This window comes from Pseudophryne corroboree, assembly GCF_028390025.1.
Source record: "Pseudophryne corroboree isolate aPseCor3 chromosome 1 unlocalized genomic scaffold, aPseCor3.hap2 SUPER_1_unloc_2, whole genome shotgun sequence".
NCBI lineage: Eukaryota > Metazoa > Chordata > Amphibia > Anura > Myobatrachidae > Pseudophryne > Pseudophryne corroboree.
Window position 1 is genome coordinate 506,927 of NW_026967467.1, and position 72,089 is coordinate 579,015.

Below are 72,089 nucleotides of genomic sequence, written 5' to 3' on the forward strand. Positions count from 1 at the left end.
GAGTTCTAGAATTCCAAAATAGAATGTTGGTGTTGCAGAATTCCAAAATAGAATGTTGGGAGTTCTAGAATTCCAAAATAGAATGTTGGGAGTTCTTGAATTCCAAAATAGAATGTTGGGAGTTCAAGAATGCCAAAATAGAATGTTGGGAGTTCTAGAATGCCAAAATATAATGTTGGGAGTTCTAGAATGCCAAAATAGAATGTTGGTAGTTCTAGAATGCCATAATAGAATGTTGGGAGTTCTAGAATGCCAAAATAGAATGTTGGGAGTTCTAGAATGCCAAAATAGAATGTTGGGAGTTCTAGAATGCCAAAATAGAATGTTGGGAGTTCTAGAATGCCAAAATAGAATGTTGGGAGTTCTAGAATGCCACAATAGAATGTTGGGAGTTCTAGAATGCCAAAATAGAATGTTGGGAGTTCTAGAATTCCAAAATAGAATGTTGGTGTTGCAGAATTCCAAAATAGAATGTTTGGAGTTCTAGAATGCCAATATAGAATGTCGGTAGTTCTAGAATTCCAAAATAGAATGTTAGGAGTTCTAGAATGCCAAAATAGAATGTTGGGAGTTCTAGAATTCCAAAATAGAATGTTGGTGTTGCAGAATTCCAAAATAGAATGTTGGGAGTTCTAGAATTCCAAAATAGAATGTTGGGAGTTCTTGAATTCCAAAATAGAATGTTGGGAGTTCAAGAATGCCAAAATAGAATGTTGGGAGTTCTAGAATGCCAAAATATAATGTTGGGAGTTCTAGAATGCCAAAATAGAATGTTGGTAGTTCTAGAATGCCATAATAGAATGTTGGGAGTTCTAGAATGCCAAAATAGAATGTTGGGAGTTCTAGAATGCCAAAATAGAATGTTGGGATTTCTAGAATGCCAAAATAGAATGTTGGTAGTTCTAGAATTCCAAAATATAATGTTGGGAGTTCTAGAATGCCAAAATAGAATGTTGGGAGTTCTAGAATTCCAAAATAGAATGTTTGGAGTTCTAGAATGCCAAAATAGAATGTTGCTAGTTCTAGAATTCCAAAATAGAATGTTGGGAGTTCTAGAATTCCAAAATAGAATGTTGGGAGTTCAAGAATGCCAAAATAGAATGTTGGGAGTTCTAGAATTCCAAAATAGAATGTTTGGAGTTCTAGAATTCCAAAATAGAATGTTTGGAGTTCTAGAATGCCAAAATAGAATGTTGGGAGTTCTAGAATGCCAAAATAGAATGTTGCTAGTTCTAGAATTCCAAAATAGAATGTTGGGAGTTCTAGAATTCCAAAATAGAATGTTGGGAGTTCAAGAATGCCAAAATAGAATGTTGAGAGTTCTAGAACTCCAAAATAGAATGTTTGGAGTTCTAGAATTCCAAAATATAATGTTTGGAGTTCTAGAATGCCAAAATAGAATGTTGGGAGTTCTAGAATGCCAAAATAGAATGTTGCTAGTTCTAGAATTCCAAAAAAGAATGTTGGTAGTTCGAGAATTCCAAAATAGAATGTTGGGAGTTCTAGAATGCCAAAATAGAATGTTGGGAGTTCTAGAATGCCATAATAGAATGTTGGGAGTTCTAGAAATCCAAAATAGAATGTTGGGAGTTCTAGAATGCCAAAATAGAATGTTGGGAATTCTAGAATGCCAAAATAGAATGTTGGGAGTTCTAGAATGCCAAAATAGAATGTTGGGAGTTCTAGAATTCCAAAATAGAATGTTGGGAGTTCTAGAATGCCAAAATAGAATGTTGGGAGTTCTAGAAATCCAAAATAGAATGTTGGTGTTGCAGAATTCCAAAATAGAATGTTGGGAGTTCTAGAATGCCAAAATAGAATGTTGCTAGTTCTAGAATTCCAAAATATAATGTTGGGAGTTCTAGAATGCCAAAATAGAATGTTGGTAGTTCTAGAATGCCATAATAGAATGTTGGGAGTTCTAGAATGCCAAAATAGAATGTTGGGAGTTCTAGAATTCCAAAATAGAATGTTGGGAGTTCTAGAATGCCAAAATAGAATGTTGGGAGTTCTAGAAATCCAAAATAGAATGTTGGTGTTGCAGAATTCCAAAATAGAATGTTGGGAGTTCTAGAATGCCAATATAGAATGTCGGTAGTTCTAGAATTCCAAAATAGAATGTTAGGAGTTCTAGAATGCCAAAATAGAATGTTGGTAGTTCTAGAATTCCAAAATAGAATGTTGGGAGTTCTAGAATGCCAAAATAGAATGTTGGGAGTTCTAGAAATCCAAAATAGAATGTTGGTGTTGCAGAATTCCAAAATAGAATGTTGGGAGTTCTAGAATGCCAAAATAGAATGTTGGGAGTTCTAGAATGCCAAAATAGAATGTTGCTAGTTCTAGAATTCCAAAATATAATGTTGGTAGTTCTAGAATGCCATAATAGAATGTTGGGAGTTCTAGAATGCCAAAATAGAATGTTGGGAGTTCTAGAATGCCAAAATAGAATGTTGGGAGTTCTAGAATGCCAAAATAGAATGTTGGGAGTTCGAGAATGCCAAAATAGAATGTTGGGAGTTCTAGAATGCCACAATAGAATGTTGGGAGTTCTAGAATGCCAAAATAGAATGTTGGGAGTTCTAGAATTCCAAAATAGAATGTTGGTGTTGCAGAATTCCAAAATAGAATGTTTGGAGTTCTAGAATGCCAATATAGAATGTTGGTAGTTCTAGAATTCCAAAATAGAATGTTAGGAGTTCTAGAATGCCAAAATAGAATGTTGGTAGTTCTAGAATGCCAAAATAGAATGTTGCTAGTTCTAGAATTCCAAAATAGAATGTTGGGAGTTCTAGAATTCCAAAATAGAATGTTTGGAGTTCTATAATTCCAAAATAGAATGTTGGGAGTTCTTGAATTCCAAAATAGAATGTTGTGAGTTCAAGAATGCCAAACTAGAATGTTGGTAGTTCTAGAATTCCAAAATATAATGTTGGGAGTTCTAGAATGCCAAAATAGAATGTTGGGAGTTCTAGAAATCCAAAATAGAATGTTGGTGTTGCAGAATTCCAAAATAGAATGTTGGGAGTTCTAGAATGCCAAAATAGAATGTTGGGAGTTCTAGAATTCCAAAATAGAATGTTGGTGTTGCAGAATTCCAAAATAGAATGTTGGGAGTTCTAGAATTCCAAAATAGAATGTTGGGAGTTCTTGAATTCCAAAATAGAATGTTGGGAGTTCAAGAATGCCAAAATAGAATGTTGGGAGTTCTAGAATGCCAAAATATAATGTTGGGAGTTCTAGAATGCCAAAATAGAATGTTGGTAGTTCTAGAATGCCATAATAGAATGTTGGGAGTTCTAGAATGCCAAAATAGAATGTTGGGAGTTCTAGAATGCCAAAATAGAATGTTGGGAGTTCTAGAATGCCAAAATAGAATGTTGGGAGTTCTAGAATGCCAAAATAGAATGTTGGGAGTTCTAGAATGCCAAAATAGAATGTTGGGAGTTCTAGAAATCCAAAATAGAATGTTGGTGTTGCAGAATTCCAAAATAGAATGTTGGTAGTTCTAGAATGCCATAATAGAATGTTGGGAGTTCTAGAATGCCAAAATAGAATGTTGGTAGTTCTAGAATGCCATAATAGAATGTTGGGAGTTCTAGAATGCCAAAATAGAATGTTGGGAGTTCTAGAATTCCAAAATAGAATGTTGGTGTTGCAGAATTCCAAAATAGAATGTTGGGAGTTCTAGAATTCCAAAATAGAATGTTGGGAGTTCTTGAATTCCAAAATAGAATGTTGGGAGTTCAAGAATGCCAAAATAGAATGTTGGGAGTTCTAGAATGCCAAAATATAATGTTGGGAGTTCTAGAATGCCAAAATAGAATGTTGGTAGTTCTAGAATGCCATAATAGAATGTTGGGAGTTCTAGAATGCCAAAATAGAATGTTGGGAGTTCTAGAATGCCAAAATAGAATGTTGGGAGTTCTAGAATGCCAAAATAGAATGTTGGGAGTTCTAGAATGCCAAAATAGAATGTTGGGAGTTCTAGAATGCCACAATAGAATGTTGGGAGTTCTAGAATGCCAAAATAGAATGTTGGGAGTTCTAGAATTCCAAAATAGAATGTTGGTGTTGCAGAATTCCAAAATAGAATGTTTGGAGTTCTAGAATGCCAATATAGAATGTCGGTAGTTCTAGAATTCCAAAATAGAATGTTAGGAGTTCTAGAATGCCAAAATAGAATGTTGGGAGTTCTAGAATTCCAAAATAGAATGTTGGTGTTGCAGAATTCCAAAATAGAATGTTGGGAGTTCTAGAATTCCAAAATAGAATGTTGGGAGTTCTTGAATTCCAAAATAGAATGTTGGGAGTTCAAGAATGCCAAAATAGAATGTTGGGAGTTCTAGAATGCCAAAATATAATGTTGGGAGTTCTAGAATGCCAAAATAGAATGTTGGTAGTTCTAGAATGCCATAATAGAATGTTGGGAGTTCTAGAATGCCAAAATAGAATGTTGGGAGTTTTAGAATGCCAAAATAGAATGTTGGGATTTCTAGAATGCCAAAATAGAATGTTGGTAGTTCTAGAATTCCAAAATATAATGTTGGGAGTTCTAGAATGCCAAAATAGAATGTTGGGAGTTCTAGAAATCCAAAATAGAATGTTGGTGTTGCAGAATTCCAAAATAGAATGTTGGGAGTTCTAGAATGCCAAAATAGAATGTTGGGAGTTCTAGAATTCCAAAATAGAATGTTTGGAGTTCTAGAATGCCAAAATAGAATGTTGCTAGTTCTAGAATTCCAAAATAGAATGTTGGGAGTTCTAGAATTCCAAAATAGAATGTTGGGAGTTCTAGAATTCCAAAATAGAATGTTTGGAGTTCTAGAATTCCAAAATAGAATGTTTGGAGTTCTAGAATGCCAAAATAGAATGTTGGGAGTTCTAGAATGCCAAAATAGAATGTTGCTAGTTCTAGAATTCCAAAATAGAATGTTGGGAGTTCTAGAATTCCAAAATAGAATGTTGGGAGTTCAAGAATGCCAAAATAGAATGTTGAGAGTTCTAGAACTCCAAAATAGAATGTTTGGAGTTCTAGAATTCCAAAATATAATGTTGGTAGTTCTAGAATGCCATAATAGAATGTTGGGAGTTCTAGAATGCCAAAATAGAATGTTGGGAGTTCTAGAATGCCAAAATAGAATGTTGGGAGTTCTAGAATGCCAAAATAGAATGTTGGGAGTTCGAGAATGCCAAAATAGAATGTTGGGAGTTCTAGAATGCCACAATAGAATGTTGGGAGTTCTAGAATGCCAAAATAGAATGTTGGGAGTTCTAGAATTCCAAAATAGAATGTTGGTGTTGCAGAATTCCAAAATAGAATGTTTGGAGTTCTAGAATGCCAATATAGAATGTTGGTAGTTCTAGAATTCCAAAATAGAATGTTAGGAGTTCTAGAATGCCAAAATAGAATGTTGGTAGTTCTAGAATGCCAAAATAGAATGTTGCTAGTTCTAGAATTCCAAAATAGAATGTTGGGAGTTCTAGAATTCCAAAATAGAATGTTTGGAGTTCTATAATTCCAAAATAGAATGTTGGGAGTTCTTGAATTCCAAAATAGAATGTTGTGAGTTCAAGAATGCCAAAATAGAATGTTGGTAGTTCTAGAATTCCAAAATATAATGTTGGGAGTTCTAGAATGCCAAAATAGAATGTTGGGAGTTCTAGAAATCCAAAATAGAATGTTGGTGTTGCAGAATTCCAAAATAGAATGTTGGGAGTTCTAGAATGCCAAAATAGAATGTTGGGAGTTCTAGAATTCCAAAATAGAATGTTGGTGTTGCAGAATTCCAAAATAGAATGTTGGGAGTTCTAGAATTCCAAAATAGAATGTTGGGAGTTCTTGAATTCCAAAATAGAATGTTGGGAGTTCAAGAATGCCAAAATAGAATGTTGGGAGTTCTAGAATGCCAAAATATAATGTTGGGAGTTCTAGAATGCCAAAATAGAATGTTGGTAGTTCTAGAATGCCATAATAGAATGTTGGGAGTTCTAGAATGCCAAAATAGAATGTTGGGAGTTCTAGAATGCCAAAATAGAATGTTGGGAGTTCTAGAATGCCAAAATAGAATGTTGGGAGTTCTAGAATGCCAAAATAGAATGTTGGGAGTTCTAGAATGCCAAAATAGAATGTTGGGAGTTCTAGAAATCCAAAATAGAATGTTGGTGTTGCAGAATTCCAAAATAGAATGTTGGTAGTTCTAGAATGCCATAATAGAATGTTGGGAGTTCTAGAATGCCAAAATAGAATGTTGGTAGTTCTAGAATGCCATAATAGAATGTTGGGAGTTCTAGAATGCCAAAATAGAATGTTGGGAGTTCTAGAATTCCAAAATAGAATGTTGGTGTTGCAGAATTCCAAAATAGAATGTTGGGAGTTCTAGAATTCCAAAATAGAATGTTGGGAGTTCTTGAATTCCAAAATAGAATGTTGGGAGTTCAAGAATGCCAAAATAGAATGTTGGGAGTTCTAGAATGCCAAAATATAATGTTGGGAGTTCTAGAATGCCAAAATAGAATGTTGGTAGTTCTAGAATGCCATAATAGAATGTTGGGAGTTCTAGAATGCCAAAATAGAATGTTGGGAGTTCTAGAATGCCAAAATAGAATGTTGGGAGTTCTAGAATGCCAAAATAGAATGTTGGGAGTTCTAGAATGCCAAAATAGAATGTTGGGAGTTCTAGAATGCCACAATAGAATGTTGGGAGTTCTAGAATGCCAAAATAGAATGTTGGGAGTTCTAGAATTCCAAAATAGAATGTTGGTGTTGCAGAATTCCAAAATAGAATGTTTGGAGTTCTAGAATGCCAATATAGAATGTCGGTAGTTCTAGAATTCCAAAATAGAATGTTAGGAGTTCTAGAATGCCAAAATAGAATGTTGGGAGTTCTAGAATTCCAAAATAGAATGTTGGTGTTGCAGAATTCCAAAATAGAATGTTGGGAGTTCTAGAATTCCAAAATAGAATGTTGGGAGTTCTTGAATTCCAAAATAGAATGTTGGGAGTTCAAGAATGCCAAAATAGAATGTTGGGAGTTCTAGAATGCCAAAATATAATGTTGGGAGTTCTAGAATGCCAAAATAGAATGTTGGTAGTTCTAGAATGCCATAATAGAATGTTGGGAGTTCTAGAATGCCAAAATAGAATGTTGGGAGTTCTAGAATGCCAAAATAGAATGTTGGGATTTCTAGAATGCCAAAATAGAATGTTGGTAGTTCTAGAATTCCAAAATATAATGTTGGGAGTTCTAGAATGCCAAAATAGAATGTTGGGAGTTCTAGAAATCCAAAATAGAATGTTGGTGTTGCAGAATTCCAAAATAGAATGTTGGGAGTTCTAGAATGCCAAAATAGAATGTTGGGAGTTCTAGAATTCCAAAATAGAATGTTTGGAGTTCTAGAATGCCAAAATAGAATGTTGCTAGTTCTAGAATTCCAAAATAGAATGTTGGGAGTTCTAGAATTCCAAAATAGAATGTTGGGAGTTCTAGAATTCCAAAATAGAATGTTTGGAGTTCTAGAATTCCAAAATAGAATGTTTGGAGTTCTAGAATGCCAAAATAGAATGTTGGGAGTTCTAGAATGCCAAAATAGAATGTTGCTAGTTCTAGAATTCCAAAATAGAATGTTGGGAGTTCTAGAATTCCAAAATAGAATGTTGGGAGTTCAAGAATGCCAAAATAGAATGTTGAGAGTTCTAGAACTCCAAAATAGAATGTTTGGAGTTCTAGAATTCCAAAATATAATGTTTGGAGTTCTAGAATGCCAAAATAGAATGTTGGGAGTTCTAGAATGCCAAAATAGAATGTTGCTAGTTCTAGAATTCCAAAAAAGAATGTTGGTAGTTCGAGAATTCCAAAATAGAATGTTGGGAGTTCTAGAATGCCAAAATAGAATGTTGGGAATTCTAGAATGCCAAAATAGAATGTTGGGAGTTCTAGAATGCCAAAATAGAATGTTGGGAGTTCTAGAATTCCAAAATAGAATGTTGGGAGTTCTAGAATGCCAAAATAGAATGTTGGGAGTTCTAGAAATCCAAAATAGAATGTTGGTGTTGCAGAATTCCAAAATAGAATGTTGGGAGTTCTAGAATGCCAAAATAGAATGTTGCTAGTTCTAGAATTCCAAAATATAATGTTGGGAGTTCTAGAATGCCAAAATAGAATGTTGGTAGTTCTAGAATGCCATAATAGAATGTTGGGAGTTCTAGAATGCCAAAATAGAATGTTGGGAGTTCTAGAATTCCAAAATAGAATGTTGGGAGTTCTAGAATGCCAAAATAGAATGTTGGGAGTTCTAGAAATCCAAAATAGAATGTTGGTGTTGCAGAATTCCAAAATAGAATGTTGGGAGTTCTAGAATGCCAATATAGAATGTCGGTAGTTCTAGAATTCCAAAATAGAATGTTAGGAGTTCTAGAATGCCAAAATAGAATGTTGGTAGTTCTAGAATTCCAAAATAGAATGTTGGGAGTTCTAGAATGCCAAAATAGAATGTTGGGAGTTCTAGAAATCCAAAATAGAATGTTGGTGTTGCAGAATTCCAAAATAGAATGTTGGGAGTTCTAGAATGCCAAAATAGAATGTTGGGAGTTCTAGAATGCCAAAATAGAATGTTGCTAGTTCTAGAATTCCAAAATATAATGTTGGGAGTTCTAGAATGCCAAAATAGAATGTTGGTAGTTCTAGAATGCCATAATAGAATGTTGGGAGTTCTAGAATGCCAAAATAGAATGTTGGGAGTTCTAGAATGCCAAAATAGAATGTTGGGAGTTCTAGAATGCCAAAATAGAATGTTGGGAGTTCGAGAATGCCAAAATAGAATGTTGGGAGTTCTAGAATGCCACAATAGAATGTTGGGAGTTCTAGAATGCCAAAATAGAATGTTGGGAGTTCTAGAATTCCAAAATAGAATGTTGGTGTTGCAGAATTCCAAAATAGAATGTTTGGAGTTCTAGAATGCCAATATAGAATGTTGGTAGTTCTAGAATTCCAAAATAGAATGTTAGGAGTTCTAGAATGCCAAAATAGAATGTTGGTAGTTCTAGAATGCCAAAATAGAATGTTGCTAGTTCTAGAATTCCAAAATAGAATGTTGGGAGTTCTAGAATTCCAAAATAGAATGTTTGGAGTTCTAGAATTCCAAAATAGAATGTTGGGAGTTCTTGAATTCCAAAATAGAATGTTGGGAGTTCAAGAATGCCAAAATAGAATGTTGGGAGTTCTAGAATGCCAAAATATAATGTTGGGAGTTCTAGAATGCCAAAATAGAATGTTGGTAGTTCTAGAATGCCATAATAGAATGTTGGGAGTTCTAGAATGCCAAAATAGAATGTTGGGAGTTCTAGAATGCCAAAATAGAATGTTGGGAGTTCTAGAATGCCAAAATAGAATGTTGGGAGTTCTAGAATGCCACAATAGAATGTTGGGAGTTCTAGAATGACAAAATAGAATGTTGGGAGTTCTAGAATTCCAAAATAGAATGTTGGTGTTGCAGAATTCCAAAATAGAATGTTTGGAGTTCTAGAATGCCAAAATAGAATGTTGGTAGTTCTAGAATTCCAAAATATAATGTTGGGAGTTCTAGAATGCCAAAATAGAATGTTGGGAGTTCTAGAAATCCAAAATAGAATGTTGGTGTTGCAGAATTCCAAAATAGAATGTTGGGAGTTCTAGAATGCCAAAATAGAATGTTGGGAGTTCTAGAATTCCAAAATAGAATGTTGGTGTTGCAGAATTCCAAAATAGAATGTTGGGAGTTCTAGAATTCCAAAATAGAATGTTGGGAGTTCTTGAATTCCAAAATAGAATGTTGGGAGTTCAAGAATGCCAAAATAGAATGTTGGGAGTTCTAGAATGCCAAAATATAATGTTGGGAGTTCTAGAATGCCAAAATAGAATGTTGGTAGTTCTAGAATGCCATAATAGAATGTTGGGAGTTCTAGAATGCCAAAATAGAATGTTGGGAGTTCTAGAATGCCAAAATAGAATGTTGGGAGTTCTAGAATGCCAAAATAGAATGTTGGGAGTTCTAGAATGCCAAAATAGAATGTTGGGAGTTCTAGAATGCCAAAATAGAATGTTGGGAGTTCTAGAAATCCAAAATAGAATGTTGGTGTTGCAGAATTCCAAAATAGAATGTTGGTAGTTCTAGAATGCCATAATAGAATGTTGGGAGTTCTAGAATGCCAAAATAGAATGTTGGTAGTTCTAGAATGCCATAATAGAATGTTGGGAGTTCTAGAATGCCAAAATAGAATGTTGGGAGTTCTAGAATTCCAAAATAGAATGTTGGTGTTGCAGAATTCCAAAATAGAATGTTGGGAGTTCTAGAATTCCAAAATAGAATGTTGGGAGTTCTTGAATTCCAAAATAGAATGTTGGGAGTTCAAGAATGCCAAAATAGAATGTTGGGAGTTCTAGAATGCCAAAATATAATGTTGGGAGTTCTAGAATGCCAAAATAGAATGTTGGTAGTTCTAGAATGCCATAATAGAATGTTGGGAGTTCTAGAATGCCAAAATAGAATGTTGGGAGTTCTAGAATGCCAAAATAGAATGTTGGGAGTTCTAGAATGCCAAAATAGAATGTTGGGAGTTCTAGAATGCCAAAATAGAATGTTGGGAGTTCTAGAATGCCACAATAGAATGTTGGGAGTTCTAGAATGCCAAAATAGAATGTTGGGAGTTCTAGAATTCCAAAATAGAATGTTGGTGTTGCAGAATTCCAAAATAGAATGTTTGGAGTTCTAGAATGCCAATATAGAATGTCGGTAGTTCTAGAATTCCAAAATAGAATGTTAGGAGTTCTAGAATGCCAAAATAGAATGTTGGGAGTTCTAGAATTCCAAAATAGAATGTTGGTGTTGCAGAATTCCAAAATAGAATGTTGGGAGTTCTAGAATTCCAAAATAGAATGTTGGGAGTTCTTGAATTCCAAAATAGAATGTTGGGAGTTCAAGAATGCCAAAATAGAATGTTGGGAGTTCTAGAATGCCAAAATATAATGTTGGGAGTTCTAGAATGCCAAAATAGAATGTTGGTAGTTCTAGAATGCCATAATAGAATGTTGGGAGTTCTAGAATGCCAAAATAGAATGTTGGGAGTTCTAGAATGCCACAATAGAATGTTGGGAGTTCTAGAATGACAAAATAGAATGTTGGGAGTTCTAGAATTCCAAAATAGAATGTTGGTGTTGCAGAATTCCAAAATAGAATGTTTGGAGTTCTAGAATGCCAATATAGAATGTCGGTAGTTCTAGAATTCCAAAATAGAATGTTGGGAGTTCTAGAATGCCAAAATAGAATGTTGGGAGTTCTAGAAATCCAAAATAGAATGTTGGTGTTGCAGAATTCCAAAATAGAATGTTGGGAGTTCTAGAATGCCAAAATAGAATGTTGGGAGTTCTAGAAATCCAAAATAGAATGTTGGTGTTGCAGAATTCCAAAATAGAATGTTGGGAGTTCTAGAATTCCAAAATAGAATGTTGGGAGTTCTAGAATGCCAAAATAGAATGTTGGGAGTTCTAGAAATCCAAAATAGAATGTTGGTGTTGCAGAATTCCAAAATAGAATGTTGGGAGTTCTAGAATGCCAAAATAGAATGTTGGTATTTCTAGAATTCCAAAATAGAATGTTGGGAGTTCTAGAATGCCAAAATAGAATGTTGGGAGTTCTAGAATTCCAAAGTAGAATGCTGATGTTGCAAAATTCCAAAATAGAATGTTAGGAGTTCTAGAATGCCAAAATAGAATGTTGGTAGTTCTAGAATGCCAAAATAGAATGTTGCTAGTTCTAGAATTCCAAAATAGAATGTTGGGAGTTCTAGAATTCCAAAATAGAATGTTTGGAGTTCTATAATTCCAAAATAGAATGTTGGGAGTTCTTGAATTCCAAAATAGAATGTTGTGAGTTCAAGAATGCCAAAATAGAATGTTGGGAGTTCTAGAATGCCAAAATATAATGTTGGGAGTTCTAGAATGCCAAAATAGAATGTTGGTAGTTCTAGAATGCCATAATAGAATGTTGGGAGTTCTAGAATGCCAAAATAGAATGTTGGGAGTTCTAGAATGCCAAAATAGAATGTTGGGAGTTCTAGAATGCCAAAATAGAATGTTGGGAGTTCTAGAATGCCACAATAGAATGTTGGGAGTTCTAGAATGACAAAATAGAATGTTGGGAGTTCTAGAATTCCAAAATAGAATGTTGGTGTTGCAGAATTCCAAAATAGAATGTTTGGAGTTCTAGAATGCCAAAATAGAATGTTGGTAGTTCTAGAATTCCAAAATATAATGTTGGGAGTTCTAGAATGCCAAAATAGAATGTTGGGAGTTCTAGAAATCCAAAATAGAATGTTGGTGTTGCAGAATTCCAAAATAGAATGTTGGGAGTTCTAGAATGCCAAAATAGAATGTTGGGAGTTCTAGAATTCCAAAATAGAATGTTGGTGTTGCAGAATTCCAAAATAGAATGTTGGGAGTTCTAGAATTCCAAAATAGAATGTTGGGAGTTATTGAATGCCAAAATAGAATGTTGGGAGTTCTAGAATGCCAAAATATAATGTTGGGAGTTCTAGAATGCCAAAATAGAATGTTGGTAGTTCTAGAATGCCATAATAGAATGTTGGGAGTTCTAGAATGCCAAAATAGAATGTTGGGAGTTCTAGAATGCCAAAATAGAATGTTGGGAGTTCTAGAATGCCAAAATAGAATGTTGGGAGTTCTAGAATGCCAAAATAGAATGTTGGGAGTTCTAGAATGCCAAAATAGAATGTTGGGAGTTCTAGAAATACAAAATAGAATGTTGGTGTTGCAGAATTCCAAAATAGAATGTTGGTAGTTCTAGAATGCCATAATAGAATGTTGGGAGTTCTAGAATGCCAAAATAGAATGTTGGTAGTTCTAGAATGCCATAATAGAATGTCGGGAGTTCTAGAATGCCAAAATAGAATGTTGGGAGTTCTAGAATTCCAAAATAGAATGTTGGTGTTGCAGAATTCCAAAATAGAATGTTGGGAGTTCTAGAATTCCAAAATAGAATGTTGGGAGTTCTTGAATTCCAAAATAGAATGTTGGGAGTTCAAGAATGCCAAAATAGAATGTTGGGAGTTCTAGAATGCCAAAATATAATGTTGGGAGTTCTAGAATGCCAAAATAGAATGTTGGTAGTTCTAGAATGCCATAATAGAATGTTGGGAGTTCTAGAATGCCAAAATAGAATGTTGGGAGTGCTAGAATGCCAAAATAGAATGTTGGGAGTTCTAGAATGCCAAAATAGAATGTTGGGAGTTCTAGAATGCCAAAATAGAATGTTGGGAGTTCTAGAATGCCACAATAGAATGTTGGGAGTTCTAGAATGCCAAAATAGAATGTTGGGAGTTCTAGAATTCCAAAATAGAATGTAGGTGTTGCAGAATTCCAAAATAGAATGTTTGGAGTTCTAGAATGCCAATATAGAATGTCGGTAGTTCTAGAATTCCAAAATAGAATGTTAGGAGTTCTAGAATGCCAAAATAGAATGTTGGTAGTTCTAGAATGCCATAATAGAATGTTGGGAGTTCTAGAATGCCAAAATAGAATGTTGGGAGTTCTAGAATTCCAAAATAGAATGTTGGTGTTGCAGAATTCCAAAATAGAATGTTGGGAGTTCTAGAATTCCAAAATAGAATGTTGGGAGTTCTAAAATGCCAAATTAGAATGTTGGTAGTTCTAGAATTCCAAAATAGAATGTTGGGAGTTCTAGAATGCCAAAATAGAATGTTGGGAGTTCTAGAATTCCAAAATAGAATGTTGGGAGTTCAAGAATGCCAAAATAGAATGTTGGGAGTTCTAGAATTCCAAAATATAATGTTTGGAGTTCTAGAATTCCAAAATAGAATGTTTGGAGTTCTAGAATGCCAAAATAGAATGTTGGGAGTTCTAGAATGCCAAAATAGAATGTTGGGAGTTCTAGAATGCCAAAATAGAATGTTGGGAGTTCTAGAAATCCAAAATAGAATGTTGGTGTTGCAGAATTCCAAAATAGAATGTTGGTAGTTCTAGAATGCCATAATAGAATGTTGGGAGTTCTAGAATGCCAAAATAGAATGTTGGTAGTTCTAGAATGCCATAATAGAATGTCGGGAGTTCTAGAATGCCAAAATAGAATGTTGGGAGTTCTAGAATTCCAAAATAGAATGTTGGTGTTGCAGAATTCCAAAATAGAATGTTGGGAGTTCTAGAATTCCAAAATAGAATGTTGGGAGTTCTTGAATTCCAAAATAGAATGTTGGGAGTTCAAGAATGCCAAAATAGAATGTTGGGAGTTCTAGAATGCCAAAATATAATGTTGGGAGTTCTAGAATGCCAAAATAGAATGTTGGTAGTTCTAGAATGCCATAATAGAATGTTGGGAGTTCTAGAATGCCAAAATAGAATGTTGGGAGTGCTAGAATGCCAAAATAGAATGTTGGGAGTTCTAGAATGCCAAAATAGAATGTTGGGAGTTCTAGAATGCCAAAATAGAATGTTGGGAGTTCTAGAATGCCACAATAGAATGTTGGGAGTTCTAGAATGCCAAAATAGAATGTTGGGAGTTCTAGAATTCCAAAATAGAATGTTGGTGTTGCAGAATTCCAAAATAGAATGTTTGGAGTTCTAGAATGCCAATATAGAATGTCGGTAGTTCTAGAATTCCAAAATAGAATGTTAGGAGTTCTAGAATGCCAAAATAGAATGTTGGTAGTTCTAGAATGCCATAATAGAATGTTGGGAGTTCTAGAATGCCAAAATAGAATGTTGGGAGTTCTAGAATTCCAAAATAGAATGTTGGGAGTTCTAGAATGCCAAAATAGAATGTTGGGAGTTCTAGAATGCCAAAATAGAATGTTGGGAGTTCTAGAATGCCACAATAGAATGTTGGGAGTTCTAGAATGCCAAAATAGAATGTTGGGAGTTCTAGAATTCCAAAATAGAATGTTGGTGTTGCAGAATTCCAAAATAGAATGTTTGGAGTTCTAGAATGCCAATATAGAATGTCGGTAGTTCTAGAATTCCAAAATAGAATGTTGGTGTTGCAGAATTCCAAAATAGAATGTTGGGAGTTCTAGAATTCCAAAATAGAATGTTGGGAGTTCTAAAATGCCAAATTAGAATGTTGGTAGTTCTAGAATTCCAAAATAGAATGTTGGGAGTTCTAGAATGCCAAAATAGAATGTTGGGAGTTCTAGAATTCCAAAATAGAATGTTGGGAGTTCAAGAATGCCAAAATATAATGTTTGGAGTTCTAGAATTCCAAAAAAGAATGTTGGTAGTTCGAGAATTCCAAAATAGAATGTTGGGAGTTCTAGAATGCCAAAATAGAATGTTGGTAGTTCTAGAATGCCAAAATAGAATGTTGGTAGTTCTAGAATGCCAAAATAGAATGTTGGGAGTTCTAGAACTCCAAAATAGAATGTTGGTGTTGCAGAATTCCAAAATAGAATGTTCGGAGTTCTAGAATTCCAAAATAGAATGTTGGGAGTTCTAGAATTCCAAAATAGAATGTTGGTGTTGCAGAATTCCAAAATAGAATGTTGGGAGTTCTAGAATTCCAAAATAGAATGTTGGGAGTTCGAGAATGCCAAAATAGAATGTTGGGAGTTCTAGAATGCCACAATAGAATGTTGGGAGTTCTAGAATGCCAAAATAGAATGTTGGGAGTTCTAGAATTCCAAAATAGAATGTTGGTGTTGCAGAATTCCAAAATAGAATGTTTGGAGTTCTAGAATGCCAATATAGAATGTTGGTAGTTCTAGAATTCCAAAATAGAATGTTAGGAGTTCTAGAATGCCAAAATAGAATGTTGGTAGTTCTAGAATGCCAAAATAGAATGTTGCTAGTTCTAGAATTCCAAAATAGAATGTTGGGAGTTCTAGAATTCCAAAATAGAATGTTTGGAGTTCTATAATTCCAAAATAGAATGTTGGGAGTTCTTGAATTCCAAAATAGAATGTTGTGAGTTCAAGAATGCCAAAATAGAATGTTGGGAGTTCTAGAATGCCAAAATATAATGTTGGGAGTTCTAGAATGCCAAAATAGAATGTTGGTAGTTCTAGAATGCCATAATAGAATGTTGGGAGTTCTAGAATGCCAAAATAGAATGTTGGGAGTTCTAGAATGCCAAAATAGAATGTTGGGAGTTCTAGAATGCCAAAATAGAATGTTGGGAGTTCTAGAATGCCACAATAGAATGTTGGGAGTTCTAGAATGACAAAATAGAATGTTGGGAGTTCTAGAATTCCAAAATAGAATGTTGGTGTTGCAGAATTCCAAAATAGAATGTTTGGAGTTCTAGAATGCCAAAATAGAATGTTGGTAGTTCTAGAATTCCAAAATATAATGTTGGGAGTTCTAGAATGCCAAAATAGAATGTTTGGAGTTCTTGAAATCCAAAATAGAATGTTGGTGTTGCAGAATTCCAAAATAGAATGTTGGGAGTTCTAGAATGCCAAAATAGAATGTTGGGAGTTCTAGAATTCCAAAATAGAATGTTGGTGTTGCAGAATTCCAAAATAGAATGTTGGGAGTTCTAGAATTCCAAAATAGAATGTTGGGAGTTCTTGAATTCCAAAATAGAATGTTGGGAGTTCAAGAATGCCAAAATAGAATGTTGGGAGTTCTAGAATGCCAAAATATAATGTTGGGAGTTCTAGAATGCCAAAATAGAATGTTGGGAGTTCTAGAATGCCAAAATAGAATGTTGGGAGTTCTAGAATGCCAAAATAGAATGTTGGGAGTTCTAGAATGCCAAAATAGAATGTTGGGAGTTCTAGAATGCCAAAATAGAATGTTGGGAGTTCTAGAATGCCAAAATAGAATGTTGGGAGTTCTAGAAATCCAAAATAGAATGTTGGTGTTGCAGAATTCCAAAATAGAATGTTGGTAGTTCTAGAATGCCATAATAGAATGTTGGGAGTTCTAGAATGCCAAAATAGAATGTTGGTAGTTCTAGAATGCCATAATAGAATGTCGGGAGTTCTAGAATGCCAAAATAGAATGTTGGGAGTTCTAGAATTCCAAAATAGAATGTTGGTGTTGCAGAATTCCAAAATAGAATGTTGGGAGTTCTAGAATTCCAAAATAGAATGTTGGGAGTTCTTGAATTCCAAAATAGAATGTTGGGAGTTCTAGAATGCCAAAATAGAATGTTGGGAGTTCTAGAATGCCAAAATAGAATGTTGGGAGTTCTAGAATGCCACAATAGAATGTTGGGAGTTCTAGAATGCCAAAATAGAATGTTGGGAGTTCTAGAATTCCAAAATAGAATGTTGGTGTTGCAGAATTCCAAAATAGAATGTTTGGAGTTCTAGAATGCCAATATAGAATGTCGGTAGTTCTAGAATTCCAAAATAGAATGTTAGGAGTTCTAGAATGCCAAAATAGAATGTTGGTAGTTCTAGAATGCCATAATAGAATGTTGGGAGTTCTAGAATGCCAAAATAGAATGTTGGGAGTTCTAGAATTCCAAAATAGAATGTTGGTGTTGCAGAATTCCAAAATAGAATGTTGGGAGTTCTAGAATTCCAAAATAGAATGTTGGGAGTTCTAAAATGCCAAATTAGAATGTTGGTAGTTCTAGAATTCCAAAATAGAATGTTGGGAGTTCTAGAATGCCAAAATAGAATGTTGGGAGTTCTAGAATTCCAAAATAGAATGTTGGGAGTTCAAGAATGCCAAAATAGAATGTTGGGAGTTCTAGAATTCCAAAATATAATGTTTGGAGTTCTAGAATTCCAAAATAGAATGTTTGGAGTTCTAGAATGCCAAAATAGAATGTTGGGAGTTCTAGAATGCCAAAATAGAATGTTGCTAGTTCTAGAATTCCAAAAAAGAATGTTGGTAGTTCGAGAATTCCAAAATAGAATGTTGGGAGTTCTAGAATGCCAAAATAGAATGTTGGTAGTTCTAGAATGCCAAAATAGAATGTTGGTAGTTCTAGAATGCCAAAATAGAATGTTGGGAGTTCTAGAACTCCAAAATAGAATGTTGGTGTTGCAGAATTCCAAAATAGAATGTTCGGAGTTCTAGAATTCCAAAATAGAATGTTGGTGTTGCAGAATTCCAAAATAGAATGTTTGGAGTTCTAGAATGCCAATATAGAATGTCGGTAGTTCTAGAATTCCAAAATAGAATGTTAGGAGTTCTAGAATGCCAAAATAGAATGTTGGTAGTTCTAGAATGCCATAATAGAATGTTGGGAGTTCTAGAATGCCAAAATAGAATGTTGGGAGTTCTAGAATTCCAAAATAGAATGTTGGTGTTGCAGAATTCCAAAATAGAATGTTGGGAGTTCTAGAATTCCAAAATAGAATGTTGGGAGTTCTAAAATGCCAAATTAGAATGTTGGTAGTTCTAGAATTCCAAAATAGAATGTTGGGAGTTCTAGAATGCCAAAATAGAATGTTGGGAGTTCTAGAATTCCAAAATAGAATGTTGGGAGTTCAAGAATGCCAAAATAGAATGTTGGGAGTTCTAGAATTCCAAAATATAATGTTTGGAGTTCTAGAATTCCAAAATAGAATGTTTGGAGTTCTAGAATGCCAAAATAGAATGTTGGGAGTTCTAGAATGCCAAAATAGAATGTTGCTAGTTCTAGAATTCCAAAAAAGAATGTTGGTAGTTCGAGAATTCCAAAATAGAATGTTGGGAGTTCTAGAATGCCAAAATAGAATGTTGGTAGTTCTAGAATGCCAAAATAGAATGTTGGTAGTTCTAGAATGCCAAAATAGAATGTTGGGAGTTCTAGAACTCCAAAATAGAATGTTGGTGTTGCAGAATTCCAAAATAGAATGTTCGGAGTTCTAGAATTCCAAAATAGAATGTTGGGAGTTCTAGAATTCCAAAATAGAATGTTGGTGTTGCAGAATTCCAAAATAGAATGTTGGGAGTTCTAGAATTCCAAAATAGAATGTTGGGTGTTCTAAAATGCCAAATTAGAATGTTGGTAGTTCTAGAATTCCAAAATAGAATGTTGGGAGTTCTAGAATGCCAAAATAGAATGTTGGGAGTTCTAGAATTCCAAAATAGAATGTTGGGAGTTCAAGAATGCCAAAATAGAATGTTGGGAGTTCTAGAATTCCAAAATATAATGTTTGGAGTTCTAGAATTCCAAAATAGAATGTTGGGAGTTCTAGAATGCCAAAATAGAATGTTGGGAGTTCTAGAATTCCAAAATAGAATGTTTGGAGTTCTAGAATGCCAAAATAGAATGTTGCTAGTTCTAGAATTCCAAAATAGAATGTTGGGAGTTCTAGAATGCCAAAATAGAATGTTGGGAGTTCTAGAAATCCAAAATAGAATGTTGGTGTTGCAGAATTCCAAAATAGAATGTTGGGAGTTCTAGAATGCCAAAATAGAATGTTGGGAGTTCTAGAAATCCAAAATAGAATGTTGGTGTTGCAGAATTCCAAAATAGAATGTTTGGAGTTCTAGAATGCCAATATAGAATGTTGGTAGTTCTAGAATTCCAAAATAGAATGTTAGGAGTTCTAGAATGCCAAAATAGAATGTTGGTAGTTCTAGAATGCCAAAATAGAATGTTGCTAGTTCTAGAATTCCAAAATAGAATGTTGGGAGTTCTAGAATTCCAAAATAGAATGTTTGGAGTTCTAGAATTCCAAAATAGAATGTTGGGAGTTCTTGAATTCCAAAATAGAATGTTGGGAGTTCAAGAATGCCAAAATAGAATGTTGGGAGTTCTAGAATGCCAAAATATAATGTTGGGAGTTCTAGAATGCCAAAATAGAATGTTGGTAGTTCTAGAATGCCATAATAGAATGTTGGGAGTTCTAGAATGCCAAAATAGAATGTTGGGAGTTCTAGAATGCCAAAATAGAATGTTGGGAGTTCTAGAATGCCAAAATAGAATGTTGGGAGTTCTAGAATGCCACAATAGAATGTTGGGAGTTCTAGAATGACAAAATAGAATGTTGGGAGTTCTAGAATTCCAAAATAGAATGTTGGTGTTGCAGAATTCCAAAATAGAATGTTTGGAGTTCTAGAATGCCAAAATAGAATGTTGGTAGTTCTAGAATTCCAAAATATAATGTTGGGAGTTCTAGAATGCCAAAATAGAATGTTGGGAGTTCTAGAAATCCAAAATAGAATGTTGGTGTTGCAGAATTCCAAAATAGAATGTTGGGAGTTCTAGAATGCCAAAATAGAATGTTGGGAGTTCTAGAATTCCAAAATAGAATGTTGGTGTTGCAGAATTCCAAAATAGAATGTTGGGAGTTCTAGAATTCCAAAATAGAATGTTGGGAGTTCTTGAATTCCAAAATAGAATGTTGGGAGTTCAAGAATGCCAAAATAGAATGTTGGGAGTTCTAGAATGCCAAAATATAATGTTGGGAGTTCTAGAATGCCAAAATAGAATGTTGGTAGTTCTAGAATGCCATAATAGAATGTTGGGAGTTCTAGAATGCCAAAATAGAATGTTGGGAGTTCTAGAATGCCAAAATAGAATGTTGGGAGTTCTAGAATGCCAAAATAGAATGTTGGGAGTTCTAGAATGCCAAAATAGAATGTTGGGAGTTCTAGAATGCCAAAATAGAATGTTGGGAGTTCTAGAAATCCAAAATAGAATGTTGGTGTTGCAGAATTCCAAAATAGAATGTTGGTAGTTCTAGAATGCCATAATAGAATGTTGGGAGTTCTAGAATGCCAAAATAGAATGTTGGTAGTTCTAGAATGCCATAATAGAATGTTGGGAGTTCTAGAATGCCAAAATAGAATGTTGGGAGTTCTAGAATTCCAAAATAGAATGTTGGTGTTGCAGAATTCCAAAATAGAATGTTGGGAGTTCTAGAATTCCAAAATAGAATGTTGGGAGTTCTTGAATTCCAAAATAGAATGTTGGGAGTTCAAGAATGCCAAAATAGAATGTTGGGAGTTCTAGAATGCCAAAATATAATGTTGGGAGTTCTAGAATGCCAAAATAGAATGTTGGTAGTTCTAGAATGCCATAATAGAATGTTGGGAGTTCTAGAATGCCAAAATAGAATGTTGGGAGTTCTAGAATGCCAAAATAGAATGTTGGGAGTTCTAGAATGCCAAAATAGAATGTTGGGAGTTCTAGAATGCCAAAATAGAATGTTGGGAGTTCTAGAATGCCACAATAGAATGTTGGGAGTTCTAGAATGCCAAAATAGAATGTTGGGAGTTCTAGAATTCCAAAATAGAATGTTGGTGTTGCAGAATTCCAAAATAGAATGTTTGGAGTTCTAGAATGCCAATATAGAATGTCGGTAGTTCTAGAATTCCAAAATAGAATGTTAGGAGTTCTAGAATGCCAAAATAGAATGTTGGTAGTTCTAGAATGCCATAATAGAATGTTGGGAGTTCTAGAATGCCAAAATAGAATGTTGGGAGTTCTAGAATTCCAAAATAGAATGTTGGTGTTGCAGAATTCCAAAATAGAATGTTGGGAGTTCTAGAATTCCAAAATAGAATGTTGGGAGTTCTTGAATTCCAAAATAGAATGTTGGGAGTTCAAGAATGCCAAAATAGAATGTTGGGAGTTCTAGAATGCCAAAATATAATGTTGGGAGTTCTAGAATGCCAAAATAGAATGTTGGTAGTTCTAGAATGCCATAATAGAATGTTGGGAGTTCTAGAATGCCAAAATAGAATGTTGGGAGTTCTAGAATGCCAAAATAGAATGTTGGGAGTTCTAGAATGCCAAAATAGAATGTTGGTAGTTCTAGAATTCCAAAATATAATGTTGGGAGTTCTAGAATGCCAAAATAGAATGTTGGGAGTTCTAGAAATCCAAAATAGAATGTTGGTGTTGCAGAATTCCAAAATAGAATGTTGGGAGTTCTAGAATGCCAAAATAGAATGTTTGGAGTTCTAGAATTCCAAAATAGAATGTTGGGAGTTCTAGAATGCCAAAATAGAATGTTGGGAGTTCTAGAATTCCAAAATAGAATGTTTGGAGTTCTAGAATGCCAAAATAGAATGTTGCTAGTTCTAGAATTCCAAAATAGAATGTTGGGAGTTCTAGAATGCCAAAATAGAATGTTGGGAGTTCTAGAAATCCAAAATAGAATGTTGGTGTTGCAGAATTCCAAAATAGAATGTTGGGAGTTCTAGAATGCCAAAATAGAATGTTGGGAGTTCTAGAAATCCAAAATAGAATGTTGGTGTTGCAGAATTCCAAAATAGAATGTTGGGAGTTCTAGAATTCCAAAATAGAATGTTGGGAGTTCTAGAATGCCAAAATAGAATGTTGGGAGTTCTAGAAATCCAAAATAGAATGTTGGTGTTGCAGAATTCCAAAATAGAATGTTGGGAGTTCTAGAATGCCAAAATAGAATGTTGGTATTTCTAGAATTCCAAAATAGAATGTTGGGAGTTCTAGAATGCCAAAATAGAATGTTGGGAGTTCTAGAAATCCAAAATAGAATGTTGGTGTTGCAGAATTCCAAAATAGAATATTGGGAGTTCTAGAATGCCAATATAGAATGTCGGTAGTTCTAGAATTCCAAAATAGAATGTTAGGAGTTCTAGAATGCCAAAATAGAATGTTGGTAGTTCTAGAATTCCAAAATAGAATGTTGGGAGTTCTAGAATGCCAAAATAGAATGTTGGGAGTTCTAGAAATCCAAAATAGAATGTTGGTGTTGCAGAATTCCAAAATAGAATGTTGGGAGTTCTAGAATGCCAAAATAGAATGTTTTGAGTTCTAGAATGCCAAAATAGAATGTTGCTAGTTCTAGAATTCCAAAATATAATGTTGGGAGTTCTAGCATGCCAAAATAGAATGTTGGTAGTTCTAGAATGCCATAATAGAATGTTGGGAGTTCTAGAATGCCAAAATAGAATGTTGGGAGTTCTAGAATGCCAAAATAGAATGTTGGGAGTTCTAGAATGCCAAAATAGAATGTTGGGAGTTCGAGAATGCCAAAATAGAATGTTGGGAGTTCTAGAATGCCACAATAGAATGTTGGGAGTTCTAGAATGCCAAAATAGAATGTTGGGAGTTCTAGAATTCCAAAATAGAATGTTGGTGTTGCAGAATTCCAAAATAGAATGTTGGGAGTTCTAGAATGCCAAAATAGAATGTTGGGAGTTCTAGAAATCCAAAATAGAATGTTGCTAGTTCTAGAATTCCAAAATAGAATGTTGGGAGTTCTAGAATGCCAAAATAGAATGTTGGGAGTTCTAGAAATCCAAAATAGAATGTTGGTGTTGCAGAATTCCAAAATAGAATGTTGGGAGTTCTAGAATGCCAAAATAGAATGTTGGGAGTTCTAGAAATCCAAAATAGAATGTTGGTGTTGCAGAATTCCAAAATAGAATGTTGGGAGTTCTAGAATTCCAAAATAGAATGTTGGGAGTTCTAGAATGCCAAAATAGAATGTTGGGAGTTCTAGAAATCCAAAATAGAATGTTGGTGTTGCAGAATTCCAAAATAGAATGTTGGGAGTTCTAGAATGCCAAAATAGAATGTTGGTATTTCTAGAATTCCAAAATAGAATGTTGGGAGTTCTAGAATGCCAAAATAGAATGTTGGGAGTTCTAGAAATCCAAAATAGAATGTTGGTGTTGCAGAATTCCAAAATAGAATATTGGGAGTTCTAGAATGCCAATATAGAATGTCGGTAGTTCTAGAATTCCAAAATAGAATGTTAGGAGTTCTAGAATGCCAAAATAGAATGTTGGTAGTTCTAGAATTCCAAAATAGAATGTTGGGAGTTCTAGAATGCCAAAATAGAATGTTGGGAGTTCTAGAAATCCAAAATAGAATGTTGGTGTTGCAGAATTCCAAAATAGAATGTTGGGAGTTCTAGAATGCCAAAATAGAATGTTGGGAGTTCTAGAATGCCAAAATAGAATGTTGCTAGTTCTAGAATTCCAAAATATAATGTTGGGAGTTCTAGCATGCCAAAATAGAATGTTGGTAGTTCTAGAATGCCATAATAGAATGTTGGGAGTTCTAGAATGCCAAAATAGAATGTTGGGAGTTCTAGAATGCCAAAATAGAATGTTGGGAGTTCTAGAATGCCAAAATAGAATGTTGGGAGTTCGAGAATGCCAAAATAGAATGTTGGGAGTTCTAGAATGCCACAATAGAATGTTGGGAGTTCTAGAATGCCAAAATAGAATGTTGGGAGTTCTAGAATTCCAAAATAGAATGTTGGTGTTGCAGAATTCCAAAATAGAATGTTTGGAGTTCTAGAATGCCAATATAGAATGTTGGTAGTTCTAGAATTCCAAAATAGAATGTTAGGAGTTCTAGAATGCCAAAATAGAATGTTGGTAGTTCTAGAATGCCAAAATAGAATGTTGCTAGTTCTAGAATTCCAAAATAGAATGTTGGGAGTTCTAGAATTCCAAAATAGAATGTTTGGAGTTCTAGAATTCCAAAATAGAATGTTGGGAGTTCTTGAATTCCAAAATAGAATGTTGGGAGTTCAAGAATGCCAAAATAGAATGTTGGGAGTTCTAGAATGCCAAAATATAATGTTGGGAGTTCTAGAATGCCAAAATAGAATGTTGGTAGTTCTAGAATGCCATAATAGAATGTTGGGAGTTCTAGAATGCCAAAATAGAATGTTGGGAGTTCTAGAATGCCAAAATAGAATGTTGGGAGTTCTAGAATGCCAAAATAGAATGTTGGGAGTTCTAGAATTCCAAAATAGAATGTTGGTGTTGCAGAATTCCAAAATAGAATGTTTGGAGTTCTAGAATGCCAAAATAGAATGTTGGTAGTTCTAGAATTCCAAAATATAATGTTGGGAGTTCTAGAATGCCAAAATAGAATGTTGGGAGTTCTAGAAATCCAAAATAGAATGTTGGTGTTGCAGAATTCCAAAATAGAATGTTGGGAGTTCTAGAATGCCAAAATAGAATGTTGGGAGTTCTAGAATTCCAAAATAGAATGTTGGTGTTGCAGAATTCCAAAATAGAATGTTGGGAGTTCTAGAATTCCAAAATAGAATGTTGGGAGTTCTTGAATTCCAAAATAGAATGTTGGGAGTTCAAGAATGCCAAAATAGAATGTTGGGAGTTCTAGAATGCCAAAATATAATGTTGGGAGTTCTAGAATGCCAAAATAGAATGTTGGTAGTTCTAGAATGCCATAATAGAATGTTGGGAGTTCTAGAATGCCAAAATAGAATGTTGGGAGTTCTAGAATGCCAAAATAGAATGTTGGGAGTTCTAGAATGCCAAAATAGAATGTTGGGAGTTCTAGAATGCCAAAATAGAATGTTGGGAGTTCTAGAATGCCAAAATAGAATGTTGGGAGTTCTAGAAATCCAAAATAGAATGTTGGTGTTGCAGAATTCCAAAATAGAATGTTGGTAGTTCTAGAATGCCATAATATAATGTTGGGAGTTCTAGAATGCCAAAATAGAATGTTGGTAGTTCTAGAATGCCATAATAGAATGTTGGGAGTTCTAGAATGCCAAAATAGAATGTTGGGAGTTCTAGAATTCCAAAATAGAATGTTGGTGTTGCAGAATTCCAAAATAGAATGTTGGGAGTTCTAGAATTCCAAAATAGAATGTTGGGAGTTCTTGAATTCCAAAATAGAATGTTGGGAGTTCAAGAATGCCAAAATAGAATGTTGGGAGTTCTAGAATGCCAAAATATAATGTTGGGAGTTCTAGAATGCCAAAATAGAATGTTGGTAGTTCTAGAATGCCATAATAGAATGTTGGGAGTTCTAGAATGCCAAAATAGAATGTTGGGAGTTCTAGAATGCCAAAATAGAATGTTGGGAGTTCTAGAATGCCAAAATAGAATGTTGGGAGTTCTAGAATGCCAAAATAGAATGTTGGGAGTTCTAGAATGCCACAATAGAATGTTGGGAGTTCTAGAATGCCAAAATAGAATGTTGGGAGTTCTAGAATTCCAAAATAGAATGTTGGTGTTGCAGAATTCCAAAATAGAATGTTTGGAGTTCTAGAATGCCAATATAGAATGTCGGTAGTTCTAGAATTCCAAAATAGAATGTTAGGAGTTCTAGAATGCCAAAATAGAATGTTGGTAGTTCTAGAATGCCATAATAGAATGTTGGGAGTTCTAGAATGCCAAAATAGAATGTTGGGAGTTCTAGAATTCCAAAATAGAATGTTGGTGTTGCAGAATTCCAAAATAGAATGTTGGGAGTTCTAGAATTCCAAAATAGAATGTTGGGAGTTCTTGAATTCCAAAATAGAATGTTGGGAGTTCAAGAATGCCAAAATAGAATGTTGGGAGTTCTAGAATGCCAAAATATAATGTTGGGAGTTCTAGAATGCCAAAATAGAATGTTGGTAGTTCTAGAATGCCATAATAGAATGTTGGGAGTTCTAGAATGCCAAAATAGAATGTTGGGAGTTCTAGAATGCCAAAATAGAATGTTGGGAGTTCTAGAATTCCAAAATAGAATGTTGGTGTTGCAGAATTCCAAAATAGAATGTTGGGAGTTCTAGAATGCCAAAATAGAATGTTGGGAGTTCTAGAATTCCAAAATAGAATGTTTGGAGTTCTAGAATGCCAAAATAGAATGTTGCTAGTTCTAGAATTCCAAAATAGAATGTTGGGAGTTCTAGAAATCCAAAATAGAATGTTGGTGTTGCAGAATTCCAAAATAGAATGTTGGGAGTTCTAGAATGCCAAAATAGAATGTTGGGAGTTCTAGAATTCCAAAATAGAATGTTTGGAGTTCTAGAATGCCAAAATAGAATGTTGCTAGTTCTAGAATTCCAAAATAGAATGTTGGGAGTTCTAGAATTCCAAAATAGAATGTTGGGAGTTCAAGAATGCCAAAATAGAATGTTGGGAGTTCTAGAATTCCAAAATAGAATGTTGGGAGTTCTAGAATGCCAAAATAGAATGTTGCTAGTTCTAGAATTCCAAAATAGAATGTTGGTGTTGCAGAATTCCAAAATAGAATGTTGGGAGTTCTAGAAATCCAAAATAGAATGTTGGTGTTGCAGAATTCCAAAATAGAATATTGGGAGTTCTAGAATGCCAATATAGAATGTCGGTAGTTCTAGAATTCCAAAATAGAATGTTAGGAGTTCTAGAATGCCAAAATAGAATGTTGGTAGTTCTAGAATTCCAAAATAGAATGTTGGGAGTTCTAGAATGCCAAAATAGAATGTTGGGAGTTCTAGAAATCCAAAATAGAATGTTGGTGTTGCAGAATTCCAAAATAGAATGTTGGGAGTTCTAGAATGCCAAAATAGAATGTTGGGAGTTCTAGAATGCCAAAATAGAATGTTGCTAGTTCTAGAATTCCAAAATATAATGTTGGGAGTTCTAGCATGCCAAAATAGAATGTTGGTAGTTCTAGAATGCCATAATAGAATGTTGGGAGTTCTAGAATGCCAAAATAGAATGTTGGGAGTTCTAGAATGCCAAAATAGAATGTTGGGAGTTCTAGAATGCCAAAATAGAATGTTGGGAGTTCGAGAATGCCAAAATAGAATGTTGGGAGTTCTAGAATGCCACAATAGAATGTTGGGAGTTCTAGAATGCCAAAATAGAATGTTGGGAGTTCTAGAATTCCAAAATAGAATGTTGGTGTTGCAGAATTCCAAAATAGAATGTTTGGAGTTCTAGAATGCCAATATAGAATGTTGGTAGTTCTAGAATTCCAAAATAGAATGTTAGGAGTTCTAGAATGCCAAAATAGAATGTTGGTAGTTCTAGAATGCCAAAATAGAATGTTGCTAGTTCTAGAATTCCAAAATAGAATGTTGGGAGTTCTAGAATTCCAAAATAGAATGTTTGGAGTTCTAGAATTCCAAAATAGAATGTTGGGAGTTCTTGAATTCCAAAATAGAATGTTGGGAGTTCAAGAATGCCAAAATAGAATGTTGGGAGTTCTAGAATGCCAAAATATAATGTTGGGAGTTCTAGAATGCCAAAATAGAATGTTGGTAGTTCTAGAATGCCATAATAGAATGTTGGGAGTTCTAGAATGCCAAAATAGAATGTTGGGAGTTCTAGAATGCCAAAATAGAATGTTGGGAGTTCTAGAATGCCAAAATAGAATGTTGGGAGTTCTAGAATGCCACAATAGAATGTTGGGAGTTCTAGAATGACAAAATAGAATGTTGGGAGTTCTAGAATTCCAAAATAGAATGTTGGTGTTGCAGAATTCCAAAATAGAATGTTTGGAGTTCTAGAATGCCAAAATAGAATGTTGGTAGTTCTAGAATTCCAAAATATAATGTTGGGAGTTCTAGAATGCCAAAATAGAATGTTGGGAGTTCTAGAAATCCAAAATAGAATGTTGGTGTTGCAGAATTCCAAAATAGAATGTTGGGAGTTCTAGAATGCCAAAATAGAATGTTGGGAGTTCTAGAATTCCAAAATAGAATGTTGGTGTTGCAGAATTCCAAAATAGAATGTTGGGAGTTCTAGAATTCCAAAATAGAATGTTGGGAGTTCTTGAATTCCAAAATAGAATGTTGGGAGTTCAAGAATGCCAAAATAGAATGTTGGGAGTTCTAGAATGCCAAAATATAATGTTGGGAGTTCTAGAATGCCAAAATAGAATGTTGGTAGTTCTAGAATGCCATAATAGAATGTTGGGAGTTCTAGAATGCCAAAATAGAATGTTGGGAGTTCTAGAATGCCAAAATAGAATGTTGGGAGTTCTAGAATGCCAAAATAGAATGTTGGGAGTTCTAGAATGCCAAAATAGAATGTTGGGAGTTCTAGAATGCCAAAATAGAATGTTGGGAGTTCTAGAAATCCAAAATAGAATGTTGGTGTTGCAGAATTCCAAAATAGAATGTTGGTAGTTCTAGAATGCCATAATAGAATGTTGGGAGTTCTAGAATGCCAAAATAGAATGTTGGTAGTTCTAGAATGCCATAATAGAATGTTGGGAGTTCTAGAATGCCAAAATAGAATGTTGGGAGTTCTAGAATGCCAAAATAGAATGTTGGTAGTTCTAGAATGCCATAATAGAATGTTGGGAGTTCTAGAATGCCAAAATAGAATGTTGGGAGTTCTAGAATGCCAAAATAGAATGTTGGGAGTTCTAGAATGCCAAAATAGAATGTTGGGAGTTCTAGAATGCCAAAATAGAATGTTGGGAGTTCTAGAATGCCACAATAGAATGTTGGGAGTTCTAGAATGCCAAAATAGAATGTTGGGAGTTCTAGAATTCCAAAATAGAATGTTGGTGTTGCAGAATTCCAAAATAGAATGTTTGGAGTTCTAGAATGCCAAAATAGAATGTTGGGAGTTCTAGAATGCCAAAATAGAATGTTGGGAGTTCTAGAATGCCAAAATAGAATGTTGGTGTTGCAGAATTCCAAAATAGAATGTTGGTAGTTCTAGAATGCCATAATAGAATGTTGGGAGTTCTAGAATGCCAAAATAGAATGTTGGGAGTTCTAGAATGCCAAAATAGAATGTTGGGAGTTCTAGAATGCCAAAATAGAATGTTGGTGTTGCAGAATTCCAAAATAGAATGTTGGTAGTTCTAGAATGCCATAATAGAATGTTGGGAGTTCTAGAATGCCAAAATAGAATGTTGGGAGTTCTAGAATTCCAAAATAGAATGTTGGTGTTGCAGAATTCCAAAATAGAATGTTGGGAGTTCTATAATTCCAAAATAGAATGTTAGGAGTTCTAGAATGCCAAAATAGAATGTTGGTAGTTCTAGAATGCCATAATAGAATGTTGGGAGTTCTAGAATGCCAAAATAGAATGTTGGGAGTTCTAGAATTCCAAAATAGAATGTTGGTGTTGCAGAATTCCAAAATAGAATGTTGGGAGTTCTAGAATTCCAAAATAGAATGTTGGGAGTTCTTGAATTCCAAAATAGAATGTTGGGAGTTCAAGAATGCCAAAATAGAATGTTGGGAGTTCTAGAATGCTAAAATATAATGTTGGGAGTTCTAGAATGCCAAAATAGAATGTTGGTAGTTCTAGAATGCCATAATAGAATGTTGGGAGTTCTAGAATGCCAAAATAGAATGTTGGGAGTTCTAGAATGCCAAAATAGAATGTTGGGAGTTCTAGAATGCCAAAATAGAATGTTGGGAGTTCTAGAATGCCAAAATAGAATGTTGGGAGTTCTAGAATGCCAAAATAGAATGTTGGTAGTTCTAGAATGCCATAATAGAATGTTGGGAGTTCTAGAATGCCAAAATAGAATGTTGGGAGTTCTAGAATTCCAAAATAGAATGTTGGTGTTGCAGAATTCCAAAATAGAATGTTTGGAGTTCTAGAATGCCAAAATAGAATGTTGGGAGTTCTAGAATTCCAAAATAGAATGTTGGTGTTGCAGAATTCCAAAATAGAATGTTGGGAGTTCTAGAATTCCAAAATAGAATGTTGGGAGTTCTTGAATTCCAAAATAGAATGTTGGGAGTTCAAGAATGCCAAAATAGAATGTTGGGAGTTCTAGAATGCCAAAATATAATGTTGGGAGTTCTAGAATGCCAAAATAGAATGTTGGTAGTTCTAGAATGCCATAATAGAATGTTGGGAGTTCTAGAATGCCAAAATAGAATGTTGGGAGTTCTAGAATGCCAAAATAGAATGTTGGGAGTTCTAGAATGCCAAAATAGAATGTTGGGAGTTCTAGAATGCCACAATAGAATGTTGGGAGTTCTAGAATGACAAAATAGAATGTTGGGAGTTCTAGAATTCCAAAATAGAATGTTGGTGTTGCAGAATTCCAAAATAGAATGTTTGGAGTTCTAGAATGCCAAAATAGAATGTTGGTAGTTCTAGAATTCCAAAATATAATGTTGGGAGTTCTAGAATGCCAAAATAGAATGTTGGGAGTTCTAGAAATCCAAAATAGAATGTTGGTGTTGCAGAATTCCAAAATAGAATGTTGGGAGTTCTAGAATGCCAAAATAGAATGTTGGGAGTTCTAGAATTCCAAAATAGAATGTTGGTGTTGCAGAATTCCAAAATAGAATGTTGGGAGTTCTAGAATTCCAAAATAGAATGTTGGGAGTTCTTGAATTCCAAAATAGAATGTTGGGAGTTCAAGAATGCCAAAATAGAATGTTGGGAGTTCTAGAATGCCAAAATATAATGTTGGGAGTTCTAGAATGCCAAAATAGAATGTTGGTAGTTCTAGAATGCCATAATAGAATGTTGGGAGTTCTAGAATGCCAAAATAGAATGTTGGGAGTTCTAGAATGCCAAAATAGAATGTTGGGAGTTCTAGAATGCCAAAATAGAATGTTGGGAGTTCTAGAATGCCAAAATAGAATGTTGGGAGTTCTAGAATGCCAAAATAGAATGTTGGGAGTTCTAGAAATCCAAAATAGAATGTTGGTGTTGCAGAATTCCAAAATAGAATGTTGGTAGTTCTAGAATGCCATAATAGAATGTTGGGAGTTCTAGAATGCCAAAATAGAATGTTGGTAGTTCTAGAATGCCATAATAGAATGTTGGGAGTTCTAGAATGCCAAAATAGAATGTTGGGAGTTCTAGAATTCCAAAATAGAATGTTGGTGTTGCAGAATTCCAAAATAGAATGTTGGGAGTTCTAGAATTCCAAAATAGAATGTTGGGAGTTCTTGAATTCCAAAATAGAATGTTGGGAGTTCAAGAATGCCAAAATAGAATGTTGGGAGTTCTAGAATGCCAAAATATAATGTTGGGAGTTCTAGAATGCCAAAATAGAATGTTGGTAGTTCTAGAATGCCATAATAGAATGTTGGGAGTTCTAGAATGCCAAAATAGAATGTTGGGAGTTCTAGAATGCCAAAATAGAATGTTGGGAGTTCTAGAATGCCAAAATAGAATGTTGGGAGTTCTAGAATGCCAAAATAGAATGTTGGGAGTTCTAGAATGCCACAATAGAATGTTGGGAGTTCTAGAATGCCAAAATAGAATGTTGGGAGTTCTAGAATTCCAAAATAGAATGTTGGTGTTGCAGAATTCCAAAATAGAATGTTTGGAGTTCTAGAATGCCAATATAGAATGTTGGTAGTTCTAGAATTCCAAAATAGAATGTTAGGAGTTCTAGAATGCCAAAATAGAATGTTGGGAGTTCTAGAATTCCAAAATAGAATGTTGGTGTTGCAGAATTCCAAAATAGAATGTTGGGAGTTCTAGAATTCCAAAATAGAATGTTGGGAGTTCTTGAATTCCAAAATAGAATGTTGGGAGTTCAAGAATGCCAAAATAGAATGTTGGGAGTTCTAGAATGCCAAAATATAATGTTGGGAGTTCTAGAATGCCAAAATAGAATGTTGGTAGTTCTAGAATGCCATAATAGAATGTTGGGAGTTCTAGAATGCCAAAATAGAATGTTGGGAGTTCTAGAATGCCAAAATAGAATGTTGGGATTTCTAGAATGCCAAAATAGAATGTTGGTAGTTCTAGAATTCCAAAATATAATGTTGGGAGTTCTAGAATGCCAAAATAGAATGTTGGGAGTTCTAGAATTCCAAAATAGAATGTTGGTGTTGCAGAATTCCAAAATAGAATGTTGGGAGTTCTAGAATTCCAAAATAGAATGTTGGGAGTTCTTGAATTCCAAAATAGAATGTTGGGAGTTCAAGAATGCCAAAATAGAATGTTGGGAGTTCTAGAATGCCAAAATATAATGTTGGGAGTTCTAGAATGCCAAAATAGAATGTTGGTAGTTCTAGAATGCCATAATAGAATGTTGGGAGTTCTAGAATGCCAAAATAGAATGTTGGGAGTTCTAGAATGCCAAAATAGAATGTTGGGAGTTCTAGAATGCCAAAATAGAATGTTGGGAGTTCTAGAATGCCAAAATAGAATGTTGGGAGTTCTAGAATGCCACAATAGAATGTTGGGAGTTCTAGAATGCCAAAATAGAATGTTGGGAGTTCTAGAATTCCAAAATAGAATGTTGGTGTTGCAGAATTCCAAAATAGAATGTTTGGAGTTCTAGAATGCCAAAATAGAATGTTGGGAGTTCTAGAATGCCAAAATAGAATGTTGGGAGTTCTAGAATGCCAAAATAGAATGTTGGTGTTGCAGAATTCCAAAATAGAATGTTGGTAGTTCTAGAATGCCATAATAGAATGTTGGGAGTTCTAGAATGCCAAAATAGAATGTTGGGAGTTCTAGAATGCCAAAATAGAATGTTGGGAGTTCTAGAATGCCAAAATAGAATGTTGGTGTTGCAGAATTCCAAAATAGAATGTTGGTAGTTCTAGAATGCCATAATAGAATGTTGGGAGTTCTAGAATGCCAAAATAGAATGTTGGGAGTTCTAGAATTCCAAAATAGAATGTTGGTGTTGCAGAATTCCAAAATAGAATGTTGGGAGTTCTAGAATTCCAAAATAGAATGTTAGGAGTTCTAGAATGCCAAAATAGAATGTTGGTAGTTCTAGAATGCCATAATAGAATGTTGGGAGTTCTAGAATGCCAAAATAGAATGTTGGGAGTTCTAGAATTCCAAAATAGAATGTTGGTGTTGCAGAATTCCAAAATAGAATGTTGGGAGTTCTAGAATTCCAAAATAGAATGTTGGGAGTTCTTGAATTCCAAAATAGAATGTTGGGAGTTCAAGAATGCCAAAATAGAATGTTGGGAGTTCTAGAATGCTAAAATATAATGTTGGGAGTTCTAGAATGCCAAAATAGAATGTTGGTAGTTCTAGAATGCCATAATAGAATGTTGGGAGTTCTAGAATGCCAAAATAGAATGTTGGGAGTTCTAGAATGCCAAAATAGAATGTTGGGAGTTCTAGAATGCCAAAATAGAATGTTGGGAGTTCTAGAATGCCAAAATAGAATGTTGGGAGTTCTAGAATGCCAAAATAGAATGTTGGTAGTTCTAGAATGCCATAATAGAATGTTGGGAGTTCTAGAATGCCAAAATAGAATGTTGGGAGTTCTAGAATTCCAAAATAGAATGTTGGTGTTGCAGAATTCCAAAATAGAATGTTTGGAGTTCTAGAATGCCAAAATAGAATGTTGGGAGTTCTAGAATTCCAAAATAGAATGTTGGTGTTGCAGAATTCCAAAATAGAATGTTGGGAGTTCTAGAATTCCAAAATAGAATGTTGGGAGTTCTTGAATTCCAAAATAGAATGTTGGGAGTTCAAGAATGCCAAAATAGAATGTTGGGAGTTCTAGAATGCCAAAATATAATGTTGGGAGTTCTAGAATGCCAAAATAGAATGTTGGTAGTTCTAGAATGCCATAATAGAATGTTGGGAGTTCTAGAATGCCAAAATAGAATGTTGGGAGTTCTAGAATGCCAAAATAGAATGTTGGGAGTTCTAGAATGCCAAAATAGAATGTTGGGAGTTCTAGAATGCCACAATAGAATGTTGGGAGTTCTAGAATGACAAAATAGAATGTTGGGAGTTCTAGAATTCCAAAATAGAATGTTGGTGTTGCAGAATTCCAAAATAGAATGTTTGGAGTTCTAGAATGCCAAAATAGAATGTTGGTAGTTCTAGAATTCCAAAATATAATGTTGGGAGTTCTAGAATGCCAAAATAGAATGTTGGGAGTTCTAGAAATCCAAAATAGAATGTTGGTGTTGCAGAATTCCAAAATAGAATGTTGGGAGTTCTAGAATGCCAAAATAGAATGTTGGGAGTTCTAGAATTCCAAAATAGAATGTTGGTGTTGCAGAATTCCAAAATAGAATGTTGGGAGTTCTAGAATTCCAAAATAGAATGTTGGGAGTTCTTGAATTCCAAAATAGAATGTTGGGAGTTCAAGAATGCCAAAATAGAATGTTGGGAGTTCTAGAATGCCAAAATATAATGTTGGGAGTTCTAGAATGCCAAAATAGAATGTTGGTAGTTCTAGAATGCCATAATAGAATGTTGGGAGTTCTAGAATGCCAAAATAGAATGTTGGGAGTTCTAGAATGCCAAAATAGAATGTTGGGAGTTCTAGAATGCCAAAATAGAATGTTGGGAGTTCTAGAATGCCAAAATAGAATGTTGGGAGTTCTAGAATGCCAAAATAGAATGTTGGGAGTTCTAGAAATCCAAAATAGAATGTTGGTGTTGCAGAATTCCAAAATAGAATGTTGGTAGTTCTAGAATGCCATAATAGAATGTTGGGAGTTCTAGAATGCCAAAATAGAATGTTGGTAGTTCTAGAATGCCATAATAGAATGTTGGGAGTTCTAGAATGCCAAAATAGAATGTTGGGAGTTCTAGAATTCCAAAATAGAATGTTGGTGTTGCAGAATTCCAAAATAGAATGTTGGGAGTTCTAGAATTCCAAAATAGAATGTTGGGAGTTCTTGAATTCCAAAATAGAATGTTGGGAGTTCAAGAATGCCAAAATAGAATGTTGGGAGTTCTAGAATGCCAAAATATAATGTTGGGAGTTCTAGAATGCCAAAATAGAATGTTGGTAGTTCTAGAATGCCATAATAGAATGTTGGGAGTTCTAGAATGCCAAAATAGAATGTTGGGAGTTCTAGAATGCCAAAATAGAATGTTGGGAGTTCTAGAATGCCAAAATAGAATGTTGGGAGTTCTAGAATGCCAAAATAGAATGTTGGGAGTTCTAGAATGCCACAATAGAATGTTGGGAGTTCTAGAATGCCAAAATAGAATGTTGGGAGTTCTAGAATTCCAAAATAGAATGTTGGTGTTGCAGAATTCCAAAATAGAATGTTGGGAGTTCTAGAATTCCAAAATAGAATGTTGGGAGTTCTTGAATTCCAAAATAGAATGTTGGGAGTTCAAGAATGCCAAAATAGAATGTTGGGAGTTCTAGAATGCCAAAATATAATGTTGGGAGTTCTAGAATGCCAAAATAGAATGTTGGTAGTTCTAGAATGCCATAATAGAATGTTGGGAGTTCTAGAATGCCAAAATAGAATGTTGGGAGTTCTAGAATGCCAAAATAGAATGTTGGGATTTCTAGAATGCCAAAATAGAATGTTGGTAGTTCTAGAATTCCAAAATATAATGTTGGGAGTTCTAGAATGCCAAAATAGAATGTTGGGAGTTCTAGAAATCCAAAATAGAATGTTGGTGTTGCAGAATTCCAAAATAGAATGTTGGGAGTTCTAGAATGCCAAAATAGAATGTTGGGAGTTCTAGAATTCCAAAATAGAATGTTTGGAGTTCTAGAATGCCAAAATAGAATGTTGCTAGTTCTAGAATTCCAAAATAGAATGTTGGGAGTTCTAGAATTCCAAAATAGAATGTTGGGAGTTCAAGAATGCCAAAATAGAATGTTGGGAGTTCTAGAATTCCAAAATAGAATGTTTGGAGTTCTAGAATTCCAAAATAGAATGTTTGGAGTTCTAGAATGCCAAAATAGAATGTTGGGAGTTCTAGAATGCCAAAATAGAATGTTGCTAGTTCTAGAATTCCAAAATAGAATGTTGGGAGTTCTAGAATTCCAAAATAGAATGTTGGGAGTTCAAGAATGCCAAAATAGAATGTTGAGAGTTCTAGAACTCCAAAATAGAATGTTTGGAGTTCTAGAATTCCAAAATAGAATGTTTGGAGTTCTAGAATGCCAAAATAGAATGTTGGGAGTTCTAGAATGCCAAAATAGAATGTTGCTAGTTCTAGAATTCCAAAAAAGAATGTTGGGAGTTCTAGAATGCCAAAATAGAATGTTGGGAGTTCTAGAATGCCAAAATAGAATGTTGGGAGTTCTAGAATGCCATAATAGAATGTTGGGAGTTCTAGAAATCCAAAATAGAATGTTGGGAGTTCTAGAATGCCAAAATAGAATGTTGGGAATTCTAGAATGCCAAAATAGAATGTTGGGAGTTCTAGAATGCCAAAATAGAATGTTGGGAGTTCTAGAATTCCAAAAAAGAATGTTGGGAGTTCTAGAATGCCAAAATAGAATGTTGGGAGTTCTAGAAATCCAAAATAGAATGTTGGTGTTGCAGAATTCCAAAATAGAATGTTGGGAGTTCTAGAATGCCAAAATAGAATGTTGCTAGTTCTAGAATTCCAAAATATAATGTTGGGAGTTCTAGAATGCCAAAATAGAATGTTGGTAGTTCTAGAATGCCATAATAGAATGTTGGGAACTCTAGAATGCCAAAATAGAATGTTGGGAGTTCTAGAATTCCAAAATAGAATGTTGGGAGTTCTAGAATGCCAAAATAGAATGTTGGGAGTTCTAGAAATCCAAAATAGAATGTTGGTGTTGCAGAATTCCAAAATAGAATGTTGGGAGTTCTAGAATGCCAATATAGAATGTCGGTAGTTCTAGAATTCCAAAATAGAATGTTAGGAGTTCTAGAATGCCAAAATAGAATGTTGGTAGTTCTAGAATTCCAAAATAGAATGTTGGGAGTTCTAGAATGCCAAAATAGAATGTTGGGAGTTCTAGAAATCCAAAATAGAATGTTGGTGTTGCAGAATTCCAAAATAGAATGTTGGGAGTTCTAGAATGCCAAAATAGAATGTTGGGAGTTCTAGAATGCCAAAATAGAATGATGCTAGTTCTAGAATTCCAAAATATAATGTTGGGAGTTCTAGAATGCCAAAATAGAATGTTGGTAGTTCTAGAATGCCATAATAGAATGTTGGGAGTTCTAGAATGCCAAAATAGAATGTTGGGAGTTCTAGAATGCCAAAATAGAATGTTGGGAGTTCTAGAATGCCAAAATAGAATGTTGGGAGTTCTAGAATGCCACAATAGAATGTTGGGAGTTCTAGAATGCCAAAATAGAATGTTGGGAGTTCTAGAATTCCAAAATAGAATGTTGGTGTTGCAGAATTCCAAAATAGAATGTTTGGAGTTCTAGAATGCCAATATAGAATGTTGGTAGTTCTAGAATTCCAAAATAGAATGTTAGGAGTTCTAGAATGCCAAAATAGAATGTTGGTAGTTCTAGAATGCCAAAATAGAATGTTGCTAGTTCTAGAATTCCAAAATAGAATGTTGGGAGTTCTAGAATTCCAAAATAGAATGTTTGGAGTTCTAGAATTCCAAAATAGAATGTTGGGAGTTCTTGAATTCCAAAATAGAATGTTGGGAGTTCAAGAATGCCAAAATAGAATGTTGGGAGTTCTAGAATGCCAAAATATAATGTTGGGAGTTCTAGAATGCCAAAATAGAATGTTGGTAGTTCTAGAATGCCATAATAGAATGTTGGGAGTTCTAGAATGCCAAAATAGAATGTTGGGAGTTCTAGAATGCCACAATAGAATGTTGGGAGTTCTAGAATGACAAAATAGAATGTTGGGAGTTCTAGAATTCCAAAATAGAATGTTGGTGTTGCAGAATTCCAAAATAGAATGTTTGGAGTTCTAGAATGCCAAAATAGAATGTTGGTAGTTCTAGAATTCCAAAATATAATGTTGGGAGTTCTAGAATGCCAAAATAGAATGTTGGGAGTTCTAGAAATCCAAAATAGAATGTTGGTGTTGCAGAATTCCAAAATAGAATGTTGGGAGTTCTAGAATGCCAAAATAGAATGTTGGGAGTTCTAGAATTCCAAAATAGAATGTTGGTGTTGCAGAATTCCAAAATAGAATGTTGGGAGTTCTAGAATTCCAAAATAGAATGTTGGGAGTTCTTGAATTCCAAAATAGAATGTTGGGAGTTCAAGAATGCCAAAATAGAATGTTGGGAGTTCTAGAATGCCAAAATATAATGTTGGGAGTTCTAGAATGCCAAAATAGAATGTTGGTAGTTCTAGAATGCCATAATAGAATGTTGGGAGTTCTAGAATGCCAAAATAGAATGTTGGGAGTTCTAGAATGCCAAAATAGAATGTTGGGAGTTCTAGAATGCCAAAATAGAATGTTGGGAGTTCTAGAATGCCAAAATAGAATGTTGGGAGTTCTAGAATGCCAAAATAGAATGTTGGGAGTTCTAGAAATCCAAAATAGAATGTTGGTGTTGCAGAATTCCAAAATAGAATGTTGGTAGTTCTAGAATGCCATAATAGAATGTTGGGAGTTCTAGAATTCCAAAATAGAATGTTGGTGTTGCAGAATTCCAAAATAGAATGTTGGGAGTTCTAGAATTCCAAAATAGAACGTTGGGAGTTCTTGAATTCCAAAATAGAATGTTGGGAGTTCAAGAATGCCAAAATAGAATGTTGGGAGTTCTAGAATGCCAAAATATAATGTTGGGAGTTCTAGAATGCCAAAATAGAATGTTGGTAGTTCTAGAATGCCATAATAGAATGTTGGGAGTTCTAGAATGCCAAAATAGAATGTTGGGAGTTCTAGAATGCCAAAATAGAATGTTGGGAGTTCTAGAATGCCAAAATAGAATGTTGGGAGTTCTAGAATGCCAAAATAGAATGTTGGGAGTTCTAGAATGCCAAAATAGAATGTTGGGAGTTCTAGAAATCCAAAATAGAATGTTGGTGTTGCAGAATTCCAAAATAGAATGTTGGTAGTTCTAGAATGCCATAATAGAATGTTGGGAGTTCTAGAATGCCAAAATAGAATGTTGGTAGTTCTAGAATGCCATAATAGAATGTTGGGAGTTCTAGAATGCCAAAATAGAATGTTGGGAGTTCTAGAATTCCAAAATAGAATGTTGGTGTTGCAGAATTCCAAAATAGAATGTTGGGAGTTCTAGAATTCCAAAATAGAATGTTGGGAGTTCTTGAATTCCAAAATAGAATGTTGGGAGTTCAAGAATGCCAAAATAGAATGTTGGGAGTTCTAGAATGCCAAAATATAATGTTGGGAGTTCTAGAATGCCAAAATAGAATGTTGGTAGTTCTAGAATGCCATAATAGAATGTTGGGAGTTCTAGAATGCCAAAATAGAATGTTGGGAGTTCTAGAATGCCAAAATAGAATGTTGGGAGTTCTAGAATGCCAAAATAGAATGTTGGGAGTTCTAGAATGCCAAAATAGAATGTTGGGAGTTCTAGAATGCCACAATAGAATGTTGGGAGTTCTAGAATGCCAAAATAGAATGTTGGGAGTTCTAGAATTCCAAAATAGAATGTTGGTGTTGCAGAATTCCAAAATAGAATGTTGGGAGTTCTAGAATTCCAAAATAGAATGTTGGGAGTTCTTGAATTCCAAAATAGAATGTTGGGAGTTCTAGAAATCCAAAATAGAATGTTGGTGTTGCAGAATTCCAAAATAGAATGTTGGGAGTTCTAGAATGCCAAAATAGAATGTTGGGAGTTCTAGAATTCCAAAATAGAATGTTGGTGTTGCAGAATTCCAAAATAGAATGTTGGGAGTTCTAGAATTCCAAAATAGAATGTTGGGAGTTCTAGAATGCCAAAATAGAGTGTTGGGAGTTCTAGAAATCCAAAAAAGAATGTTGGTGTTGCAGAATTCCAAAATAGAATGTTGGTAGTTCTAGAATGCCATAATAGAATGTTGGGAGTTCTAGAATGCCAAAATAGAATGTTGGGAGTTCTAGAATTCCAAAATAGAATGTTGGTGTTGCAGAATTCCAAAATAGAATGTTGGGAGTTCTAGAATTCCAAAATAGAATGTTAGGAGTTCTAGAATGCCAAAATAGAATGTTGGTAGTTCTAGAATGCCATAATAGAATGTTGGGAGTTCTAGAATGCCAAAATAGAATGTTGGGAGTTCTAGAATTCCAAAATAGAATGTTGGTGTTGCAGAATTCCAAAATAGAATGTTGGGAGTTCTAGAATGCCAAAATAGAATGTTGGGAGTTCTAGAAATCCAAAATAGAATGTTGGTGTTGCAGAATTCCAAAATAGAATGTTGGGAGTTCTAGAATTCCAAAATAGAATGTTAGGAGTTCTAGAATGCCAAAATAGAATGTTGGTAGTTCTAGAATGCCATAATAGAATGTTGGGAGTTCTAGAATGCCAAAATAGAATGTTGGGAGTTCTAGAATTCCAAAATAGAATGTTGGTAGTTCTAGAATGCCATAATAGAATGTTGGGAGTTCTAGAATGCCAAAATAGAATGTTGGGAGTTCTAGAATTCCAAAATAGAATGTTGGTGTTGCAGAATTCCAAAATAGAATGTTGGGAGTTCTAGAATTCCAAAATAGAATGTTAGGAGTTCTAGAATGCCAAAATAGAATGTTGGTAGTTCTAGAATGCCAAAATAGAATGTTGGGAGTTCTAGAATTCCAAAATAGAATGTTAGGAGTTCTAGAATGCCAAAATAGAATGTTGGTAGTTCTAGAATGCCATAATAGAATGTTGGGAGTTCTAGAATGCCAAAATAGAATGTTGGGAGTTCTAGAATTCCAAAATAGAATGTTGGTGTTGCAGAATTCCAAAATAGAATGTTGGGAGTTCTAGAATGCCAAAATAGAATGTTGGGAGTTCTAGAAATCCAAAATAGAATGTTGGTGTTGCAGAATTCCAAAATAGAATGTTGGGAGTTCTAGAATTCCAAAATAGAATGTTAGGAGTTCTAGAATGCCAAAATAGAATGTTGGTAGTTCTAGAATGCCAAAATAGAATGTTGGGAGTTCTAGAATTCCAAAATAGAATGTTAGGAGTTCTAGAATGCCAAAATAGAATGTTGGTAGTTCTAGAATGCCATAATAGAATGTTGGGAGTTCTAGAATGCCAAAATAGAATGTTGGGAGTTCTAGAATTCCAAAATAGAATGTTGGTGTTGCAGAATTCCAAAATATAATGTTGGGAGTTCTAGAATTCCAAAATAGAATGTTGGGAGTTCTAGAATGCCAAAATAGAATGTTGGGAGTTCTAGAATGCCAAAATAGAATGTTGGGAGTTCTAGAATGCCAAAATAGAATGTTGGTGTTGCAGAATTCCAAAATAGAATGTTGGGAGTTCTAGAATTCCAAAATAGAATGTTGGGAGTTCTAGAATGCCAAAATAGAATGTTGGGAGTTCTAGAAATCCAAAATAGAATGTTGGTGTTGCAGAATTCCAAAATAGAATGTTGGTAGTTCTAGAATGCCATAATAGAATGTTGGGAGTTCTAGAATTCCAAAATAGAATGTTGGTGTTGCAGAATTCCAAAATAGAATGTTGGGAGTTCTAGAATTCCAAAATAGAATGTTGGGAGTTCTTGAATTCCAAAATAGAATGTTGGGAGTTCAAGAATGCCAAAATAGAATGTTGGGAGTTCTAAAATTCCAAAATATAATGTTGGTGTTGCAGAATTCCAAAATAGAATGTTGGGAGTTCTAGAATGCCAAAATAGAATGTTGGGAGTTCTAGAAATCCAAAATAGAATGTTGGTGTTGCAGAATTCCAAAATAGAATGTTGGGAGTTCTAGAATTCCAAAATAGAATGTTAGGAGTTCTAGAATGCCAAAATAGAATGTTGGTAGTTCTAGAATGCCATAATAGAATGTTGGGAGTTCTAGAATGCCAAAATAGAATGTTGGGAGTTCTAGAATTCCAAAATAGAATGTTGGTAGTTCTAGAATGCCATAATAGAATGTTGGGAGTTCTAGAATGCCAAAATAGAATGTTGGGAGTTCTAGAATTCCAAAATAGAATGTTGGTGTTGCAGAATTCCAAAATAGAATGTTGGGAGTTCTAGAATTCCAAAATAGAATGTTAGGAGTTCTAGAATGCCAAAATAGAATGTTGGTAGTTCTAGAATGCCATAATAGAATGTTGGGAGTTCTAGAATGCCAAAATAGAATGTTGGGAGTTCTAGAATTCCAAAATAGAATGTTGGTGTTGCAGAATTCCAAAATATAATGTTGGGAGTTCTAGAATGCCAAAATAGAATGTTGGGAGTTCTAGAAATCCAAAATAGAATGTTGGTGTTGCAGAATTCCAAAATAGAATGTTGGGAGTTCTAGAATGCCAAAATAGAATGTTGGGAGTTCTAGAATGCCAAAATAGAATGTTGGTGTTGCAGAATTCCAAAATAGAATGTTGGGAGTTCTAGAATTCCAAAATAGAATGTTGGGAGTTCTAGAATGCCAAAATAGAATGTTGGGAGTTCTAGAAATCCAAAATAGAATGTTGGTGTTGCAGAATTCCAAAATAGAATGTTGGTAGTTCTAGAATGCCATAATAGAATGTTGGGAGTTCTAGAATGCCAAAATAGAATGTTGGGAGTTCTAGAATTCCAAAATAGAATGTTGGTGTTGCAGAATTCCAAAATAGAATGTTGGGAGTTCTAGAATTCCAAAATAGAATGTTGGGAGTTCTTGAATTCCAAAATAGAATGTTGGGAGTTCAAGAATGCCAAAATAGAATGTTGGGAGTTCTAAAATTCCAAAATAGAATGTTGGGAGTTCTAGAATGTCAAAATAGAATGTTGGGAGTTCTAGAATGCCAAAATATAATGTTGGGAGTTCTAGAATGCCAAAATAGAATGTTGGTAGTTCTAGAATGCCATAATAGAATGTTGGGAGTTCTAGAATGCCAAAATAGAATGTTGGGAGTTCTAGAATGCCAAAATAGAATGTTGGGAGTTCTAGAATGCCAAAATAGAATGTTGGGAGTTCTAGAATGCCACAATAGAATGTTGGGAGTTCTAGAATGACAAAATAGAAAGTTGGGAGTTCTAGAATTCCAAAATAGAATGTTGGGAGTTCTAGAATGCCAAAATAGAATGTTGGGAGTTCTAGAAATCCAAAATAGAATGTTGCTGTTGCAGAATTCCAAAATAGAATGTTGGGAGTTCTAGAATTCCAAAATAGAATGTTGGGAGTTCTAGAATGCCAAAATAGAATGTTGGGAGTTCTAGAAATTCAAAATAGAATGCTGGTGTTGCAGAATTCCAAAATAGAATGTTGGGAGTTCTAGAATGCCAAAATAGAATGTTGGTATTTCTAGAATTCCAAAATAGAATGTTGGGAGTTCTAGAATGCCAAAATAGAATGTTGGGAGTTCTAGAATTCCAAAGTAGAATGCTGATGTTGCAAAATTCCAAAATAGAATGTTGGGAGTTCTAGAATGCCAAAATAGAATGTTGGGAGTTCAAGAATGCCAAAATAGAATGTTGGGAGTTCTAGAATTCCAAAATAGAATGTTTGGAGTTCTAGAATTCCAAAATAGAATGTTTGGAGTTCTAGAATTCCAAAAAAGAATGTTTGGAGTTCTAGAATGCCAAAATAGAATGTTGGGAGTTCTAGAATGCCAAAATAGAATGTTGCTAGTTCTAGAATTCCAAAAAAGAATGTTGGTAGTTCGAGAATTCCAAAATAGAATGTTGGGAGTTCTAGAATGCCAAAATAGAATGTTGCTAGTTCTAGAATTCCAAAATATAATGTTGGGAGTTCTAGAATGCCAAAATAGAATGTTGGTGTTGCAGAATTCCAAAATAGAATGTTGGGAGTTCTAGAATGCCAAAATAGAATGTTGGGATTTCTAGAATTCCAAAATAGAATGTTGGTGTTGCAGAATTCCAAAATAGAATGTTTTATCCAACATTTACAACATTTTACTACCAACATTCTATTTTGGCATTCTAGAACTACCAACATTCTATTTTGGCATTCTAGAACTCCCTACATTCTATTTTGGAATTCTAGAACTCCCAACATTCTATTTTGGCATTCTAGAACTCCCAACATTCTATTTTGGAATTCTAGAACTACCAACATTCTATTTTGGCATTCTAGAACTCCCAACATTCTATTTTGGAATTCTAGAACTCCCAACATTCTATTTTGGAATTCTAGAACTACCAACATTCTATTTTGGCATTCTAGAACTCCCAACATTCTATTTTGGAATTCTAGAACTCCCAACATTCTATTTTGGTATTCTAGAACTCCCAACATTCTATTTTGGAATTCTAGAACTCCCAACATTCTATTTGGAATTCTAGAACTCTCAACATTCTATTTTTGCATTCTAGAACTCCCAACATTCTATTTTGGAATTCTAGAACTCCCAACATTCTATTTTGGCATTCTAGAACTCCGAACATTCTATTTTGGAATTCTGTAACACCAACATTCTATTTTGGAATTCTAGAACTCCCAACATTCTATTTTGGCATTCTGGAACTCCCAACATTCTATTTTGGAATTCTAGAACTCCCAACATTCTATTTTGGCATTCTAGAACTCCCAACATTCTATTTTGAATTCTAGAACTCTCAACATTCTATTTTTGCATTCTAGAACTCCCAACATTCTATTTTGGAATTCTAGAACTCCCAACATTCTATTTTGGAATTCTAGAACTACCAACATTCTATTTTGGAATTCTAGAACTACCAACATTCTATTTTGGCATTCTGGAACTACCAACATTCTAATTTGGCATTCTAGAACTCCCAACATTCTATTTTGGAATTCTAGAACTACCAACATTCTATTTTGGAATTCTAGAACTACCAACATTCTATTTTGGCATTCTAGAACTACCAACATTCTATTTTAGAATTCTAGAACTCCCAACATTCTATTTTGGAATTCTAGAACTCCCAACATTCTATTTTGGCATTCTAGAACTACCAACATTCTATTTTGGCATTCTAGAACTCCGAACATTCTATTTTGGAATTCTGCAACACCAACATTCTATTTTGGAATTCTAGAACTCCCAACATTCTATTTTGGCATTCTAGAACTCCAAACATTCTATTTTGGCATTCTAGAACTCCCAACATTCTATTTTGGCATTCTAGAACTCCCAACATTCTATTTTGGAATTCTGCAACACCAACATTCTATTTTGGAATTCTAGAACTCCCAACATTCTATTTTGGCATTCTAGAACTCCCAACATTCTATTTTGGCATTCTAGAACTCCCAACATTCTATTTTGGAATTCTAGAACTCACAACATTCTATTTTGGCATTCTAGAACTCCCAACATTCTATTTTGGCATTCTAGAACTCCCAACATTCTATTTTGGCATTCTAGAACTCCCAACATTCTATTTTGGAATTCTGCAACACCAACATTCTATTTTGGAATTCTAGAACTCCCAACATTCTATTTTGGCATTCTAGAACTCCCAACATTCTATTTTGGCATTCTAGAACTCCCAACATTCTATTTTGGAATTCTAGAACTCCCAACATTCTATTTTGGAATTCTAGAACTCCCAACATTCTATTTTGGCATTCTAGAACTCCCAACATTCTATTTTGGAATTCTAGAACTCCCAACATTCTATTTTGGCATTCTAGAACTACCAACATTCTATTTTGGCATTCTAGAACTACCAACATTCTATTTTGGCATTCTAGAACTCCGAACATTCTATTTTGGAATTCTGCAACACCAACATTCTATTTTGGAATTCTAGAACTCCCAACATTCTATTTTGGCATTCTAGAACTCCCAACATTCTATTTTGGAATTCTAGAACTCCCAACATTCTATTTTGGCATTCTAGAACTCCCAACATTCTATTTTGGAATTCTAGAACTCCCAACATTCTATTTTGGCATTCTAGAACTCCCAACATTCTATTTTGGAATTCTAGAACTACCAACATTCTATTTTGGCATTCTAGAACTCCCAACATTCTATTTTGGAATTCTAGAACTCCCAACATTCTATTTTGGAATTCTGCAACACCAACATTCTATTTTGGAATTCTAGAACTCCCAACATTCTATTTTGGAATTCTAGAACTCCCAACATTCTATTTTGGAATTCTGCAACACCAACATTCTATTTTGGAATTCTAGAACTCCCAACATTCTATTTTGGAATTCTAGAACTCCCAACATTCTATTTTGGCATTCTAGAACTCCCAACATTCTATTTTGGAATTCTAGAACTCCCAACATTCTATTTTGGAATTCTAGAACTCCCAACATTCTATTTTGGCATTCTAGAACTCCCAACATTCTATTTTGGAATTCTAGAACTACCAACATTCTATTTTGGAATTCTAGAACTACCAACATTCTATTTTGGCATTCTGGAACTACCAACATTCTAATTTGGCATTCTAGAACTCCCAACATTCTATTTTGGCATTCTAGAACTCCCAACATTCTATTTTGGAATTCTGCAACACCAACATTCTATTTTGGAATTCTAGAACTCCCAACATTCTATTTTGGCATTCTAGAACTCCCAACATTCTATTTTGGCATTCTAGAACTCCCAACATTCTATTTTGGAATTCTAGAACTCCCAACATTCTATTTTGGCATTCTAGAACTCCAAACATTCTATTTTGGCATTCTAGAACTCCCAACATTCTATTTTGGCATTCTAGAACTCCCAACATTCTATTTTGGAATTCTGCAACACCAACATTCTATTTTGGAATTCTAGAACTCCCAACATTCTATTTTGGCATTCTAGAACTCCCAACATTCTATTTTGGCATTCTAGAACTCCCAACATTCTATTTTGGAATTCTAGAACTCCCAACATTCTATTTTGGAATTCTAGAACTCCCAACATTCTATTTTGGCATTCTAGAACTCCCAACATTCTATTTTGGAATTCTAGAACTCCCAACATTCTATTTTGGCATTCTAGAACTACCAACATTCTATTTTGGCATTCTAGAACTCCGAACATTCTATTTTGGAATTCTGCAACACCAACATTCTATTTTGGAATTCTAGAACTCCCAACATTCTATTTTGGCATTCTAGAACTCCCAACATTCTATTTTGGCATTCTAGAACTTCCAACATTCTATTTTGGAATTCTAGAACTACCAACATTCTATTTTGGAATTCTAGAACTACCAACATTCTATTTTGGAATTCTAGAACTCCCAACATTCTATTTTGGAATTCTAGAACTCCCAACATTCTATTTTGGAATTCTGCAACACCAACATTCTATTTTGGAATTCTAGAACTCCCAACATTCTATTTTGGAATTCTAGAACTCCCAACATTCTATTTTGGAATTCTAGAACTCCCAACATTCTATTTTGGCATTCTAGAACTCCCAACATTCTATTTTGGCATTCTAGAACTCCCAACATTCTATTTTGGAATTCTAGAACTACCAACATTCTATTTTGGAATTCTAGAACTACCAACATTCTATTTTGGCATTCTGGAACTACCAACATTCTAATTTGGCAATCTAGAACTCCCAACATTCTATTTTGGCATTCTAGAACTCCCAACATTCTATTTTGGAATTCTGCAACACCAACATTCTATTTTGGAATTCTAGAACTCCCAACATTCTATTTTGGCATTCTAGAACTCCCAACATTCTATTTTGGCATTCTAGAACTCCCAACATTCTATTTTGGAATTCTAGAACTCCCAACATTCTATTTTGGCATTCTAGAACTCCAAACATTCTATTTTGGCATTCTAGAACTCCCAACATTCTATTTTGGCATTCTAGAACTCCCAACATTCTATTTTGGAATTCTGCAACACCAACATTCTATTTTGGAATTCTAGAACTCCCAACATTCTATTTTGGCATTCTAGAACTCCCAACATTCTATTTTGGCATTCTAGAACTCCCAACATTCTATTTTGGAATTCTAGAACTCCCAACATTCTATTTTGGAATTCTAGAACTCCCAACATTCTATTTTGGCATTCTAGAACTCCCAACATTCTATTTTGGAATTCTAGAACTCCCAACATTCTATTTTGGCATTCTAGAACTACCAACATTCTATTTTGGCATTCTAGAACTACCAACATTCTATTTTGGCATTCTAGAACTCCGAACATTCTATTTTGGAATTCTGCAACACCAACATTCTATTTTGGAATTCTAGAACTCCCAACATTCTATTTTGGCATTCTAGAACTCCCAACATTCTATTTTGGCATTCTAGAACTTCCAACATTCTATTTTGGAATTCTAGAACTACCAACATTCTATTTTGGAATTCTAGAACTACCAACATTCTATTTTGGAATTCTAGAACTCCCAACATTCTATTTTGGAATTCTAGAACTCCCAACATTCTATTTTGGCATTCTAGAACTCCCAACATTCTATTTTGGCATTCTAGAACTCCGAACATTCTATTTTGGAATTCTGCAACACCAACATTCTATTTTGGAATTCTAGAACTCCCAACATTCTATTTTGGCATTCTAGAACTCCCAACATTCTATTTTGGAATTCTAGAACTCCCAACATTCTATTTTGGCATTCTAGAACTACCAACATTCTATTTTGGCATTCTAGAACTCCGAACATTCTATTTTGGAATTCTGCAACACCAACATTCTATTTTGGAATTCTAGAACTCCCAACATTCTATTTTGGCATTCTAGAACTCCAAACATTCTATTTTGGCATTCTAGAACTCCCAACATTCTATTTTGGCATTCTAGAACTCCCAACATTCTATTTTGGAATTCTGCAACACCAACATTCTATTTTGGAATTCTAGAACTCCCAACATTCTATTTTGGCATTCTAGAACTCCCAACATTCTATTTTGGCATTCTAGAACTCCCAACATTCTATTTTGGAATTCTAGAACTCCCAACATTCTATTTTGGCATTCTAGAACTCCAAACATTCTATTTTGGCATTCTAGAACTCCCAACATTCTATTTTGGCATTCTAGAACTCCCAACATTCTATTTTGGAATTCTGCAACACCAACATTCTATTTTGGAATTCTAGAACTCCCAACATTCTATTTTGGCATTCTAGAACTCCCAACATTCTATTTTGGCATTCTAGAACTCCCAACATTCTATTTTGGAATTCTAGAACTCCCAACATTCTATTTTGGCATTCTAGAACTCCCAACATTCTATTTTGGAATTCTAGAACTCCCAACATTCTATTTTGGCATTCTAGAACTACCAACATTCTATTTTGGCATTCTAGAACTACCAACATTCTATTTTGGCATTCTAGAACTCCGAACATTCTATTTTGGAATTCTGCAACACCAACATTCTATTTTGGAATTCTAGAACTCCCAACATTCTATTTTGGCATTCTAGAACTCCCAACATTCTATTTTGGCATTCTAGAACTTCCAACATTCTATTTTGGAATTCTAGAACTACCAACATTCTATTTTGGAATTCTAGAACTACCAACATTCTATTTTGGAATTCTAGAACTCCCAACATTCTATTTTGGAATTCTAGAACTCCCAACATTCTATTTTGGCATTCTAGAACTCCCAACATTCTATTTTGGAATTCTAGAACTACCAACATTCTATTTTGGCATTCTAGAACTCCCAACATTCTATTTTGGAATTCTAGAACTCCCAACATTCTATTTTGGAATTCTGCAACACCAACATTCTATTTTGGAATTCTAGAACTCCCAACATTCTATTTTGGAATTCTAGAACTCCCAACATTCTATTTTGGAATTCTGCAACACCAACATTCTATTTTGGAATTCTAGAACTCCCAACATTCTATTTTGGAATTCTAGAACTCCCAACATTCTATTTTGGCATTCTAGAACTCCCAACATTCTATTTTGGAATTCTAGAACTCCCAACATTCTATTTTGGAATTCTAGAACTCCCAACATTCTATTTTGGCATTCTAGAACTCCCAACATTCTATTTTGGCATTCTAGAACTCCCAACATTCTATTTTGGAATTCTAGAACTACCAACATTCTATTTTGGAATTCTAGAACTACCAACATTCTATTTTGGCATTCTGGAACTACCAACATTCTAATTTGGCATTCTAGAACTCCCAACATTCTATTTTGGAATTCTAGAACTACCAACATTCTATTTTGGAATTCTAGAACTACCAACATTCTATTTTGGCATTCTAGAACTACCAACATTCTATTTTAGAATTCTAGAACTCCCAACATTCTATTTTGGAATTCTAGAACTCCCAACATTCTATTTTGGCATTCTAGAACTACCGACATTCTATTTTGGCATTCTAGAACTCCGAACATTCTATTTTGGAATTCTGCAACACCAACATTCTATTTTGGCATTCTAGAACTCCCAACATTCTATTTTGGCATTCTAGAACTCCCAACATTCTATTTTGGAATTCTAGAACTACCAACATTCTATTTTGGAATTCTAGAACTACCAACATTCTATTTTGGCATTCTGGAACTACCAACATTCTAATTTGGCATTCTAGAACTCCCAACATTCTATTTTGGCATTCTAGAACTCCCAACATTCTATTTTGGAATTCTGCAACACCAACATTCTATTTTGGAATTCTAGAACTCCCAACATTCTATTTTGGCATTCTAGAACTCCCAACATTCTATTTTGGCATTCTAGAACTCCCAACATTCTATTTTGGAATTCTAGAACTCCCAACATTCTATTTTGGCATTCTAGAACTCCAAACATTCTATTTTGGCATTCTAGAACTCCCAACATTCTATTTTGGCATTCTAGAACTCCCAACATTCTATTTTGGAATTCTGCAACACCAACATTCTATTTTGGAATTCTAGAACTCCCAACATTCTATTTTGGCATTCTAGAACTCCCAACATTCTATTTTGGCATTCTAGAACTCCCAACATTCTATTTTGGAATTCTAGAACTCCCAACATTCTATTTTGGAATTCTAGAACTCCCAACATTCTATTTTGGCATTCTAGAACTCCCAACATTCTATTTTGGAATTCTAGAACTCCCAACATTCTATTTTGGCATTCTAGAACTACCAACATTCTATTTTGGCATTCTAGAACTACCAACATTCTATTTTGGCATTCTAGAACTCCGAACATTCTATTTTGGAATTCTGCAACACCAACATTCTATTTTGGAATTCTAGAACTCCCAACATTCTATTTTGGCATTCTAGAACTCCCAACATTCTATTTTGGCATTCTAGAACTTCCAACATTCTATTTTGGAATTCTAGAACTACCAACATTCTATTTTGGAATTCTAGAACTACCAACATTCTATTTTGGAATTCTAGAACTCCCAACATTCTATTTTGGAATTCTAGAACTCCCAACATTCTATTTTGGAATTCTGCAACACCAACATTCTATTTTGGAATTCTAGAACTCCCAACATTCTATTTTGGAATTCTAGAACTCCCAACATTCTATTTTGGAATTCTAGAACTCCCAACATTCTATTTTGGCATTCTAGAACTCCCAACATTCTATTTTGGCATTCTAGAACTCCCAACATTCTATTTTGGAATTCTAGAACTACCAACATTCTATTTTGGAATTCTAGAACTACCAACATTCTATTTTGGCATTCTGGAACTACCAACATTCTAATTTGGCAATCTAGAACTCCCAACATTCTATTTTGGCATTCTAGAACTCCCAACATTCTATTTTGGAATTCTGCAACACCAACATTCTATTTTGGAATTCTAGAACTCCCAACATTCTATTTTGGCATTCTAGAACTCCCAACATTCTATTTTGGCATTCTAGAACTCCCAACATTCTATTTTGGAATTCTAGAACTCCCAACATTCTATTTTGGCATTCTAGAACTCCAAACATTCTATTTTGGCATTCTAGAACTCCCAACATTCTATTTTGGCATTCTAGTACTCCCAACATTCTATTTTGGAATTCTGCAACACCAACATTCTATTTTGGAATTCTAGAACTCCCAACATTCTATTTTGGCATTCTAGAACTCCCAACATTCTATTTTGGCATTCTAGAACTCCCAACATTCTATTTTGGAATTCTAGAACTCCCAACATTCTATTTTGGAATTCTAGAACTCCCAACATTCTATTTTGGCATTCTAGAACTCCCAACATTCTATTTTGGAATTCTAGAACTCCCAACATTCTATTTTGGCATTCTAGAACTACCAACATTCTATTTTGGCATTCTAGAACTACCAACATTCTATTTTGGCATTCTAGAACTCCGAACATTCTATTTTGGAATTCTGCAACACCAACATTCTATTTTGGAATTCTAGAACTCCCAACATTCTATTTTGGCATTCTAGAACTCCCAACATTCTATTTTGGCATTCTAGAACTTCCAACATTCTATTTTGGAATTCTAGAACTACCAACATTCTATTTTGGAATTCTAGAACTACCAACATTCTATTTTGGAATTCTAGAACTCCCAACATTCTATTTTGGAATTCTAGAACTCCCAACATTCTATTTTGGCATTCTAGAACTCCCAACATTCTATTTTGGCATTCTAGAACTCCGAACATTCTATTTTGGAATTCTGCAACACCAACATTCTATTTTGGAATTCTAGAACTCCCAACATTCTATTTTGGCATTCTAGAACTCCCAACATTCTATTTTGGAATTCTAGAACTCCCAACATTCTATTTTGGCATTCTAGAACTACCAACATTCTATTTTGGCATTCTAGAACTCCGAACATTCTATTTTGGAATTCTGCAACACCAACATTCTATTTTGGAATTCTAGAACTCCCAACATTCTATTTTGGCATTCTAGAACTCCAAACATTCTATTTTGGCATTCTAGAACTCCCAACATTCTATTTTGGCATTCTAGAACTCCCAACATTCTATTTTGGAATTCTGCAACACCAACATTCTATTTTGGAATTCTAGAACTCCCAACATTCTATTTTGGCATTCTAGAACTCCCAACATTCTATTTTGGCATTCTAGAACTCCCAACATTCTATTTTGGAATTCTAGAACTCCCAACATTCTATTTTGGCATTCTAGAACTCCAAACATTCTATTTTGGCATTCTAGAACTCCCAACATTCTATTTTGGCATTCTAGAACTCCCAACATTCTATTTTGGAATTCTGCAACACCAACATTCTATTTTGGAATTCTAGAACTCCCAACATTCTATTTTGGCATTCTAGAACTCCCAACATTCTATTTTGGCATTCTAGAACTTCCAACATTCTATTTTGGAATTCTAGAACTCCCAACATTCTATTTTGGAATTCTAGAACTCCCAACATTCTATTTTGGCATTCTAGAACTACCAACATTCTATTTTGGCATTCTAGAACTACCAACATTCTATTTTGGCATTCTAGAACTCCGAACATTCTATTTTGGAATTCTGCAACACCAACATTCTATTTTGGAATTCTAGAACTCCCAACATTCTATTTTGGCATTCTAGAACTCCCAACATTCTATTTTGGCATTCTAGAACTTCCAACATTCTATTTTGGAATTCTAGAACTACCAACATTCTATTTTGGAATTCTAGAACTACCAACATTCTATTTTGGAATTCTAGAACTCCCAACATTCTATTTTGGAATTCTAGAACTCCCAACATTCTATTTTGGCATTCTAGAACTCCCAACATTCTATTTTGGAATTCTAGAACTACCAACATTCTATTTTGGCATTCTAGAACTCCCAACATTCTATTTTGGAATTCTAGAACTCCCAACATTCTATTTTGGAATTCTGCAACACCAACATTCTATTTTGGAATTCTAGAACTCCCAACATTCTATTTTGGAATTCTAGAACTCCCAACATTCTATTTTGGAATTCTGCAACACCAACATTCTATTTTGGAATTCTAGAACTCCCAACATTCTATTTTGGAATTCTAGAACTCCCAACATTCTATTTTGGCATTCTAGAACTCCCAACATTCTATTTTGGAATTCTAGAACTCCCAACATTCTATTTTGGAATTCTAGAACTCCCAACATTCTATTTTGGCATTCTAGAACTCCCAACATTCTATTTTGGCATTCTAGAACTCCCAACATTCTATTTTGGAATTCTAGAACTACCAACATTCTATTTTGGAATTCTAGAACTACCAACATTCTATTTTGGCATTCTGGAACTACCAACATTCTAATTTGGCATTCTAGAACTCCCAACATTCTATTTTGGAATTCTAGAACTACCAACATTCTATTTTGGAATTCTAGAACTACCAACATTCTATTTTGGCATTCTAGAACTACTAACATTCTATTTTAGAATTCTAGAACTCCCAACATTCTATTTTGGAATTCTAGAACTCCCAACATTCTATTTTGGCATTCTAGAACTACCGACATTCTATTTTGGCATTCTAGAACTCCGAACATTCTATTTTGGAATTCTGCAACACCAACATTCTATTTTGGAATTCTAGAACTCCCAACATTCTATTTTGGCATTCTAGAACTCCAAACATTCTATTTTGGAATTCTAGAACTCCCAACATTCTATTTTGGCATTCTAGAACTCCCAACATTCTATTTTGGCATTCTAGAACTTCCAACATTCTATTTTGGAATTCTAGAACTACCAACATTCTATTTTGGAATTCTAGAACTACCAACATTCTATTTTGGAATTCTAGAACTCCCAACATTCTATTTTGGAATTCTAGAACTCCCAACATTCTATTTTGGCATTCTAGAACTCCAAACATTCTATTTTGGAATTCTGCAACACCAACATTCTATTTTGGAATTCTAGAACTCCCAACATTCTATTTTGGAATTCTAGAACTCCCAACATTCTATTTTGGCATTCTAGAACTCCCAACATTCTATTTTGGAATTCTAGAACTCCCAACATTCTATTTTGGAATTCTAGAACTACCAACATTCTATTTTGGCATTCTAGAACTCCCAACATTCTATTTTGGCATTCTAGAACTCCCAACATTCTATTTTGGAATTCTAGAACTCCCAACATTCTATTTTGGCATTCTAGAACTCCCAACATTCTATTTTGGAATTCTAGAACTCCCAACATTCTATTTTGGAATTCTAGAACTACCAACATTCTATTTTGGCATTCTAGAACTCCCAACATTCTATTTTGGCATTCTAGAACTCCCAACATTCTATTTTGGAATTCTAGAACTCCCAACATTCTATTTTGGCATTCTAGAACTCCCAACATTCTATTTTGGCATTCTAGAACTCTCAACATTCTATTTTGGAATTCTAGAACTACCAACATTCTATTTTGGCATTCTAGAACTCCCAACATTCTATTTTGGAATTCTAGAACTACCAACATTCTATTTTGGCATTCTAGAACTCCCAACATTCTATTTTGGAATTCTAGAACTCCCAACATTCTATTTTGGCATTCTAGAACTCCCAACATTCTATTTTGGAATTCTAGAACTCCCAACATTCTATTTTGGCATTCTAGAACTACCAACATTCTATTTTGGCATTCTAGAACTCCGAACATTCTATTTTGGAATTCTGCAACACCAACATTCTATTTTGGCATTCTAGAACTCCCAACATTCTATTTTGGCATTCTAGAACTCCCAACATTCTATTTTGGCATTCTAGAACTACCAACATTCTATTTTGGAATTCTAGTACTCCCAACATTCTATTTTGGAATTCTGCAACACCAACATTCTATTTTGGAATTCTAGAACTACCAACATTCTATTTTGGCATTCTAGAACTCCCAACATTCTATTTTGGCATTCTAGAACTACCAACATTCTAATTTGGCATTCTAGAACTCCCAACATTCTATTTTGGAATTCTAGAACTCCCAACATTCTATTTGGAATTCTAGAACTCCCAACATTCTATTTTGGAATTCTAGAACTCCCAACATTCTATTTTGGCATTCTAGAACTCCCAACATTCTATTTTGGAATTCTGCAACACCAACATTCTATTTTGGAATTCTAGAACTACCAACATTCTATTTTGGCATTCTAGAACTCCCAACATTCTATTTTGGCATTCTAGAACTACCAACATTCTAATTTGGTATTATAGAACTCCCAACATTCTATTTTGGAATTCTAGAACTACCAACATTCTATTTTGGCATTCTAGAACTCCGAACATTCTATTTTGGAATTCTGCAACACCAACATTCTATTTTGGAATTCTAGAACTCCCAACATTCTATTTTGGCATTCTAGAACTCCCAACATTCTATTTTGGAATTCTAGAACTCCCAACATTCTATTTTGGCATTCTAGAACTCCCAACATTCTATTTTGGAATTCTAGAACTCCCAACATTCTATTTTGGCATTCTAGAACTCCCAACATTCTATTTTGGCAGTCTAGAACTACCAACATTCTATTTTGGCATTCTAGAACTACCAACATTCTAATTTGGCATTCTAGAATTCCCAACATTCTATTTTGGAATTCTAGAACTCCCAACATTCTATTTTGGCATTCTAGAACTCCCAACATTCTATTTTGGAATTCTAGAACTACCAACATTCTATTTTGGCATTCTAGAACTATCAACATTCTATTTTGGAATTCTAGAACTCCCAACATTCTATTTTGGCATTCTAGAACTCCCAACATTCTATTTTGGCATTCTAGAACTCCCAACATTCTATTCTTGAATTCTGCAACACCAACATTCTAGTTTGGAATTCTTGAACTCCCAACATTCTATTTTGGCATTCTAGAACTCCCAACATTCTATTTTGGAATTCTAGAACTCCCAACATTCTATTTTGGCATTCTAGAACTCCCAACATTCTATTTGGAATTCTAGAACTCCCAACATTCTATTTTGGAATTCTAGAACTCCCAACATTCTATTTTGGAATTCTAGAACTCCCAACATTCTATTTTGGAATTCTGCAACACCAACATTCTATTTTGGAATTCTAGAACTACCAACATTCTATTTTGGCATTCTAGAACTCCCAACATTCTATTTGGAATTCTAGAACTCCCAACATTCTATTTTGGCATTCTAGAACTCCCAACATTCTATTTGGAATTCTAGAACTCCCAACATTCTATTTTGGAATTCTAGAACTCCCAACATTCTATTTTGGAATTCTAGAACTCCCAACATTCTATTTTGGAATTCTGCAACACCAACATTCTATTTTGGCATTCTAGAACTACCAACATTCTAATTTGGCATTCTAGAACTCCCAACATTCTATTTTGGAATTCTAGAACTCCCAACATTCTATTTGGAATTCTAGAACTCCCAACATTCTATTTTGGAATTCTAGAACTCCCAACATTCTATTTTGGCATTCTAGAACTCCCAACATTCTATTTTGGAATTCTGCAACACCAACATTCTATTTTGGAATTCTAGAACTACCAACATTCTATTTTGGCATTCTAGAACTCCCAACATTCTATTTTGGCATTCTAGAACTACCAACATTCTAATTTGGTATTATAGAACTCCCAACATTCTATTTTGGAATTCTAGAACTACCAACATTCTATTTTGGCATTCTAGAACTCCGAACATTCTATTTTGGAATTCTGCAACACCAACATTCTATTTTGGAATTCTAGAACTCCCAACATTCTATTTTGGAATTCTAGAACTCCCAACATTCTATTTTGGCATTCTAGAACTCCCAACATTCTATTTTGGAATTCTAGAACTCCCAACATTCTATTTTGGCATTCTAGAACTACCAACATTCTATTTTGGCATTCTAGAACTACCAACATTCTAATTTTGGCATTCTAGAACTCCCAACATTCTATTTTGGAATTCTGCAACACCAACATTCTATTTTGGAATTCTAGAACTACCAACATTCTATTTTGGCATTCTAGAACTCCCAACATTCTATTTTGGCATTCTAGAACTACCAACATTCTAATTTGGCATTCTAGAACTCCCAACATTCTATTTTGGAATTCTAGAACTCCCAACATTCTATTTGGAATTCTAGAACTCCCAACATTCTATTTTGGAATTCTAGAACTCCCAACATTCTATTTTGGTATTCTAGAACTCCCAACATTCTATTTTGGAATTCTAGAACTCCCAACATTCTATTTTGGCATTCTAGAACTCCCAACATTCTATTTTGGAATTCTAGAACTACCAACATTCTATTTTGGCATTCTAGAACTCTGAACATTCTATTTTGGAATTCTGCAACACCAACATTCTATTTTGGAATTCTAGAACTCCCAACATTCTATTTTGGCATTCTAGAACTCCCAACATTCTATTTTGGAATTCTAGAACTACCAACATTCTATTTTGGCATTCTAGAACTATCAACATTCTATTTTGGAATTCTAGAACTCCCAACATTCTATTTTGGCATTCTAGAACTCCCAACATTCTATTTTGGCATTCTAGAACTCCCAACATTCTATTCTTGAATTCTGCAACACCAACATTCTAGTTTGGAATTCTTGAACTCCCAACATTCTATTTTGGCATTCTAGAACTCCCAACATTCTATTTTGGAATTCTAGAACTCCCAACATTCTATTTTGGCATTCTAGAACTCCCAACATTCTATTTGGAATTCTAGAACTCCCAACATTCTATTTTGGAATTCTAGAACTCCCAACATTCTATTTTGGAATTCTAGAACTCCCAACATTCTATTTTGGAATTCTGCAACACCAACATTCTATTTTGGCATTCTAGAACTACCAACATTCTATTTTGGCATTCTAGAACTCTGAACATTCTATTTTGGAATTCTGCAACACCAACATTCTATTTTGGAATTCTAGAACTCCCAACATTCTATTTTGGCATTCTAGAACTCCCAACATTCTATTTTGGAATTCTGCAACACCAACATTCTATTTTGGAATTCTAGAACTACCAACATTCTATTTTGGCATTCTAGAACTCCCAACATTCTATTTTGGCATTCTAGAACTACCAACATTCTAATTTGGTATTATAGAACTCCCAACATTCTATTTTGGAATTCTAGAACTACCAACATTCTATTTTGGCATTCTAGAACTCCGAACATTCTATTTTGGAATTCTGCAACACCAACATTCTATTTTGGAATTCTAGAACTCCCAACATTCTATTTTGGCATTCTAGAACTCCCAACATTCTATTTTGGAATTCTAGAACTCCCAACATTCTATTTTGGCATTCTAGAACTCCCAACATTCTATTTTGGAATTCTAGAACTCCCAACATTCTATTTTGGCATTCTAGAACTCCCAACATTCTATTTTGGCATTCTAGAACTCCCAACATTCTATTTGGAATTCTAGAACTACCAACATTCTAATTTGGCATTCTAGAATTCCCAACATTCTATTTTGGAATTCTAGAACTCCCAACATTCTATTTTGGAATTCTGCAACACCAACATTCTATTTTGGCATTCTAGAACTACCAACATTCTATTTTGGCATTCTAGAACTCCGAACATTCTATTTTGGAATTCTGCAACACCAACATTCTATTTTGGAATTCTAGAACTCCCAACATTCTATTTTGGCATTCTAGAACTCCCAACATTCTATTTTGGCATTCTAGAACTCCCAACATTCTATTTTGGAATTCTAGAACTCCCAACATTCTATTTTGGCATTCTAGAACTCCGAACATTCTATTTTGGAATTCTGCAACACCAACATTCTATTTTGGCATTCTAGAACTCCCAAAATTCTATTTTGGCATTCTAGAACTCCCAACATTCTATTTTGGCATTCTAGAACTACCAACATTCTATTTTGGAATTCTAGAACTCCCAACATTCTATTTTGGAATTCTGCAACACCAACATTCTATTTTGGAATTCTAGAACTACCAACATTCTATTTTGGCATTCTAGAACTCCCAACATTCTATTTTGGCATTCTAGAACTACCAACATTCTAATTTGGAATTCTAGAACTCCCAACATTCTATTTGGAATTCTAGAACTCCCAACATTCTATTTTGGAATTCTAGAACTCCCAACATTCTATTTTGGAATTCTAGAACTCCCAACATTCTATTTTGGCATTCTAGAACTCCCAACATTCTATTTTGGAATTCTAGAACTACCAACATTCTATTTTGGCATTCTAGAACTCTGAACATTCTATTTTGGAATTCTGCAACACCAACATTCTATTTTGGCATTCTAGATCTCCCAACATTCTATTTTGGAATTCTAGAACTCCCAACATTCTATTTTGGCATTCTAGAACTCCCAACATTTTATTCTTGAATTCTGCAACACCAACATTCTATTTTGGAATTCTAGAACTCCCAACATTCTATTTTGGCATTCTAGAACTCCCAACATTCTATTTTGGAATTCTAGAACTACCAACATTCTATTTTGGCATTCTAGATCTCCCAACATTCTATTTTGGCATTCTAGAACTCCCAACATTCTATTTTGGCATTCTAGAACTCCCAACATTCTATTTTGGCATTCTAGAACTCCCAACATTCTATTCTTGAATTCTGCAACACCAACATTCTATTTTGGCATTCTAGATCTCCCAACATTCTATTTTGGAATTCTAGAACTCCCAACATTCTATTTTGGCATTCTAGAACTCCCAACATTTTATTCTTGAATTCTGCAACACCAACATTCTATTTTGGAATTCTAGAACTCCCAACATTCTATTTTGGCATTCTAGAACTCCCAACATTCTATTTTGGAATTCTAGAACTACCAACATTCTATTTTGGCATTCTAGATCTCCCAACATTCTATTTTGGCATTCTAGAACTCCCAACATTCTATTTTGGCATTCTAGAACTCCCAACATTCTATTTTGGCATTCTAGAACTCCCAACATGCTATTTTGGAATTCTAGAGCTACCAACATTCTATTTTGGCATTCTAGAACTACCAACATTCTATTTTGGCATTCTAGAACTCCCAACATTCTATTTTGGCATTCTAGAACTCACAACATTCTATTTTGTAGTTCTAGAACTCCCAACATTCTATTTTGGAATTCTAGAGCTACCAACATTCTATTTTGGAATTCTGCAACACCAACATTCTATTTTGGCATTCTAGAACTCCCAACATTCTATTTTGGAATTCTAGAACTCTGAACATTCTATTTTGGCATTCTAGAACTCCCAACATTCTATTTTGGAATTCTAGAACTCCCAACATTCTATTTTGGCATTCTAGAACTACCAACATTCTATTTTGGCATTCTAGAACTCCGAACATTCTATTTTGGAATTCTGCAACACCAACATTCTATTTTGGCATTCTAGAACTCCCAAAATTCTATTTTGGCATTCTAGAACTCCCAACATTCTATTTTGGCATTCTAGAACTACCAACATTCTAATTTGGCATTCTAGAACTCCCAACATTCTATTTTGGAATTCTGCAACACCAACATTCTATTTTTGAATTCTAGAACTACCAACATTCTATTTTGGCATTCTAGAACTCCCAACATTCTATTTTGGCATTCTAGAACTACCAACATTCTAATTTGGCATTCTAGAACTCCCAACATTCTATTTTGGAATTCTAGAACTCCCAACATTCTATTTGGAATTCTAGAACTCCCAACATTCTATTTTGGAATTCTAGAACTCCCAACATTCTATTTTGGAATTCTAGAACTCCCAACATTCTATTTTGGCATTCTAGAACTCCCAACATTCTATTTTGGAATTCTAGAACTACCAACATTCTATTTTGGCATTCTAGAACTCTGAACATTCTATTTTGGAATTCTGCAACACCAACATTCTATTTTGGAATTCTAGAACTCCCAACATTCTATTTTGGCATTCTAGAACTCCCAACATTCTATTTTGGCATTCTAGAACTCCCAACATTCTATTCTTGAATTCTGCAACACCAACATTCTATTTTGACATTCTAGATCTCCCAACATTCTATTTTGGAATTCTAGAACTCCCAACATTCTATTTTGGCATTCTAGAACTCCCAACATTTTATTCTTGAATTCTGCAACACCAACATTCTATTTTGGAATTCTAGAGCTCCCAACATTCTATTTTGGCATTCTAGAACTCCCAACATTCTATTTTGGAATTCTAGAACTACCAACATTCTATTTTGGCATTCTAGATCTCCCAACATTCTATTTTGGCATTCTAGAACTCCCAACATTCTATTTTGGCATTCTAGAACTCCCAACATTCTATTTTGGCATTCTAGAACTCCCAACATGCTATTTTGGAATTCTAGAGCTACCAACATTCTATTTTGGCATTCTAGAACTACCAACATTCTATTTTGGCATTCTAGAACTCCCAACATTCTATTTTGGCATTCTAGAACTCCCAACATTCTATTTTGTAGTTCTAGATCTCCCAACATTCTATTTTGGAATTCTAGAGCTACCAACATTCTATTTTGGAATTCTGCAACACCAACATTCTATTTTGGCATTCTAGAACTCCCAACATTCTATTTTGGAATTCTAGAACTCTGAACATTCTATTTTGGCATTCTAGAACTCCCAACATTCTATTTTGGAATTCTAGAACTCCCAACATTCTATTTTGGCATTCTAGAACTACCAACATTCTATTTTGGCATTCTAGAACTCCGAACATTCTATTTTGGAATTCTGCAACACCAACATTCTATTTTGGCATTCTAGAACTCCCAAAATTCTATTTTGGCATTCTAGAACTCCCAACATTCTATTTTGGCATTCTAGAACTACCAACATTCTATTTTGGAATTCTAGAACTCCCAACATTCTATTTTGGAATTCTGCAACACCAACATTCTATTTTGGAATTCTAGAACTACCAACATTCTATTTTGGCATTCTAGAACTCCCAACATTCTATTTTGGCATTCTAGAACTACCAACATTCTAATTTGGCATTCTATAACTCCCAACATTCTATTTTGGAATTCTAGAACTCCCAACATTCTATTTGGAATTCTAGAACTCCCAACATTCTATTTTGGAATTCTAGAACTCCCAACATTCTATTTTGGAATTCTAGAACTCCCAACATTCTATTTTGGCATTCTAGAACTCCCAACATTCTATTTTGGAATGCTAGAACTACCAACATTCTATTTTGGCATTCTAGAACTCTGAACATTCTATTTTGGAATTCTGCAACACCAACATTCTATTTTGGAATTCTAGAACTCCCAACATTCTATTTTGGCATTCTAGAACTCCCAACATTCTATTTTAGCATTCTAGAACTCCCAACATTCTATTCTTGAATTCTGCAATACCAACATTCTATTTTGGCATTCTAGATCTCCCAACATTCTATTTTGGAATTCTAGAACTCCCAACATTCTATTTTGGCATTCTAGAACTCCCAACATTTTATTCTTGAATTCTGCAACACCAACATTCTATTTTGGAATTCTAGAACTCCCAACATTCTATTTTGGCATTCTAGAACTCCCAACATTCTATTTTGGCATTCTAGAACTCCCAACATTCTATTTTGGCATTCTAGAACTCCCAACATTCTATTTTGGCATTCTAGAACTACCAACATTCTATTTTGGCATTCTAGAACTCCGAACATTCTATTTTGGAATTCTGCAACACCAACATTCTATTTTGGAATTCTAGAACTCCCAACATTCTATTTTGGCATTCTAGAACTCCCAACATTCTATTTTGGCATTCTAGAACTCCCAACATTCTATTTTGGAATTCTAGAACTCCCAACATTCTATTTTGGCATTCTAGAACTCCCAACATTCTATTTTGGAATTCTAGAACTTCCAACATTCTATTTTGGCATTCTAGAACTCCCAACATTCTATTTTGGAATTCTAGAACTCCCAACATTCTATTTTGGCATTCTAGAACTACCAACATTCTATTTTGGCATTCTAGAACTCCGAACATTCTATTTTGGAATTCTAGAACTCCCAACATTCTATTTTGGTATTCTAGAACTCCGAACATTCTATTTTGGAATTCTAGAACTCCCAACATTCTATTTTGGTATTATAGAACTCCCAACATTCTATTTTGGCATTCTAGAACTCCCAACATTCTATTTTGGCATTCTAGAACTCCCAACATTCTATTTTGGCATTCTAGAACTCCCAACATGCTATTTTGGAATTCTAGAGCTACCAACATTCTATTTTGGCATTCTAGAACTACCAACATTCTATTTTGGCATTCTAGAACTCCCAACATTCTATTTTGGCATTCTAGAACTCACAACATTCTATTTTGTAGTTCTAGAACTCCCAACATTCTATTTTGGAATTCTAGAGCTACCAACATTCTATTTTGGAATTCTGCAACACCAACATTCTATTTTGGCATTCTAGATCTCCCAACATTCTATTTTGGAATTCTAGAACTCCCAACATTCTATTTTGGCATTCTAGAACTCCCAACATTTTATTCTTGAATTCTGCAACACCAACATTCTATTTTGGAATTCTAGAACTCCCAACATTCTATTTTGGCATTCTAGAACTCCCAACATTCTATTTTGGAATTCTAGAACTACCAACATTCTATTTTGGCATTCTAGATCTCCCAACATTCTATTTTGGCATTCTAGAACTCCCAACATTCTATTTTGGCATTCTAGAACTCCCAACATTCTATTTTGGCATTCTAGAACTCCCAACATGCTATTTTGGAATTCTAGAGCTACCAACATTCTATTTTGGCATTCTAGAACTACCAACATTCTATTTTGGCATTCTAGAACTCCCAACATTCTATTTTGGCATTCTAGAACTCACAACATTCTATTTTGTAGTTCTAGAACTCCCAACATTCTATTTTGGAATTCTAGAGCTACCAACATTCTATTTTGGAATTCTGCAACACCAACATTCTATTTTGGCATTCTAGAACTCCCAACATTCTATTTTGGAATTCTAGAACTCTGAACATTCTATTTTGGCATTCTAGAACTCCCAACATTCTATTTTGGAATTCTAGAACTCCCAACATTCTATTTTGGCATTCTAGAACTACCAACATTCTATTTTGGCATTCTAGAACTCCGAACATTCTATTTTGGAATTCTGCAACACCAACATTCTATTTTGGCATTCTAGAACTCCCAAAATTCTATTTTGGCATTCTAGAACTCCCAACATTCTATTTTGGCATTCTAGAACTACCAACATTCTAATTTGGCATTCTAGAACTCCCAACATTCTATTTTGGAATTCTGCAACACCAACATTCTATTTTTGAATTCTAGAACTACCAACATTCTATTTTGGCATTCTAGAACTCCCAACATTCTATTTTGGCATTCTAGAACTACCAACATTCTAATTTGGCATTCTAGAACTCCCAACATTCTATTTTGGAATTCTAGAACTCCCAACATTCTATTTGGAATTCTAGAACTCCCAACATTCTATTTTGGAATTCTAGAACTCCCAACATTCTATTTTGGAATTCTAGAACTCCCAACATTCTATTTTGGCATTCTAGAACTCCCAACATTCTATTTTGGAATTCTAGAACTACCAACATTCTATTTTGGCATTCTAGAACTCTGAACATTCTATTTTGGAATTCTGCAACACCAACATTCTATTTTGGAATTCTAGAACTCCCAACATTCTATTTTGGCATTCTAGAACTCCCAACATTCTATTTTGGCATTCTAGAACTCCCAACATTCTATTCTTGAATTCTGCAACACCAACATTCTATTTTGGCATTCTAGATCTCCCAACATTCTATTTTGGAATTCTAGAACTCCCAACATTCTATTTTGGCATTCTAGAACTCCCAACATTTTATTCTTGAATTCTGCAACACCAACATTCTATTTTGGAATTCTAGAGCTCCCAACATTCTATTTTGGCATTCTAGAACTCCCAACATTCTATTTTGGAATTCTAGAACTACCAACATTCTATTTTGGCATTCTAGATCTCCCAACATTCTATTTTGGCATTCTAGAACTCCCAACATTCTATTTTGGCATTCTAGAACTCCCAACATTCTATTTTGGCATTCTAGAACTCCCAACATGCTATTTTGGAATTCTAGAGCTACCAACATTCTATTTTGGCATTCTAGAACTACCAACATTCTATTTTGGCATTCTAGAACTCCCAACATTCTATTTTGGCATTCTAGAACTCCCAACATTCTATTTTGTAGTTCTAGATCTCCCAACATTCTATTTTGGAATTCTAGAGCTACCAACATTCTATTTTGGAATTCTGCAACACCAACATTCTATTTTGGCATTCTAGAACTCCCAACATTCTATTTTGGAATTCTAGAACTCTGAACATTCTATTTTGGCATTCTAGAACTCCCAACATTCTATTTTGGAATTCTAGAACTCCCAACATTCTATTTTGGCATTCTAGAACTACCAACATTCTATTTTGGCATTCTAGAACTCCGAACATTCTATTTTGGAATTCTGCAACACCAACATTCTATTTTGGCATTCTAGAACTCCCAAAATTCTATTTTGGCATTCTAGAACTCCCAACATTCTATTTTGGCATTCTAGAACTACCAACATTCTAATTTGGCATTCTAGAACTCCCAACATTCTATTTTGGAATTCTAGAACTCCCAACATTCTATTTGGAATTCTAGAACTCCCAACATTCTATTTTGGAATTCTAGAACTCCCAACATTCTATTTTGGAATTCTAGAACTCCCAACATTCTATTTTGGCATTCTAGAACTCCCAACATTCTATTTTGGAATGCTAGAACTACCAACATTCTATTTTGGCATTCTAGAACTCTGAACATTCTATTTTGGAATTCTGCAACACCAACATTCTATTTTGGAATTCTAGAACTCCCAACATTCTATTTTGGCATTCTAGATCTCCCAACATTCTATTTTAGCATTCTAGAACTCCCAACATTTTATTCTTGAATTCTGCAACACCAACATTCTATTTTGGAATTCTAGAACTCCCAACATTCTATTTTGGCATTCTAGAACTCCCAACATTCTATTTTGGAATTCTAGAACTACCAACATTCTATTTTGGCATTCTAGATCTCCCAACATTCTATTTTGGCATTCTAGAACTCCCAACATTCTATTTTGGCATTCTAGAACTCCCAACATTCTATTTTGGCATTCTAGAACTACCAACATTCTATTTTGGCATTCTAGAACTCCGAACATTCTATTTTGGAATTCTGCAACACCAACATTCTATTTTGGAATTCTAGAACTCCCAACATTCTATTTTGGCATTCTAGAACTCCCAACATTCTATTTTGGCATTCTAGAACTCCCAACATTCTATTTTGGAATTCTAGAACTCCCAACATTCTATTTTGGCATTCTAGAACTCCCAACATTCTATTTTGGAATTCTAGAACTTCCAACATTCTATTTTGGCATTCTAGAACTCCCAACATTCTATTTTGGAATTCTAGAACTCCCAACATTCTATTTTGGCATTCTAGAACTACCAACATTCTATTTTGGCATTCTAGAACTCCGAACATTCTATTTTGGAATTCTAGAACTCCCAACATTCTATTTTGGTATTATAGAACTCCCAACATTCTATTTTGGCATTCTAGAACTCCCAACATTCTATTTTGGCATTCTAGAACTCCCAACATTCTATTTTGGCATTCTAGAACTCCCAACATGCTATTTTGGAATTCTAGAGCTACCAACATTCTATTTTGGCATTCTAGAACTACCAACATTCTATTTTGGCATTCTAGAACTCCCAACATTCTATTTTGGCATTCTAGAACTCCCAACATTCTATTTTGTAGTTCTAGAACTCCCAACATTCTATTTTGGAATTCTAGAGCTACCAACATTCTATTTTGGAATTCTGCAACACCAACACTCTATTTTGGCATTCTAGAACTCCCAACATTCTATTTTGGAATTCTAGAACTCCCAACATTCTATTTTGGCATTCTAGAACTCCCAACATTCTATTTTGGAATTCTAGAACTCCCAACATTCTATTTTGGCATTCTAGAACTACCAACATTCTATTTTGGCATTCTAGAACTCCGAACATTCTATTTTGGAATTCTGCAACACCAACATTCTATTTTGGCATTCTAGAACTCCCAACATTCTATTTTGGCATTCTAGAACTCCCAACATTCTATTTTGGCATTCTAGAACTACCAACATTCTATTTTGGCATTCTAGAACTCCGAACATTCTATTTTGGAATTCTGCAACACCAACATTCTATTTTGGAATTCTAGAACTCCCAACATTCTATTTTGGCATTCTAGAACTCCCAACATTCTATTTTGGAATTCTAGAACTACCAACATTCTATTTTGGCATTCTAGATCTCCCAACATTCTATTTTGGCATTCTAGAACTCCCAACATTCTATTTTGGCATTCTAGAACTCCCAACATTCTATTTTGGCATTCTAGAACTCCCAACATGCTATTTTGGAATTCTAGAGCTACCAACATTCTATTTTGGCATTCTAGAACTACCAACATTCTATTTTGGCATTCTAGAACTCCCAACATTCTATTTTGGCATTCTAGAACTCCCAACATTCTATTTTGTACTTCTAGAATTCCCAACATTCTATTTTGGAATTCTAGAGCTACCAACATTCTATTTTGGAATTCTGCAACACCAACATTCTATTTTGGCATTCTAGAACTCCCAACATTCTATTTTGGAATTCTAGAACTCTGAACATTCTATTTTGGCATTCTAGAACTCCCAACATTCTATTTTGGAATTCTAGAACTCCCAACATTCTATTTTGGCATTCTAGAACTACCAACATTCTATTTTGGCATTCTAGAACTTCGAACATTCTATTTTGGAATTCTGCAACACCAACATTCTATTTTGGCATTCTAGAACTCCCAAAATTCTATTTTGGCATTCTAGAACTCCCAACATTCTATTTTGGCATTCTAGAACTACCAACATTCTAATTTGGCATTCTAGAACTCCCAACATTCTATTTTGGCATTCTAGAACTACCAACATTCTAATTTGGCATTCTAGAACTCCCAACATTCTATTTTGGAATTCTAGAACTCCCAACATTCTATTTGGAATTCTAGAACTCCCAACATTCTATTTTGGAATTCTAGAACTCCCAACATTCTATTTTGGAATTCTAGAACTCCCAACATTCTATTTTGGCATTCTAGAACTCCCAACATTCTATTTTGGAATTCTAGAACTACCAACATTCTATTTTGGCATTCTAGAACTCTGAACATTCTATTTTGGAATTCTGCAACACCAACATTCTATTTTGGAATTCTAGAACTCCCAACATTCTATTTTGGCATTCTAGAACTCCCAACATTCTATTTTGGCATTCTAGAACTCCCAACATTCTATTCTTGAATTCTGCAACACCAACATTCTATTTTGGCATTCTAGATCTCCCAACATTCTATTTTGGAATTCTAGAACTCCCAACATTCTATTTTGGCATTCTAGAACTCCCAACATTTTATTCTTGAATTCTGCAACACCAACATTCTATTTTGGAATTCTAGAGCTCCCAACATTCTATTTTGGCATTCTAGAACTCCCAACATTCTATTTTGGCATTCTAGAACTCCCAACATTCTATTTTGGCATTCTAGAACTCCCAACATGCTATTTTGGAATTCTAGAGCTACCAACATTCTATTTTGGCATTCTAGAACTACCAACATTCTATTTTGGCATTCTAGAACTCCCAACATTCTATTTTGGCATTCTAGAACTCCCAACATTCTATTTTGTAGTTCTAGATCTCCCAACATTCTATTTTGGAATTCTAGAGCTACCAACATTCTATTTTGGAATTCTGCAACACCAACATTCTATTTTGGCATTCTAGAACTCCCAACATTCTATTTTGGAATTCTAGAACTCTGAACATTCTATTTTGGCATTCTAGAACTCCCAACATTCTATTTTGGAATTCTAGAACTCCCAACATTCTATTTTGGCATTCTAGAACTACCAACATTCTATTTTGGCATTCTAGAACTCCGAACATTCTATTTTGGAATTCTAGAACTCCCAACATTCTATTTTGGTATTATAGAACTCCCAACATTCTATTTTGGCATTCTAGAACTCCCAACATTCTATTTTGGAATTCTAGAGCTACCAACATTCTATTTTGGAATTCTGCAACACCAACACTCTATTTTGGCATTCTAGAACTCCCAACATTCTATTTTGGAATTCTAGAACTCCCAACATTCTATTTTGGCATTCTAGAACTCCCAACATTCTATTTTGGAATTCTAGAACTCCCAACATTCTATTTTGGCATTCTAGAACTACCAACATTCTATTTTGGCATTCTAGAACTCCGAACATTCTATTTTGGAATTCTGCAACACCAACATTCTATTTTGGCATTCTAGAACTCCCAACATTCTATTTTGGCATTCTAGAACTCCCAACATTCTATTTTGGCATTCTAGAACTACCAACATTCTATTTTGGCATTCTAGAACTCCGAACATTCTATTTTGGAATTCTGCAACACCAACATTCTATTTTGGAATTCTAGAACTCCCAACATTCTATTTTGGCATTCTAGAACTCCCAACATTCTATTTTGGAATTCTAGAACTACCAACATTCTATTTTGGCATTCTAGATCTCCCAACATTCTATTTTGGCATTCTAGAACTCCCAACATTCTATTTTGGCATTCTAGAACTCCCAACATTCTATTTTGGCATTCTAGAACTCCCAACATGCTATTTTGGAATTCTAGAGCTACCAACATTCTATTTTGGCATTCTAGAACTCCCAACATTCTATTTTGTAGTTCTAGAACTCCCAACATTCTATTTTGGAATTCTAGAGCTACCAACATTCTATTTTGGAATTCTGCAACACCAACATTCTATTTTGGCATTCTAGAACTCCCAACATTCTATTTTGGAATTCTAGAACTCTGAACATTCTATTTTGGCATTCTAGAACTCCCAACATTCTATTTTGGAATTCTAGAACTCCCAACATTCTATTTTGGCATTCTAGAACTACCAACATTCTATTTTGGCATTCTAGAACTCCGAACATTCTATTTTGGAATTCTGCAACACCAACATTCTATTTTGGCATTCTAGAACTCCCAAAATTCTATTTTGGCATTCTAGAACTCCCAACATTCTATTTTGGCATTCTAGAACTACCAACATTCTAATTTGGCATTCTAGAACTCCCAACATTCTATTTTGGAATTCTGCAACACCAACATTCTATTTTTGAATTCTAGAACTACCAACATTCTATTTTGGCATTCTAGAACTCCCAACATTCTATTTTGGCATTCTAGAACTACCAACATTCTAATTTGGCATTCTAGAACTCCCAACATTCTATTTTGGAATTCTAGAACTCCCAACATTCTATTTGGAATTCTAGAACTCCCAACATTCTATTTTGGAATTCTAGAACTCCCAACATTCTATTTTGGAATTCTAGAACTCCCAACATTCTATTTTGGCATTCTAGAACTCCCAACATTCTATTTTGGAATTCTAGAACTACCAACATTCTATTTTGGCATTCTAGAACTCTGAACATTCTATTTTGGAATTCTGCAACACCAACATTCTATTTTGGAATTCTAGAACTCCCAACATTCTATTTTGGCATTCTAGAACTCCCAACATTCTATTTTGGCATTCTAGAACTCCCAACATTCTATTCTTGAATTCTGCAACACCAACATTCTATTTTGGCATTCTAGATCTCCCAACATTCTATTTTGGAATTCTAGAACTCCCAACATTCTATTTTGGCATTCTAGAACTCCCAACATTTTATTCTTGAATTCTGCAACACCAACATTCTATTTTGGAATTCTAGAG